At 42.9% G+C, this 71,765-nt stretch overlaps 2 protein-coding genes across 6 annotated transcripts; one reads left to right on the top strand and one right to left on the bottom strand.

The window, feature by feature from the left end:
• Positions 1–11,822: 11,822 nt before the first annotated feature.
• On the bottom strand, positions 11,823–28,330 carry RRP1B (ribosomal RNA processing 1B). Its single transcript, XM_082219830.1, has 16 exons — positions 28,147–28,330; positions 27,668–27,750; positions 26,999–27,056; positions 24,962–25,047; positions 24,358–24,419; positions 23,003–23,132; positions 21,602–21,666; positions 20,955–21,115; positions 20,389–20,480; positions 19,761–19,858; positions 19,555–19,574; positions 18,438–18,563; positions 15,862–16,583; positions 14,811–14,945; positions 14,034–14,100; positions 11,823–12,265 (listed from the first exon to the last, which is right to left on the bottom strand). Exons 1-16 carry the CDS (start codon positions 28,292–28,294, stop codon positions 12,072–12,074), a joined length of 2,247 nt encoding a protein of 748 aa, XP_082075956.1. The 5' UTR covers positions 28,295–28,330; the 3' UTR covers positions 11,823–12,071.
• Positions 28,331–29,500: 1,170 nt separating this feature from the next.
• Positions 29,501–51,737, top strand: HSF2BP (heat shock transcription factor 2 binding protein). Of its 5 annotated transcripts, none has more exons than XM_082219904.1 (8): positions 29,501–29,669; positions 31,075–31,225; positions 31,989–32,092; positions 35,795–35,944; positions 37,953–38,091; positions 41,102–41,219; positions 46,478–46,581; positions 51,140–51,737. In XM_082219904.1, the coding sequence occupies exons 1-8, from the start codon at positions 29,574–29,576 to the stop codon at positions 51,244–51,246; spliced, it is 969 nt and encodes a 322-aa protein (XP_082076030.1). In that variant the 5' UTR covers positions 29,501–29,573; the 3' UTR covers positions 51,247–51,737. The 5 variants fall into 5 exon arrangements, with proteins under 5 accessions (XP_082076030.1, XP_082076026.1, XP_082076027.1 ...); XM_082219900.1 differs by having other exon boundaries at positions 29,551–29,669; positions 51,159–51,737; XM_082219901.1 differs by lacking the exon at positions 29,501–29,669 and adding an exon at positions 29,694–29,848 and having other exon boundaries at positions 51,159–51,737.
• The last annotated feature ends 20,028 nt before the right edge of the window (positions 51,738–71,765 follow it).

The raw sequence follows: 71,765 nt of genomic DNA, 5'->3' as shown, positions 1-71,765 counted from the left end.
AAAGAGGTACATAGCAAAGTTACTGTGACCGCAAAAGGAAGAAATTTATAGAGACCAAAACACACAGAAAGCTAATTCATTCTTCAGGTTCTGGATTGTTATCTGGCCAAAACAGCACTACCCATGCGAAAGAGGAAGGTATCAGTAGGCTGGGGGTGGGGGCAATGTTTGCAGGATTACAGAAAAAAACTAGAATAAAAAAAATAGAGAGAATAAAAACTGCAACATTTTGTTGCAATTCCTACTTGTCAATGTCTGTTAGCCCTGGTATGACACTTCCAATTACCAGTCACTGGGGAATAGTTATCTTGTTCTGTTGCAATATTACTCTGTGATGATGGTGGGCTGGTCCGAATGGATCTGTGGTATGATCCAGCAAAGTCATTCTAATGTTATTCTCTACAGATATCTTAATGCATTTTAGAATTTATACCCCACTTTTTTCTTAAACCAGCTACCATAAAGACACCTACAAAAGTCCACAACAGAATAAAAAAATCCTCTGTATAGCAATGATGGTCAAGGGAGAACATGAGCACATTTTCATCCAATTTATATAAACTTTTTTTCCTGTTCATATAGGGCCAGTTCTTTCTCACCAATGGCAAGCAAGCATTTGCTATGATATAAATGGGATTCTCTGATTTGTATCTTATATTTTTATTAAAGGGACGCGGGTGGCGCTGTGGGCTAAAGCCTCAGCGCCTAGGGCTTGCCGATCGAAAGGTCGGCGGTTCGAATCCCCGCGGCGGGGTGCGCTCCCGCTGCTCGGTCCCAGCGCCTGCCAACCTAGCAGTTCGAAAGCACCCCCGGGGGCAAGTAGATAAATAGGTACCACTTACCAGCGGGAAGGTAAACGGCGTTCCGTGTGCGGCTCTGGCTCGCCAGAGCAGCGTTGTCACGCGGGCCACGTGACCCGGAAGTGTCTCCGGACAGCGCTGGCCCCCGGCCTCTAGATGTGAGATGGGCGCACAAACCCCAGAGTCTGTCAAGACTGGCCCGAAAGGGCAGGGGTACCTTTACCTTTACCTTATTTTTATTAAATCTGCCCACACAGCCTACTTACCACTCCTCATGCATAGTAGATTTACTAATTGGCAGTACTCCGAAACAAATTATTGTCTGAGCTCCAGTAATTACACTAAAAGCCTAACTGATTCTGTATCCTCCAGCATATATGTCACAGACATCACAATATATGTGTGTATGACAAATGCCTACACCCACATATGTTTATACATGCACCACAGTACCCTTTCCATTTATCAATCCCAACTCAACGCATGCTATACTCTGTGCCCTTTTGGAACTGCAGAGTTCTATGTGCTTCCAGTTTTTTTGTTAATAACATTTCTATGAGGCACTGCCACACACAGTACAGTGGTACCTCGGGTTAAGTACTTAATTCATTCTGGAGGTCCATTCTTAACCTGAAACTGTTCTTAACCTGAAGCACCACTTTAGCTAATGGGGCCTCCCGCTGCCGCCGCACGATTTCTGTTCTCATCCTGAGGTAAAGTTCTTAACCTGAGGTACTATTTCTGGGTTAGTGGAGTCTGTAACCTGAAGTGTCTGTAACCCGAGGTACCACCGTACAGTAATGCGCTTTCTATTGAAAACCAGTACAATTATAATTTCCTAGTTGTTGAAAAAGTGTTAACTTCCAGTTTAAAATCAATAATTTATATGGAAAACTTTTAAGATGTTGATACAAGGTAGGGGCGGAAACTAAAATACATTTTTTGTGAGATTAGCATTTTGTTTCTTATGTTTGACTGTAAAATATAATCTTTGCAACTCCCCCCCCCCTTGCTGTTTGTTTCTTCTTCTCTGTGACTCATTTGTTATGTTTAAGCTCAGTGCCTTTGGCTTTGATGCAGTTTTGGAAAAAATGTGCACCACTTGCCTCTGGATCCAGCTATGGGGTTTTTTTGGCTTTGCAACTTTACAGTTTGGTTTGCTGGAGTCAACAAAGAGGTGCAACTTTGCATGAAATCATTTGATTAATTATACTAGCAGCAGTACTATTATTATAAGAGAAATCAAAATATATAAAGAGAGGGGAAACAGCGAAAGAGTGCTTGAAGTAGGATGGGATGCCATTCTGCTTCTTTAAAAGCATTCCACTACTTTTCAAATGGACATAATGAAGCCTGGTACAACTATCCCATTTTTCTCCCATTGCTGATAATGTCATTGGACTTCTTGTTATTGATGTGCATCCCACTACTACCACACCATGGCTGTCATACTGGAGTCCCCCAACAAGCTGAAGCTAAGCACCTTACCTTGCCTCACAACCATGGCCAAGTTATGCAAACTGTACCAGGGAAGGCTGCATATTAGCACATTAGTTGGGAATCCATACAGTCATCCTCAATAAGAAATGGAATTCTCTGTTCAGCCAGAATTGAATTAGGTAATATTGCCATGAACTGCCAGTGGAAAAGGTGTGGGAGATACCTTTGTCTTGGGTGAGAAACTAATTGAAAAATTGACAGTCTTGTCAAGACTGCCCTGTGATGAAAATTATTATGGTCAGTTTGAACAATCTGACACAATATTTTAATCTGCTGGTTGTTGTTTTTTTGGGTTGTTTTTTTTGCTAAAGGACTAAAATCAATGCCATTTCTCAGAAGTTTTAAATAGAAGCTGGATGGTTGACTAGCAGCTCTTACATACCAGTATTTTTAACTTTTTAAAATTTTAAAAGCTATGTAGTGAGTTATTATTGAACAACAGCGGATTGTGGCAGTGATTGCTGTGCAGTGAAAAGACTTTATGGATTGACTGAGGTTCCCCAAGACCAGTGTAGGAGGGAAGGAATCACATAAAGTAGACACATCAAGAAAATTGTATGTAATTATAGCTTTCACGGCCGCATACTGCAAAGTCCTGAGTCATTGATCTCTCAACAGATTCAGTGCAAACTCGCCGCTTATTTGAGGCCCAAAATAGAGACACATTAGAATCGTATTTTAAATACAAATTAATCGCTTTGAAGGCCTATTTCAAAAACAGAATGACAAGTTCTGAATAATTAAAATTTAGATTCCAAAGGAGCTGGATGAAACAGGAGATTAAAGAGACTTTACTTTTGCTACTATTTTGGCACAAGGAACTTTAAAGCACTTTCATTGCAGGGCAATTAATGACCAAAAGCTCTTCTATCTCAACATTTTGAACTCACTTAAGTTATCTTCAGGAGTAAAAGCTAAAAGCAGGAGTTGGGTAAAGTATAGCCCTCCAGAAGTCATTGAACTCTGACTCTGTGCCACCTCAGCCAACATTCTGAGGGGTGGGGGCTCCAGTGATGGGGGGGGAAACCATGGTCAGTGGTCAAGCATGGTGGGAGCTGTACCTTCAGCAATACCTGGGAGGCAACAGGTTTATCACCTCTGATCTTCCTCTTATGGGAAAAGAATGGAGGTTCAGTTGAGAAAAGGGGAGTCTGTTGCTATTGGAAGTTCAAATACACTGTAGGAGATGGTGGGCATCAACATGATTCAGTTCAGACTCTGAATTGGTGTTTTCGGAAATTCTGCTTTGGCTCAGATAAGACTTGCATCTTTCCCAAATGGCCTGCTTTGGTTCTTGTTCTGAGATTCGTCTGAATCCAATACTCCAAGCAGGAAGTGGCAAAAAGAAAAAGAAATGCCCCAATAAATGTATTTATTTGATGAAGATGGTGATCAAAGGAGCACAAAGCTTTTGCAAGCATCAAGACAAACCCTTCTAGCACAAACAGTCTGTTTCAGCAGCTTGCTTTCTATGTGTGCTTTCTTGCGTCACACGCTGTCGTCTGGCAGTCACAAGCCACTTCCCACTGCTGAGGGATATCTGCTTGGCAAGAGTCACAGTTCTCTGAAAATCACGCACACAGCGGAAAACTCAAGACTGCTGCTGGGATCCAGACAGAACAGATCTGTGTTTGAGATAGAGCCGCAACGGTTGTGTGGTAAATGGATTAACTATGTCTGTATTCATCTTCAGTAGTGTTACCTGGGTGACAATAATTATGTGTTTTTGTTCTTTCGCTACAGTGAGGGAAAATGCCCTTTTATTGAATGGACTAAATATAACCATTACACACCCACCCGGCAAAGCTGATATGCAATTCACCATTTTGCTAAGGACCGAAATATGGCTTCCTGTATTTGCTTTTCTTCTGGCTCATGTAATGCATGGAAAGAGGGGAGCAAAGAACAGCATTAAAAATCAGGGACAGTCTGTGCTCACAGAGCATTCTTAAATCAAGGATGTCCTTCACCTATGAGGATATCTCCCAGGTTCTCAGATAATTTCCCTCCAAAACTTGCATTGAATATATCTTGGCCTTTTGTTCACCTATATACATAAGCAGATCGTTGTTAAGTTTCACATACTCTAAGATGGCATATATATACTTTTATTTTCCCCACCACCTTGTATGTTTGAGTTGGTATGTTTAACTATGCATTTTTTCCTATTTAAATCCTAAAATGTTAACATTTGGTTTTGATCTCAAAGGGTCTCGAAAGACATGGCTAACTCAAGTCTGATGAGCTTGTAGTTTGCATGCCATAAACATAATTTAGATGCAATCCCAAATAATACTGCATGTGCCAAACTATTGGGGTGGATTTATTGGGCTTATTTTATAATATTCTTACTGAAAATTACTTCTAAATAGAAAACTTCAGATGGGTGGGGGGAAGACTTGATTTCACAGACTTGGGTGCTTAATTACATTTAAATGGAAAAACACAGCATTTTTCTCACCTTATTAATCCTGAAACTTTGATATATTTGCTACCATGTTTTCAAACTTTGTTCTGTCAGCAAACTAGCTAAAAACATCCCCCCAAAAGGAAAGTTGGGACTTTTTAGTATTTTAAAAAGAGCATGTGACTTGTATGTTACTGTTTCTGGCCTTAAAGCACCACTCATTTATGAAAACAATGCAAATAAATCATAGATCAGCCTTCCCAAACAGATCCTCAAGATGTGCTGCACTACAGCTCCCATCAACCTTAACTATGCTGGCTGGGCTGATGGTAATTGTAGTGCAAAACATCTGGAAGGCACCAGAATGGTGAAGGCTGCCACAGACAATCTTTATAAACTATCAAAAGCTGTTTTCTTGATTTGGGGTGTTCCATCTTGTATGTAATCAGTCCACTGTCCATATACATTGAAAAAAAATACCCCCAAAAAATAACAACAGAGCTTTCTGGCTCTTAAAATGTGCCTTTATGCCTTTAGGTAGGGAAGACTTCAGTTAGGAAACAACCTGTGTCAGGCATTCTCAGCTTTAGAAACTGTTTATTATTTTTGTTGTTGTTGCTTTGGCTGCCTTTACAGTGGTACCTTGGCTTAAGAACTTAAATTCGTTCTGGAGGTTTGTTCTTAACCTGAAACTGTTCTTAACCTGAGACACCACTTTAGCTAATGGGGCCTCCCGCTGCCGCCGCACGATTTCTGTTCTCATGCTGAAGCAAAGTTCTTAACCTGAGGTAATATTTCTGGGTTAGCGGAGTCTGTAACCTGAAGCATCTGTAACCTGAAGCATCTGTAACCCAAGGTATCACTGTATATGGGCACATTTTATACTGGGATGGGAATCACTTTCTCCTGCTGTTAGCGCAGCGAAGCTGATGGCCTTGAATAGCCAAGGGAGATACAATTTTGTCTGGCAGAGCAGATTTATGACATTTCAGTAATGGATACAAGGGGCCATTTTGAAGGTTACAGACTGAAGGTCACTATGGTTTGGTGAGGATATATATTCAGCACACCCTGCATTCCCACGTATCTAAATTTAATCTACTTCCCACCCCACCCCTGTAACATCATTCATTACCACTTAGCAGTCATGTAAAGGATTGTCTTTTATTGTATAGTATCCTAGCCCCATAGAATATAATGAAGGCCACCTATTTCAGGAAGCACGACTCTAGATTTTTAAAAACACAATGTTTTGGCAATAGGATCTAGACTCAATCACTGTTGGCTACACCACATGCATAAAGAACTTTTAAAAGAATAAATTTACAAGAGAGACCAAGGCTGGAACAGTCCTAGATGCTCAGAATTATAACAGCTTACCGCAGGCAGAGATTGTTTGTATTACTCAAATATGCTGTGGAGCTTTAATGGAGGTTGGGGGGTGGGGGAGAAGTCTGTTAATGGAATTGTCAATTCAGTTCATGAACTGCATAGTAAAGCCAAGTTATGCATGACAATGGAAATCTTCAAAGGGTCTTATTGCTGGGCTTATCCCATCCCATATAAAGCAAGAGCTTTATAGTAAATAACAGTGGACCGGCCATTAAAAATTTCTACCTTGCTATTGCTGTTTTGCATTGTTTGGATAATATTGTAGTTTGCTACTACAAAGTGGAGGCAGGGAACCTTACTCCTGTGAAGAGCCAATGAACACAGAAGCCAGTGGGTGGGGGCCTTTCTGATGGTGCGCGGAAGCAGAATGTCTGGCAGAGTTCTCTCCATCCCCTCCGTGCCACCCCACCCTATGTGAGACTGCCCTTGAAAACCACCGGGAAAATTCCATTGGTGCAAAATTTCGCCCCTAAAGTTTTGCGGGGGGGGGGGCAAGTACTGGAACCATGTGACCCCCTTTTTGTATCACTTCCACTAGCTGTCAGTTTGTTTTCAAGTGTGATTCAAGATGCTGGTAACTTCCCCTAAGCTGCTTGGGACCAAGGTACCAAGTCATGGACAAATTAGCTATTCTTTCCGCCTCTTCTCCATCCCCCCTCCACCCATTCAATTCACCCTCCATTTAAAACCTTGTCTTATGAGGCAATAATTGATATTTTTATTTATTGATGTACATATTTTTTAGCTGACTTTGCGCCCCACCTTGCCTGTGCCCCTAGTGGGGGTCCACCTCACCACCCCCTAATTATGGGCCTGCTTGGAAGGGCTATCTCCTCCCATGTGAACCTACCCATTCTTTAAAGATCTGCTACTATACAGTGGCGGAGGAACCCTCTCCGGCACCTGGGGCGGGGCAGCCCGTACGGACTGTGCGCGAGAGCGGCACCCTGTACGGATGCCACGCGAGCGTCACCCATACGGGCTGCGCGCACCCTTGGTTGATCTACAGCTGAGGGGAGGCAGGGGCCATCTTGTCACGCCTCCTCCGCCCCCCACTTCGTACGCCCCTGCTACTATAGCATTTGTATGTGTGAGCGCAACTGCTTCTGAGGAAAAGTGGGTGGCAGCACGTGACAGGTCTTTTTCTGTGGTAGGGCCCAATTTGTGGCACTCCCTGCTTCAGGAGGTTACCTTCTCTTCTCCACTTGTGTTTTACTGGTTCTTGAAGGCATTTCTTTTTAATCATCCCTTTGATTTCTGCTGTTGCTTAATTTGATTTATCATTAGCTCTGGCTCTCGTGCTTTTCCGGTGCGGCTTTTAGTTTTGTGTACGTGTCTATCTTTGTTTATTCCTTGTATAAACTCATTTTTGTAGGGATAACATGAGAAAAAAGTTTTTCTATAAATAAACACAGAAGTACAAGCAAGGGAAATGTGGTGTGGTTTTTCTGGCACACTTATACATGTAGAGATTGTGAGCTTTTTTTACAGAGTGCCAAGGTTTCCTGAGATTTTTCGTGCCACTGAGCAGGTGCCTGTATTAGTCATCTGCACTCCATGACTTGGTTTGTATATATCAGTAAGCCAAAAGCCTGTAGTTCTTGGGGCAGGGGCACTACCACACTATCCAGGCCTAAACCATAGTCAAGCTTACTAGGTTGAACCCAGCTTCATGTTTTGTCTTGTTTCACAAGATATAACCAAGCTTTGTTCTTGTTTTACAGCTTGTTTGCCTGGAGCAAGAGAAACAAGGCCTATTTCAGACGACATGCTAAGCCAAACCATGTCTTAGTCTTGAGTAGCACAGCAGCAGCAGGACCGGGAACGTGGCCATGATTTGCAGTGGCTTAGTGATATGGCTTAGTGATATTGGCAGTGGCTTAGTGATATTGGCTTAGTGATATACATGTGAGCTGGAGGTGGTGGCTGGGGGGCTTCCTTAAACTGCTCCACTGAGGGGTGGGCAGGCGCACGGCTGCCTGCGCACCAGTGGAGCAGTTTGAGGAAGTCCCCCACAAGCCAGAGGGGGACCTCTTGATCAGCTATGGGGCGAGCGAGAGGCTGATTAAGCCCCCATACCGTTCCTGCTTGCAAAAGCCAGAGTGGTACAGGATAGGACTGGGCAATATCAGTACATCATAATATTTAGCTGTTGATATACCACAATGTTAAAAAGGCCAGCCCTAGTGAACACATGGAGAAGATTGGGCTGCTGACACCATCCCTGTTGCTGTCATACCTCACTTCCTGACCTCTGCCTGTGGAACTAGTAGTCTAATGGAACTTTATTAGTATTGGCAGTTTTGCTGCCCTAGACTCCTTTGGAAGAAGGCAGGGCATATAAATTTAATGACTGAATAAATACGGCTCCCTGCTACAAAATAATGTAAATAAAATGCAACAGTGCTCTTTCAAAGCCAAGTTTAAGTGGCCCATTTTCATGGATCTGGAGTTATTGAGATGTATATGCTGCATAATGGAAAAATAAAAATTGCTCCTACAACTGGAGGGAACAAAAAGGTCAAAGGAAAATGCCATTCAACTCACAAAAGCTTGATAAAAAATGTTTTTATTCCTAAAATATTTTAAATACAAAGCTTTAAACACAAACCTTTTTTAAACAGTATTCTGCTTCATTTAAGCCAGTTCAATTACAAAACCGAGTGAATATTCTTTTAAAAATAAGATATTTGCAAATTCTGCTTTTTAACAGGACTAGTTATAACTCAAAGTAATCCTAGGTATTTTTAGAATGCACCCAAGAACAGTCAAACTGGTTTGAAAGCTGAGATTCCTGCTTTTTGTAGTCTTATCAACAACAGGACATGTTTTTATTTTCACCTTGTGTTTAGATATGTAGTTTTAAATTAAAACATCACATATTGTATCATTCGTTGAAATTAACATCTTGGGATGAAATTCTCAGGAAACACGGAAGAACAGGAAAATGTATCCTACACATGCATGTTTACACCCCCCCATCAGAAATCAACCATTAAATTAGAATATCCATCATTCCGAAAGTCCCAACAACACTCACATTACCTTAACACTCATCAAGACGTGTTGATGGTCTTGTCTGGGCCAGCCTCATGAACGAAGGGCCCCCTGGTAAACTCTAGTGAGCCTACATCTCTACCTGTGGTCCCTGATAGGCTGGACTAGCAGCAGCACGGTCTAGCCACCATTTTAAATCTCCCACAATGCCTTGAACTAATGCTATATCAGGGGCACTGTGGGGAATTTAAATGGTGGCTAGACCTTGTTGTCTAGTGCTGCTTGCAATACCAGTCTGAGGGGGTGGGGGTGCAAAAAGAGAGCCCTTGGGCAAGAGAGCCCTCCCCCCCAACTACTTCTGAATGATACGGACCCTGACTTTTGTCCTGCAACAGCCTCAGTAACTGTCAGGGTACTGCCATTGGAACAGGGTAGGGAAGCAGAGGGGCAGTTGGGTTACAGGGAACCTCTGAAAATCTTACGAAACAGTTCCTCTTCCTGTGGTGAGGAAAGCCACACCTCCAGTGGGGAAGAGGGGAAAGGACCAGAGGATGCTGCTGGGAGCCTCAGCACCGCTCCTGACCAAGCCGGCCAGGAGGGAAGCACGCCCCTTCCATCGCCCACCCTGCGCAGAGGTGTAAAACACAAAGAAGGAAGGAAAAGGCTGGGGGTGACAAAGCTCTTATGTTGGGGGAGGTCCTGGAAACAACCACTCCCGGATTCTGCTAGCGATTGAGGCAGACATGAACTTGTGGCTCTGCACTGTAAATAGTTTTGCACCCAAATAAAACCTGTAAAAGACAGCTCTGAGTCCTGACTGATTACTCACGAGCAACCACCGCTGCCATCTGACAGTAACAGAACCATCTTTTGACTGTTAGGGCAACCACAAAGCCCTGAGGTTCACAGCACTAAAGAAACTCTTCTCCAATCTCTTTACAGTTCCATCTTTCTAGCTGGATAATTATAACAACATCTCCAACGTAAGAATGAACATACAACTACTGCTGTCCATATTCTTGCACGAAAGTAAATCACTGGCTTATTTAGGTTCCACTTCCCACTATCTTATCACAACAAGTAGTTTTCCAACACAGTGCCCCACATTTGTTGCTTTTTATATTAAACTCCATTTAAAGAACCAATGTTAATACTTCTATTTAAGATGTATGCCTTCCGTTATAGTTTGCTAATTAACAATATACAACACAAGATACAAGACATCTCCAAAACTCAAGCATGTCTGTCTTAACCAAGTCACATCACAGGATTTAAAACTGCAAGGAGATAAAGCAACCACCAAGCACGCTCAGAACAACACCACAAGCCACAGACGGGGACAGTAACACAGCACAACACATAAGACATGTGAAACAGTCAGTAAGAGCATTATTAGCTTGAAACTTTATTAGCACTGTGGAGAGATAATAATTGAAGTGACTGCCCATTTATTCTGAAGCTGGAGTACAAAGAATATTACCACAAAGATCTCTTCATCAAAATAAAAAATGACCCACATGACCCAGTGTCAATGTCCACAATGTTTCCTGGGCTATGTCTTTGTGCTATGCTGCATTTGAGAAAAAGGGATTGAGTGTCTAAAATTTGCAGTAAATAAATTATCTGGTACAAATTTTTTTATCGTTTTGCACAGAAATCAACAGGAGAATGGAGATAGGCACCATCATGTTAGCATACTGTAAGATGAACATCATTAAAACTTACACTGCAGATTAAAAATATGGCCTTGCTTTCAAAGCCACCTTACTATCCAAACCATCTTTACCCTGTGTCAAAAGGCATTAAGGCTTTCAGATATAAATAAAGGCCATACTAATCTGGCTCCTTTTAATGAAGGGAGGATAATAATCAAGACCTAGTCTTTATCCAAGGGCCCAGGGATAAGAACATTATAAAAATGCAAAAATTTACAAAACACACACACACCATACCTTCTTACACAAAAAGGAGAAGCATATCTGAAGTAGCCCACAACGCTATTTCAAGTGCTTAGGAAATATGTGTCAACTGGAATACTTGGGCTATAGACAGTACAGTGGTGCCCCGCAAGACGAATGCCTCGCAAGACGGAAAACTCGCTAGACGAAAGAGTTTTCCGTTTTGGAGGTGCTTCGCAAAACGAATTTCCTATGGGCTTGCTTCGCAAGACGACAATGTCTTGCGAGTTCCTGCTGGTTTTTTCCCCCTTTTCCCCAACTTTTTCTAAGCCTCTAAGCCGCTTATCAGCTAATCCGATCAGCAGATAAGCTAAAAGCCGCTAATAGCGCTAATCTGTCAATGGGCTTGCTTCGCAAAACGAAAAAACCGCTAGACGAAGAAAATCACAGAACAGATTCTTTTCATCTTGCGAGGCACCACTGTAATGAGATGTGTGTTGGCAGCGGGCTACCCAACTGAGGTGCAAGCGGTTGTTCCACAGAAGTAGTTCATCTCAACACAGACATTCCATTTCTAATCCATACCCTTTGGTAGGAAGATAAGAGAAAATGGCTTGAAAGTGAAAGAAGGAAAAGCAGAACAGGAAGCCTGTGAGAGGGGTTGTGTACTTCTTAGCTCCCATGGAATTAAGCCAATAAATGCCAAAAACCTCTTCACTAGGAAAAACAACAACCAATGATTAAAAGAGTGCAAGCAACAACAGTTCAGAACAAATCTGTACACATTCATTCACAATGTGATAGGGTTATTTCAAAAATAAAATAAAAGATGGGCCTCCATAAATGGAACCCTAAGGTCATGTGCCATTACCTTTCTTTTGTTAACAGCATACACAAAACAGTCTCAATGTACAGCCAAATAGGTGCTTATTACAGTTGACAGCACCAAGGGTCACACAATCAGAACCTTATGTATACTATCCCATTAACTTGGAAAGGAAGATTCCCAAAATACCTCCAGAAGCAACTGGTTATACTGGACTGTTCTGTACAAAAACTACTCCTCTCCTTATCGGCTTAGAAGAAGTCAATAGCAGTTGGTCTTTTCTTAGTTGGCATTAAAAGGGATTTCTTCATTTGAGGTGTTGCTTCTGCAGAAGAGCTGGCAGGGGACTTCAGCACCCCGTGAGATGGTTTTTGCTCAGGATTGAAAGCCACCCGGGAGGCTCCCTCTGGGGTGACCAGGATACTTTTGTCTGTCGTCTTAAATTCTGCCAAAGGAAAGATTAAAAAGCAAAAACTTGAGTATTGCATCATATTGTTATCAAGCATGCGCAAACATTTCGATGGTTGCTAGAGCTGTTTGTGCACAGAAGGAATCCAGAGATTCTGGGGGAACAAATGGAACACTGCAGACCAAAAGTATTCTATACTTATTACCATAGAGCCTGTCTGCTTCGGTACGCCAGACCACATGTGTCAACTGGGCCTGACCTAAAGGTCTGTCTGGTCCAACATCCTGTTTTCCACAATGGCAAAACAAGAGGCCTATGGGATGCTCACAACAGGACATAAGACCAAGAATACCATTCTCTTAATCATGTTCCCCAGCAACTACTGTTCAGAGGCATGGTGTTTCTGATATGCAGGGTATAGCCATTAATGACTATTAGCTGTTGATGTGCTCAGGGACAGAGTTCATATGGGGCACAGAATCTTCTTTTCAGCCCAGATGGTGGTGAATCTAATGAGAGGTATGTTCCCACCTCAGTGGTGTCACAGACACCAGCTTCTTCCCTCTTCTTCCATAAACCTGTTTGACAATGGTACAGTCGTACCTTGGAAGTCAAACGGAATCCGTTCCGGAAGCCTGTTTGACTTGCAAAACATTCAAAAACCAAAGCGCGGCTTCTGAAGGACTGCAGGAAGCTCCTGCAGCCAATCGGAAACCGCAGAAGCCCCGTTGGACGTTCGGGTTCCCAAGAACGTTCACAAACCAGAACACTCACTTCTGGGTTTGCGCTGTTCGGGAGCCAAGGTATGACTGTACTAGATTACTTGTGCCCTAAGGGCTGGTGGAGAGGCCCTTCTTTTTGTCGAACCTATGGTGGATACAAGATAAGTTACTATGAAAGAGAAGAGCCTTCTTGCTGGCTGCAGGTAGGCTATGGCGTACCTCAACTTGCGGTGTTCATTTGAACCCCTCCCACACACTGATTGGTGAAACCTTTTGCTTTTTGCTTCTCAGGCTGATGTTTTATACATGGCGAAATCGCTTTGGGGCTTTTAACTGTGATACCTCCTCATTTTTATATTGGTTTGTTTTATATTGTTAAAGGAATGTTGTGTTTTAATGGTTGCACACTGCTCTGTGTGGTACAAAAGGCAGTGCTAAAGAGCTGTGTATAAATCACAATGAGGCACATTTTTGGTAGTTGATTAAGACATTAGATATGGATTTTGCTTTGTTTCAATATTAATTGCATTTAATAGAATGCATCAGTCAACGATTCCTGTGTGCCTGCATTTTGCAACCCTCATGCTTGTTAAGCTATAAACATGTAATCTTATCTAACCCTAAAAGTGACAAGCCAGCCAGTATGTTTTGCTATGTCTGTTTTGAGTCAACAGTAGGATGTAAATCCAGTATCTCCTTGAAGCTCCTCCAGATGTTTTGGGGAAAGGGAAATAAGATATGGAATTGGAATGTCTCTAGCCACTACTGAAGGCCTGGTGGCTAAGGCAACTGGGTTAAAGTGTGATAGTTGAGGCCAAATGGCTTGGGGCACCCAAGGTAAATGTTGGGAAGTTGATCTCAGAATGGAGCCATGCATGCCATTTTCCTCTTGGTTCTGCGTTTTATTTAAAAGATGTTCCCTCACCTGGGCAATAAACAGCTGGTGTAGAAGTAAATTCTTACCACAATTACATGCACAGACAGCATTTAGCAACTGCTATTTAAAATTGCATCAAACCTTCCACTGTTTTACCTGTCTGTTTTCAGAGAAGCAACAAGGTTTGAAGTCATTTTGAACTCACCAGCAGTCATGTTTTTACTCAGTCCAAAGGTGACCTTTTTGGAGTTGGAAGATTGCAGCTTGCTTAACTACAAAGAGAGATTAAAGTGGTAGATAAAGTTGTTTTTCTGGACCCTTCCCTTAATTAAAACACTTTTTGTGTCTCTCTACTATCTGAGGTGCTTCCCAAAAACACAGTTCATCATCTTCAGTAGTTTAGTTTTTGAAAGACTGAATATTTGCAGTTTTGTGCAGTATTAAATATTCACTTAAGTTCTGGTGTGTTTTGTACAGGAATACATTTTAATATATAAATACAATTCCTACTGAATATACTTTGCAGACACCTAGGTGTGACCAGTAAGCTTTGAGGAAAAGTTCCCATTAGTGCCAGTGGGATATTTTTCCCTAACTGCAATTACAGTATGGGATCCTAATAATTATCACCCCTCACTGCAAGCTGATGTTATGTGCCCCCCAAAAATATTAAAACTCTGCTCCTCAAATACAAATACACATTTAATGTGGTCACATGCAGTTTGGCTTGCAGAGAAGAGAAATTCTGAAAATTCTATGCCTAAAGTTTGTTAGGAGATAGCAAGCATGGCATGCAAGCCTCCAACATTTTCACGCAAGGAAGAACAAAGGGAGCATGTCAGGCCTTTCCTCACACAACAGCCCTCCACATCTCTAGCTTGTGGTCCCTGAAAGGTTGCCCTGAAGGGAATGTGGCGCTTGGGCTGAAACGGGCTAACTGTCTCTGCTTTAGCTGCAAATTATAGCATCTTTGTCACTATACCTGCATGGGGGAAATGCTGCCTTTAGCTTTTCTAAAGAACACTGGCTTTGGTAGAGTTGTCTTTTCAAATTTCACAAAATCATTTCCCGTCTTTGCCTTCTTGTTCCTTAGCAGCACAGCAGCGCCACCTGTTTCCTGCAGGGAGAGAAAAGAGCAGCAGAGACCAATTAGCAGAGTCTGGACGCAGTAATATGAAGCTGAACAGCACCAGGGGCCTTGGTGGAAATGGTCCGGAAGGAGCCCTGGACTAGCTCCTGCTGATGCACCTGCACCCAGCTGAGCCCACTGCTTCTCTCTCCTTCCTGGTAAGCAGCAGTGGCTCAGTCCCTGCTCCATCTCACGAGCTGTGGATTCCTGAGGGAATATTTATAAGGGGCCTTTTGCAGGCAACGTAGGAGGCACTAGGTCTACTGGTGCTCACAGGAACCTTGTTAGCAAACCACAGGCATACAACATAGTCTATATACACTGCAAAATGTCCATGACTTCCACTCCTTTTTGTACAGCTAGATTACATAACTCCCGCAACCTTTAAGACCACAAACATTAGACAAGCCACGCACTGAAACTGCATGACTTCATCTGGAAAGACAAGAGGATGTCCGCATTAGTATGAGAAAATCCATTAAACTGGCCAACAGCAATCAGACCAGGAGTAGAGAATTTAAATATGCTCATGGAAATACAGGTAGTGAGGCCTTTGCTTGTCTAATCTTAAGCTGTCAAAGCTTTAACTTCTTAGTTTCAGAAAACAGATTTTAAAAAACAACAACACATGGGATTTGATTTCTTCTTTAGCTTCTATCTGGTCACCTGTTTTACTAGTAAAACCAGCCATTATATACATTCTCTGCAAATAGAAGCAGAAGGATCTGTGTTGGAAATATAGCTGTTTGAGGCAAAAGTACACAGATCTGGTGGTACCTGTAAAGCAAAACACCAGAAAATGCAGCCCAATAGAATGTTTACTGTGGCCAGACAGTCCTCCGCAACCTGCTCCCCAAGCTGAGGTGGAACCAGACATTGTAAGTTGCAGGACAGACCTACTTACACTGCTTTTGCTCTTTTTGTTTTCAACTTCAGTTACAGCTTCTTCCATGGAACTTAGGACTTCCTTGATTTTCTTTTTCTTTTTCAGGCTGATTATTTTCTGCTTGGAACCCCTAATCTTGACCAAATTTTGTTTTTTCCTCAATTTAACTTTTCGGAGCACTGTGCATCCAGATTCTGCCAAGTTTTCCTTTTTGGGCTGCTCAACAGTCTCTTCAGAAAAACTGCTCCCAGATATCACGCCAGTCCCTGCTTTCCGTTTCTTCTTAATTGCTTTGCTACCACAGGATGCTGCAGCACAGTGGCTGGGATCTTCCTCGGTACTTATATGAGCCTGTCCATTTTGATGGGTAAATTCTATAGGGACTTTCCGCAGGCGGCCATTTTTCTTCTTGGGCTGTTTCTTTATGCTGTTTACCAAACAAGTCAAGGTCTCCAGCACAGAATCACCACTGATACCTACAGTGGGTACGGCTGAAGAATCCATTTCACTGACCTCCATGCTTAAAGACTTCTTTGGTCTTTTCTTACTATTTAATGATTCACTGTCCTGGTTTGGCTCTTTGGATCCTTCCTCAGGGACCAGTCCCTTCTCATTACATTCAGCAGCTATATCAAAGTCAGCCACCTGGCTGGACTTCCTCTTTCGCTTCTTCTTTTTCTTCTGTGGCCCTGGGCTCTCCTCCTCTTCCTCAATACCATTTTTTATGTTTCTAGAACAAACTGTAAAGACAAAATAAATAAGCTTTTAAATTCAAAAAAGAGGCTGTTGAGCAGCAGCCTCCTATCTCTCTTCCTGGGAAGGGGGCTCTACACCTGAAGAAAGAGTGGGTGGCCCCAACTTCTGGGGCGAGTGATTAGTAATTGAGGAATGGATACTACTATTAGACCCAGCTTCTGCGTGTCCCAGAGGTACTGCTGTAGTCACTGTTGGAAAACAGAATGCGAAACAAGATGAGCCATTGATCTGTCCACAACTAGGGCAGCTGCTATACTATTATTGTACAGTATTTGTTGTTAACAGAGCTGATGAGAACAACTACAGTACCACCTCGGTTTTCGAATGCCTCCGTAGTCAAATGTTTCGGAACTCGAACGCCGAAAACCCGGATGTAAATGCCATGGTTTTCTAACGCACCTTGGAAGTCGAACAGGAAACATGGCTTCCTTATCGAGGCTTCTGCTTTCAGTTCTCAAATGTTTCGGAACTCAAACGGACTTCCGGAATGGATTACGTTCGAAAACCGAGGTACCACTGTATTGTCACTGATTTTCATGTTAGATATTTTAATAAGCCCTGTTCAGATAACCACCCACCCCCTGGGATTTGGATCACATTGGGGGAAGATCAGAGCCACACTCACCAGCTCTGTTTCTATGCCCTCATTACCATGTGTGCGTATGGGGGGGGGAGGTGTGTGTGAATTAAGGAGTCAGTTCTATGTATGTAGGCTTCCTGCATGATTTAGAATGCGGATTGCTTCAAATCATATGCGCCTCAATGTGTGGAAGGTTGGCAGGAACAGGACCCGAAAAGGCAGAATGCTGGGTATATGGACCCACTCTCCTCAACATATGGCTGCTGTAAATTGTGTTAGGGGAGAGTGTCTAAACAAGGTTACATTCATGCAGAAAGGCCTAAATGTTCAGGCTTTCCCTGGCAATTAACATTAGTTCTAGCCACCATCTGTTAATTTACTTTCAGTTTAATTGAACAGAGACGTTACAGCAATCAAAACGATATGCATACAAAAATATACACGCATATCTAAGAAAAAGACAAAAGTTACAAATGAAAAGATGAAAAGAAATACAAAATAGCACTGTGTGCCATTTCACAGGCGCGTCAGGAGTATCTAGCTCAGTCCCATTTCAAAATGTCCAGAGTCTGGAAAGAAAAGGCTGACCAGCCTATTGATTCAACACAGCATGCAGAAATCCTATTGAGAGTGCTTGATTTTGTAACACAATCAAGACTTGCCAAGTCTTCTGTTGTCATCTTGTATTTTTGATTATTATCTGTGGCATTTGCTTTTTCTAAGATATGATTTCAATAGATTTCTGAACTCTGTAAACTACTTTAGGATTTTTACTTGCCAGGGGTATATAAATGCTTTTAAATACACAAACAAAACTTGAGGCCACTGCAAAGCTTCCTCTCCCTTCCGGCTAATACTCCAACAGCAACAGCTATTTCTAATTTGCAATGGAGACAATTTATTATCATAGTGAAGTTCAGTTAGAGTTGGTCAGTTACTTAAATAAAGTAAAAGAAAAGAACAAGGCCCTGGGTTCATTTCCAGGTGTTTTCCTCCTAGTGGCACAACAATAAAACTGCTAGCACATTTGCAAAGCTAAGCAGGGTCCAGAATCGTTTCAAATTGGATGGGGGACCACATATTGGGATTCCAGCATTGCAGGGTATTGGACTAGATAACCTTCGGAGTCCCTTCCAACTCTACCATTCTATGATTCTACATGGAAGTCCTTCTGAGTTCCATAGGGTTTACCCTTCCAGCAAAGTTTGTATGGGATTGCAGGCTAAGTTAGGATATTGCATACTGGTAGCAACCTCACCTTCTTTTTCTGGTTGTGCTTTATCCAAGGGTTTGCTAGATTTCCTTTTCCACTTCCTCCTGCTGAAGGTATCATCATCCTCATCTGTAGAAACATCTTCAGGGAAGTCATCCTGTGGAAAGGTCCCTGAAGTGAGAGAACACTGGAGTGAGAGTTGCCCCCAAGCAAATAGTGGCTCAGAGGTCCTTCACCCATACAACACTCTCTTTTCTCTACCTATACTTTAGTCCAGCCATCACCAACTTGGTGGCCTCCAGATGTGGTCAGACAGCACCTCCCATCAGCCCCATCAGCATCTGGAGTGAGCCTGACTGGTGACAGCTGTTCTGGTGTGTATCTTTCTCCATTATCTTAAATGCCAAGCAGAACAAACTGTTCATTCAAAGAGAAGGGCAAGACCTTATCACACCTCCCCAAAGGCAGGAACGGGCAACCTTTGGGGCTTATCTATCAGTGGCTACATGATGGTAATTGGCTGGGCTGAAGCAAAGATTGGGTAGGCACCCCTCCCCTCTCTCTTTCTGCCACACGCTTCCTTTAAGTCAGCCCTTCCACACACCCCCCAATCAATTCCTCCCTTATTTACCACCCACTTGCAATTGAGCAGAGAGCCGCATGTGGTTATGAGGCTGCAGGCTGTCTATGCTTGTTTAAGAGCAGGGGTGGGGAATGTGTGGTCTCCAGCCCCCATCATCCCAAGGAGGTTGAGAGTTGGTGTCCAACACTGGGGGGGGGGGGGACACAGGTCCCCCTACCCCTGCTTTAGAGCGTCATGCGATACTGGACACAGTTGTATCTAGCCAAGTTCTACTCATTAAGTTAAACAGACCAAAGTTAGTCCCATCCATTTATTTTAATGGGTCAGCTCCAAGTGTGACTAATGTTAGGCTACAACCAATTTTCCAGTAGGTTATGATGGAGGTTGGACTAGATGACCCTCATGATCCCTTCCAACTCTATAATTCTATAAGAGGTGATATAAATGTCCCCAAAAGAAGCCCTTTCAGGTGCACATAAGACATCTGTTGCAAATTTAACATGACTGCATTTTCTTTCCTCTGCTACTGTACAATTCTTCGTGGAAACGAAACAGCAGCAGATGTTCTTGAAGCCTCACCTTCTGCAAGATTTTGGAACCTGAAAAATAAGTGGAAAGGAATTATGTTGTCTCAGTTACACCCAAAAATGAAGAGCTGACAGGCACTATGGGGAAGCAAAAGATAAAAGGGCAGGGGTGTTGGGACTCCAGAAAGTGAAAGGAAAGAGAGGATAAACAGGTAAGTGAGCACAATCAGAAAGAACATTTATTACATAGGAGCTTACTTTTTCACTACTTTGTACAGGCACTTTCTGTTATAAGCAGGTGTGTTTTTTCTGCTGGCCAATTCAAACAGTGTGTCGCCAACAGTTTTATAATCAAACTGTAAACATAAAAGAGGAAGGCATTACAGAAACATAGATCAGCTGCATTCAATAATTTAGTGCAGAACCACTTAAGACACTGTTGCCACTAATTTTCTACTTAACTCCCTGTGCTTCTTCCCCACCACCCCAAGCACACTCATTCTCTCAGCCATGCTCCTTCACATCCTCAGGCCTTTGGTTACTGATCCTACAGCAGTCAGGCCTCACTTTCATAAATCCCAATAGGAACCACTCTTCAGGAAATCTTGTGAGTCCAACACTCACAAAACTGCACAACATTCACTTGTGCTCCAGGTCTTGCACTTCGAGAACCAGCAATTTGATCTACGTTTAAATCAAGCAAGACAATAAAAATGGTCTTCTACCAGTTTTCAAAGAAAAAAAGTTCATTAGGCTAGTTGAATATTGTTTGTGAGAGCTTTTCATTTATAAGAGAGCAGCCATCAGACTTAATCAGATTTAACAAGGCAATTCCCTAGTGCTCAGACCCTACAGAAATTAGTATGTTGTCAAAGACAATACCAACCTGGAGAACAGGCCCAATGTTATCATCTGCATCTTCTAAAAGGTTGTCTGGTGCCTCTGAATCTTGGGAATGTTTGTTTGGCAAGTCTGTGCCTGCAGGATAAAAGCAACACATTTTACAGAGCACCAAATGTGAAATCCATAACAGCCTTCACTAAGGTCAGTGAAGCTGCCATCAACATAAAGGAGAGATGCTTTATGCAAGCTGTTAGATGTCTAATGTTGCACACCAGCACCTCAAGGACATTGCGTGCGCGCACACACACAATCTCCCTTTACCCTCAGGGGAAGGACACAACATGTGTCATGTTAAAACAGCGGCCAGAAAGGTGGGGAAATTTGAAAAGGAGACAGAGTACTAAGCTTTGCACACATTAGGTTTCGGTTCAATCCCTGGTATCTCTAGGTGGGGCTAGGAAAGACTGCTCCCACAGGTGTCACATGCTCCCATGAGCTCGCTTTTACTAGTAAGCATATGGTTGCATTCTGAGTTGAAGTTTTCAAAGCAGAAGACATGACAGGAATCCATTCTAGAAGTTACAGTTATTACTGTGGCCAGACCCATACCTTTGACTGGCTCGTTCTCTCCTTCATTACTTTCATCTTCTTCTGATAAGTCATCATCGCTCCCCGCTTTCAGTTCTTTCATTAAATCTTCTATAGCAAACGGGGACTGATCAACAATGGTTTCAAAGATGCCACGGATTATGACTTGCAGCAAAAGATGACTGAACCATTAAGGGGGGAGGAAGGGGAGGGAAAAAAGGAGCATCACAAAAGCATTCCAATTTATGGACCCTCTTTCCAATCTATCAAAAACTAACCCATGAAAATTGCAAAAATTGTATGCCATTTGCAAAGAGTAAATAAAAGAACTACCAATAAGTCAATCACATAGACTGTGAATCAGAAGCTGCTGTCTTTGGATTCGCCCAGTTTTCTTCAATATCACCATAGTAGCGCCCGAGGATCAGAAACTAGCTTTTTTATCATCAGTATAAAAGGAACTCATGCAGTTCCCATAGCTACACACTTTCATTTCAAGGCACACAAAAGAAAGCTTTGCTTCACAAACTGAACATTTCACTATCTCGCTTCTTCTGTTTTAATTATGCTCTGCGAGTCTATCCAGACGTTATCTACTATTTAAGAAGAACACTCCCCCAACCCTTTAAGTTCAGAGTCAAGCAGCAAAACATAGCTATATAACATACTCCTTGGTCTTGGCAACGATTTTGCAGAATGGTTCTATAAATCTGAGATTCTGGTCTGCGGTGAGCTGCAAAAAAATAAAATACATGGTTAGTTCAACATCAACCTGGCCCACCTATTCCAATTCTACTCAGAGATGGGAAATTTCCCCATCTGAATATTCCCAAGGTTACTTGAAAAGAGCTAGGACTCAGGGGGAAAGAAGCATTTTACAGTTGGGGTACCGTATTTTTCGCCCTATAGGACACACATTTTCCCCTCCAAAAATGAAGGGAAAATGTTTGTGCATCCTATCGGGCGAATGCAGGCTTTCGCTGAAGCCTGGAGAGCGAGAGGGGTCGGTGCGCACCGACCCCTCTCGCTCTCCAGGCTTCAGGAAGCTCTGCGCAACCCTCGGGAGACCGGCGCCACTTCGTGCCCGCCTCCTGAGGGTTGTGCAGAACTGCCTGCAGTCCCGGGGCGAGCGCAGCTCTGCACAGCCATCGGGAGCCGGGCGCAAAGTCGCACCCGCCTCCCAATGGCGGCAGAGAGCTGCCTGCATTCTAAAGCCTGGGGAGACTGGCGCGACTTACCGCTGGCCTCCCTAGGCTTGCGGATAGCAGGCTGTTCTCGGGGTTGGGACTGGGGGAAGCTCGGGCTTCTCCCGCGCCTGGGGGGGGGATACATTTTTTCCCCTTTATTCCCCCCCCAAAAAAACTAGGTGCGTCCTATGGGGCGGTGCACCCTATGGGGCGGAAAATACGGTAAATATATCATAGAAGATAAGCTCTCTCTTGCCAAAAGATACTAACACAGGCTGGCTAAAACCAATATGATAGCCTACAACAACAGAAATACAAGGAGGAAATGTATTTTATTTCTAAATATATATTTATAAATTACTGTGTAACCAACTGAAATGCTGTCAGCATTTGACATGATGTATTATCCTATCATCTGTTAAGGTTGTCATTATTATGGATTATTTTGTTTCCTTTTGATATAGCCTGACCAATTTCAAAAAGATGGAAACACATATCATGATGATATTACTGACACCCCTTTGTAATGTCAGATGGGAAGCATTATACAAAGTCTAGTGATTTCCACTGTATTTAAGCAAGACATTTTACATTTTAGGTAACATAAAAAGTTGAGCAAATCTGCAATCCATGGCGAGGATTTGCTTTTATTAGCATTAACAAATTTTTTCAAATTTTATCTGATTTTATGTTTATATAGCACTACAACAGCAATCATCAATTAGATAGCGTGCCCACCCTAAGCAAATAGTAAACACACACAGAGTAAACTTGACTTTAATATCCTTCCTAGGTGAAGACATTAACAGCACTTGTTTTAAGCATATATTTTAGGGAGACTTGCTGGATTACACAGCAATACAGAGACGTTTTGTTTCCTACCTCTTTAGCACCAACTTTAGCCAATTCGTCCAGATAGATGTCAATAAAATGCAATTTTATCCCAACAGGAGCCTTGCTGTCTGGGTGAATAACCTCCTTCATTAGCAGGTTCAGAAATGGCTCAGTAAAACTGGATGAAAAGTGGGGCGGGGAGAAAATAAAGCACGGTCCATTCATCTGTGTAATGTCATATGGCATTGCATCAGTTCCAAAAGAGTAGCCACTGCTTTTGAACAGAAAACAATCTGATCCACTGAAATAGAGCAACAGTGTGAATCGGATGTTTTCTTCTCTAAGTGATTTACCAGGGTGAGAGTTCCAACAGGTTTACCCTCTCCAAACAAATCCTTTAATTAGCAATTCACTGGATATAAGATGGTAGGAATTCAAAATCCAAAATTTTCAGTGGCCATTAATTATTTTGGTCAAGCAAATATGTACATTGGTATAATTTGCACAGCTGACACAACTTGCACAGGATTCATGGGAATCGCAGCTAAGCAATGAAGATTTTATATAGATCGGAAATAAATACAACACAGATTTTAATTATTAAACAATCCCTAACTTTTCTCACAGTGCAATTAATCTACTGCACCTCTACTCAAACCTTTATTTTCTTCTAGGAGCACAATCTGGTATTTCTAGTGGGTTGCACTGAGGCCATTTTAAGAAATAGGCCATGTGCCTCTTTTTTCTTCAGCAACAAAATTTATTGTGTGCATAAAAGCCAGGATGCAAGTGTGTAGGAGAAAATAATAGCAGAACCACTGAAATTTAATTATAAGAAATTGTTATTATTATTGTATTGCTACTTTATATAGGTCCAACTCTATGGATGTTATGGATGAATAATCCCCAGTGAAGTATTCTTACTATTGCTATTCAATTTATGGCGGTAGTACAAGTTTTAACAATGCCGTTAATGTAGGTCTACCTGGAAATATGTCACATATGTGTTCAATTTATCTTAGAATTGCTGCTTGGAATACAAAACCAGATTTGCAGAAAAATATGTAGAAAGGAAGTGAGCGCAAGATGGGTTTTTGGGATGAGGCCCATTATGCCAGCCTGGATAGCTCAGCTGGTTCCAGCTTGGTGCCAAAAATGCCCAGGTTATAGGTTTGATCACCATATGGGACAGCTCCCTATTCCTGCATTGCAGGGGGCTAGGGGGCTGGGCTAGATGATCCTCAGGGTCCCTTCCAACTCTACAATTCTATGGTTCTATAATGCTTATCAGGGATTGTGAAAGAAAATTAATTCGCAATTCATCAATAGATTTAGAGTGAGCAAGAGCAGTTTCTGTCTGTCTGTCTGTCTGTCACACACACACACACACACACGCCACCTACCTTTCATTCCATCCATTTCTTTTCAGTACTTCAAAGGACTGTCTCAGCACCATGCGGATCAACTAGGTTAGAAAAAGATGCATCCCATCATGTTTCAATTGATAGGAAATCATCACTTTGTTGACAAACATCTTAACCATCCATGCAACCTTATACATGTCTATAACACCTACTGTTTTGATTTGGCTTTACCCTCAAATCAGCACTTATAGGATTACAGCCGATTTTCCTGTTTTTGTAAGAACGTAACTTCACATACAGAAATTTAAAGTCTTCTCTTGATGCTAAATGGATTACGGAAGTATGGTGGGACTGCAGAACTCATGCGAGGTTTCTCCATAACACCAAAATCCCCCAGCACACAACAGTCAAGATTAAACATGACATGTTCACGTCTCTCCACTCTGGTTTAAAAATGTGAATTCTAACTATAGATTTGAAGAGTTCTCTATCTATTCCCATTGCTGAATCTTACTTGTGTTGTGTTCATTCATTATGCTACTACCTAATTTTACGAAACAGGGCAATCCAAAAAGCGGAAGATTTTTCACCCCACACCACTGATTATGCTCCTTTAAAAGATGGTAGAAGAAACAGCTTTTACCATGTAAAATTTATCTAAGCGCAGGTTGTCTATTCCATTCCACTCACGGTTCATGGTCTGCCAAAAAGTCTGAATGAACAAATGCCCTGCAGTGAAATAAATAGAGGCAGCTTTAAAGTTCCATACAAGCTGTGTTAGTTCAAAACATTTTCACTACACCTTTCACAAATGGAGGGGGAAAATACAAAGCTGAAGCTTGCAGTTTAAAAGAAAGTTGAGTACTGTAAGGTGGGGAATGCATACGAGGTGTAAAAAATTATGTGCAATGTGATAAAAGCGGATAGTTTCTCTCTCTCATAATACAAAAAGTGAGACCACCCAATGAAGCGGAATGTCAGAAGATTCAGCAGAGACAAAAGATAGTACTACTTCACACAATGTGTACTTGACAGATGGCTTTATCCTCTATCTACCCAAGTTGGTCATTGCAGTCTGCAGAAGAGATTTTCCTACAAGTTCCAAAGCTTTCAGAAGCTAGCTCCACAGTAATGCAGGATTTTAGTGTGTTTTGTGGAACAGCATTCCTGTAGCAATATGACAGGTGCCCACTATTTGCATTTTCCAGAAACAATTGAAGACATCTTTGTTATGACACTTTCCCAGAAGGGTGAATAGGTATCTGTCACTGGTGTCTATTTTGCATTTATTTTTATCCACTATTTTCTGTATTGTTTTAAACTGTTTTTATTGCATTATTTACATCACCTTAAAATGTATACAGAAAATGATAAATAAACAAATAAATGCTAGCTACTGTAGAACTGTTTTCACAAGATGTAATGACAACCACCAACTCAGATGGCTTGAAAAGAGGATTTAATCAATTCATGAAAGATAAGGCTACAAATGGCCCCTAGCCATGATGGCTGGTTATGCTGCCTCTAGTGTTAGAGGCAGTATGCTGCTGAATATGAGTTCCTGGGATTCATAAGTGCGGAGAGCACTTCTGCAGTCAGGCCCTAGTTATAGGCTTCTCAGAGGCATCTGGCTGGCCACTGTGAGCAGGATGCTGGACTAGATGTGGCCAGCAGGATTCTAGCTATTTTCACATGTGAAGGAAAATTAAGATAACTCCAAGGTGAACAGTGGTAGTTAATTATCTCTCTGTTCTCAATAAGTGAAGGAAGCACAAAGCCATCAGTGTGCTGCTGAAGCAAAAAACCTGAAGGGGTTGGCAAGGATCTGAAAGTCATCAAATCCAACCCACTCCCCAAGGCCTAATCTTCCAAGATTTATCCAGAGGGATCTGACATTTTATTCTCCCAACAGAAATATTTGTTGTTGTTTAGTCGTGTCCGACTCTTCGTGACCCCATGGACCAGAGCACGCCAGGCACTCCTGTCTTCCACTGCCTCCCTCAGCTTGGTCAAACTCATGCTGGTAGCTTCAAGAACACTGTCCAACCATCTTGTCCTCTGTCATCCCCTTCTCCTTGTGCCCTCAATCTTTCCCAACATCAGGGTCTTCTCTTCTCTTCTCAGGAGTCTTCTCTTTTCATGAGGTAGCCAAAGTTTTGGAGCCTCAGCTTCACGATCTGTCCTTCCAGTGAGCACTCAGGGCTGATTTCCTTAAGAATGGATAGGTTTGATTTTCTTGCAGTCCCTCTCCTCCAGCAAACAGAAATATACACAGGACCTATTCACATGTTATTCCAGTTGCTTCTCAAAACTGCTCGGTACAGATGGAGAGAATGTCTGACCTAGCATTCCACATGTTTCAGCAGAATTCTATGGTTAAGTATAGCTGCCTGCACTGATGAGTTCTACAGGAGTCTTGATGATGTGTAAGAATTTCACCTTGTGACCAATAGAGCCTCTTATATGTAGTAAGGTACGCAGTTCTGCAGCAAACAGTGGTTCCCCAAACACTGCCCCCCCAAAATAATAATGGGCTATTCATGTGGTTTTCATACAAAATGAAGACAATGCTTCAGGACATCATTTTTTTTATATGCTAATAAGCAGAACAAACAAACTTGGCTGGAAACCCCTGAACATATATTAAAAGTAAAAACTAAAAAAATTAAAAATAACTTACAAGCATCTATATTCTCTATTACATGGGTAAGTTGTGCTATATTGTTCGATAACTCCTCCTAAAAATGAAAGGATTTTTTTTAGTATACAGTGTTCCAAGAGTAGATTCCATTTTTCTATTTCAGAAACTACCCCCTCACTCCCAAACACTGAAACTGCTCTCTAAACTCCCCCAAACAAAGAAAAGACTATTTGAGAATTTGACCAATAAGGTCAAAATATACAGTGGTCTGAAATAGTAGACAATTGAAGAACCTTCTTACCCAAAACAGGGTGGACATTTCAATGCAGAATTTGGTCAGAGACAGACCTATAACATAGTCTTCAGTGCTACCTGTACAGTAGCAAACATGTCTCCAAATTTCAACCACTTACTATTTACTTACCACACTCATCACCCTGTACAATTGTCTTTCATGTTGTTTTGGGGACAAAGGAAAAATCACCTCCAAAATCCACCTGAACAATGAGCATTTTGTTACCCCCATATACTGTAACATGCCAGAGGGGGAAAATACATGAATAAAAGCATAAGCAACGTCAGTGCATGATGAAGAAGGGCCACAATGTCCCCTCCAGCCATTACACTGCTCCAGAGGGTGGAGCACCCAAGGTCCACAGACAACTGCTCCATTCAACGGCAATGCATCCTTACACAGATTGTACATACCTGAAGCAGGGGTTTATCCTGCATCCACATGCAATAGAACAGTCCTTTCCATATTTTCAGCCATTCTTCCTGGCTAAAGGTACCTGGAGCAACAGAAGTAAACTGCGCATTAGAGAAAAGGAGGCAAGTTTCCCCAGTCTGTCCTACAAAAAGCCCCTAACCCCTAGAGATAACGGGAGCCCATTTGCCCATGAAGAGTGGCGCCTCCCCTTCAACCGTACCATGACTCCACACTCGCTTATCACACCGACCCTCAGTAGTTCACACGGTACCTGAGAAGCAGAGCCCAGTTGCAAGCACCTCACGTCCCGGCACCCACGTGCCCGCTCAACCCCAAGCCCGCCTTTCCCTCCTCAGTCCTGTCGCTGCTTCGGGCGGCTGTTCTTCTGCCCTCTCCGCCGCTCCAGCAACCCGGGGCGCCCGGCTGCTCTGCCCCACCAGCGCCACGTGCTTCCCCCGCATCCCTTCCCCGCTCTTACTCGCCGGGCTCCGAGTCCGGAGAGCGAGGTAGCCGCGCAGCTTCTTCAGCGCCCGGTCCCGAACTCGCTTCTCGTTGGCGGCCAGCCTCTGTGCGAACTGAACCTCCGGAGGCTGCGCGGCGGCGGCGGCGGCGGCGGCGGGAGCCATGACACCCCCACCAGCCCTGCTCGCCGGAGAGAGAGAGAGAGAGAGAGAGAGAGAGAGAGAGAAAGGTAACGCGCCGCCCTACGTGGGCCGAGCCCGGGCAGCCTCCCGGACGCCTGCGGATGACGTCACAGCCGCTGCTCCGTCGCAGACCCCCAGGCGCAGAACGCCGCGAGCCCGCCGATTCGGCCGCTGGAGAGAAAGGGGCGGGGCATAGCGGAGGGGGCAAGGCGGCGCGTGGCGCTCGAGGCAGCGAGTGGCGCAGCGTGCTACCCTACCCAGTCAAATAGGGCGTTTAATATGCCCTCCTCTTTATACCCAAGTTGCGAACGAGAATACGAGCAAATTAAAAATACACGGTCAACAAAGAGGGGAAAAATAATCCAATATCAAAAAAGCATGCTATGGGACCTACTCCCAGGTAACAGCACATCGATACACAGAAATCTCCTCCACTGAGTTCGATGAGGCTTTGCCCCAGGTCAGAACTAGAGCCCCAGCGGGTGTAGGGTTGCAACCTTATTCCCACCGAAGTCATGGTTTTTTACCTTTGCGAAAAGATTGAGGGCGTTTTAGTTCAAGGCGAGTAAATAGGGGTGACGTGACAGGTGCAATCAACGCCACACTCGAATCAGCCACTGCAATGCTGGCATCCGTCTGTTTCGAGGGACAATCTGGACTGGAGTATGCTTCCGGGCGTGAAGTCAAACCGCTACTTTAGCAGCACAGAAGTGACCTCTCCGGGGAGCAAGTCCGGGCAGTGTGCATGGAGGCCCTGGGCTGCCCAGGCGACAAGACCCCCCCCCCTCGGCCTCACTGATGGTCCAAAGGAAAGCAGAGCAATGCTTTATATGAGAGCTGGGGCTGGTCGTAAAGGCAGCTAGCTGTTCGATTTTTGTTGGCAAAGGATAATGTCGCAGATGCGGATCTTCACTCAAATACCACAAAAGAAACAAAAATTTTATTGCTAACCTATACAGAACCGATTTCATGTAAACTGCATCACCCTACATTGCGGGGGGTTGGGCTAGAATAGATGACCCTTGGGTACCTTCCAACACTACACTTCTATGATTCCTCTTAACAGACTGTGCGCGCATCGCGAGGAATCTCAATTTTATCCCCTGCTTCACATTCCCGTGCCATTCCCCCCCCCCCTCCGCTTCTCTCAGGCTTGAGTTCACTCTTCCACCAAACGGAGCTCGCCGCTGATAAAGGAGGAGCGAAGGGTTTCTTCGAAATTAATCTCTATGGTTTTTTGCGCGAGCTTCCAACGTTAAGTATGGGGTCTCCGCCACAGAGGTGCGAAAGGTGTAGAGCGGACACCATCAAGAATTTGGACTGGGGCGGCTTCCGAATTCGGAACGGAAGTTCCGAGGCGCGTGACCCCACCCACTTCCCCCCACCCTCCTCCTATCAGGCGTTGGGAGGCTTAGCTGGGCGGGGCCAGAAGGGACTCCTATCTCGCTCGCTCGCTCGCTTGCTTCGCGGCTGGCTGGCGTTGCTATGAAGCGCGCGAGCCGAGGCAGCGCGTGCTGCCCGCGGGAGGGCGAGCAGGTAGCGCGAGGGCTCGGCCCAGGAGGACGAAGGAAGCGCCTCGGCCTACTCTCGTTCCGTTAGGATCCGGCGCTGAGCGCGGGGATGAGGGACGAGCCCCTCTTCGCCCTCCTCACAGCAGCCTCTGAGGCACCTTCGTCCCCTGTCCTGTTCCCGCCTCTGCCCCACAAAACACACCGGGGGACGTTGGGATAGCCGCGCGCTCTCAAGCTTAAATGAGGGGATAAAAAAAAGGGGAGAAGGGCAGTTGTGGGTGCAGCCTCCAGCTCCTTATAAAGGGCGACCTTGGCCCAAACATGGAGTCAGATACGCCCTTCTGCTCTTTCCCCTCTCTTCCCCTGCTTGTGTCTTCTGCCTGGTATGCCCCACGGAGAGCCTCAAGGTCCATAAATAACAACACCCTAGTGGTCCCAGGCCCTAAGGAAGTTAGATTGGCTTCAACCAGAGCCAGGGCCTTTTCAGCACTGGCCCCAACTTGGTGGAACGCTCTGTCTCATGAGACCAGGGCCCTGCAGGATCTGATTTCTTTCCGCAGGGCCTGTAAGACAGAGTTGTTCCGCCTGGCCTTTGGCTTGGAGCCAATTTGATTCCCTCCCCCCCCATTTTCTTTTTTCTTTTCCTTCTCCTGCAATGAGGCTACATTTTAATGTTTTAATGTTCCATTATTTTAATGTTGTATTTTATTTTTGTTTTTAAGTTGTAATCATTCATCTTGTTTTTATTATTGCTTGTAAGCCGCTCTGAGCCCGGCCTTGGCTGGGGAGGGCGGGGTATAAATAAAAAAATATTATTATTATTATTATTATAACAGAGGCCAGCAGGCCTAGCAGTTAACAGGACTGGGGCTGGTGGGAGTTGTAGTCCTGACAACTTTTGGAGGGTCAAAAGTTACCGAAAACTTTATGACTGGAACATTTTCCTTGGTGCGTGGTGGCTTTGGAGTCATGGACTGAAATTTGAGGCATCCGGGTTCTTTTGCTAGTGTTTAAGATGGTGCCTTCAATTTGTCGTTCAGAACTGAGAAATAGTTGTTTACAACACCCCTGTAATGTAGACTTCTGGACTTGGAAACTTAGGTTGGACTGTGGTTATTGTAGTTGGGGGGAGGGTGAAGAAATTTCAGGGGTCTTGAAAGCTGAAAACAGTTCTAGAATGTGGCCAACGTGTCATATACGGTAAATAGTAAGTGCAGAGAAAAAGATAATGAGTTTTTGTTTCTGTTACAGAAAGTGGAGACGCAAGGGGAATTTGTTAAAGTCAGAAAGAGAGCTTTGGAGAGGTTGACTACTGAAGTGATGCAGCTACATGACATTTTGCCCAAAATATTGAATTATGATATCTTGGAGAACTTGCAGAAATTGGATGCTGTTGAAACAAGTGAGTTCTTAGGTTCTGTCATTAATGCTATAAAATCATTAATGCCATAAAAGCAGCTTCGAGCGAACAACTTAAGTTTGTGGTGGTGGTGGTGAATATTTTTGAAGTAACTGAAAGTTGAATAATCGAGGTCTAAGTTAGATAGGACATAGAAACGTTTAACTCATTCTTGACCTAAAGAAAATACTTGTGGTTGGGTGAGAAGAGGATTTCAAAATGTCAGAGAGATAAGGGAATGCCCAATCCTTTCCTTGTCTGATGCTCCTCTGTTTCAAATCTTCCCTGGGGAAAAACAGCTTTGGGAGGGAATAGTGATTTGGAGTGGAGAAATGGTTGGCAGGGAAAGGGTTAAGCACCTGCCTTTTCACTGCTTCTCTCCAGCACCTTCTTTACATATTTCTCATGGCAGAATCTGAGCTTTTTCACTTAGCCACATTTTATATTGCTACTGATTAGTGGCTACATGTGCATTATAGTAAAGTGGTACCTCGGTTTACAGATGCTTCAGATTACAGACTCCGCTAACCCAGAAATAGTACTTCGGGTTAAGAACTTTGCTTCAGGATGAGAACAGAAATCATGCGGTGGCGGCGCAGCAGCAGCGGGATGCCTTATTAGCTAAAGTGGTACCTCAGGTTAAGAACAGTTTCAGGTTAAGAACGGACCTCCAGAATGAATTAAGTTCTTAACCCGAGGTACCACTGTATTTGAGAATGCTTGTTCTTCTTTTTATTGTTTTACTTGAGCCCTCCATTTTTTACAGTTGTGGAAAGGAAAGATATTGAAGTGGAGCAATTAAGAATGGATTGCGAACACTATAAAGCCCGTTTAGAAGCAGCCCAAGCAGATTGTATGAAAGAAAGAAAGGTAGGTAGATTATTAGCTGAAACCCACTCTTTTTACACACACAATTGTGCTATACCTCTAACAATAAGGGCAATCGTAAACATGCCTACTCAGAGGTAAGTTCAGTGGGACTTAACTCCAGCTAAATGTAGGAAGAAGTGCAACATCCATACGTGTTGAGACAGTTGGGGGGGCATGCTTTTCCGTACTGGCAACCCCCCCTTTTTGTAGAAAGGTTCCTGCAAAAAGTGTGAAAGAAGGTTCATTCTGTCTTATGGTAGCCTGTTACATCCTACAAGTTGCTTGGGGAGTTTCTGAGCCCTGCTGCAAAGACCTAGCCGAGGTATAAGAAAAAACAAAAGAGAAGCTTTGACCTTGACAGATTAGAGAACTGGGCAAAAATAAACAAGATGAATTTTAACAGGGAGAAATGTAAAGTATTGCACTTGGGCAAAAAAAATGAGAGGCACAAATACAAGATGGGTGACACCTGGCTTGAGAGCAGTACATGTGAAAAGGATCTAGGAGTCTTGGTTGACCACAAACTTGACATGAGCCAACAGTGTGACGCGGCAGCTAAAAAAGCCAATGCAATTCTGGGCTGCATCAATAGGAGTATAGCATCTAGATCAAGGGAAGTAATAGTGCCACTGTATTCTGCTCTGGTCAGACCACACCTGGAGTACTGTGTCCAGTTCTGGGCACCACAATTCAAGAAGGACACTGACAAACTGGAACGTGTCCAGAGGAGGGCAACCAAAATGGTCAAAGGCCTGGAAACGATGCCTTAAGAGGAACGGCTAAGGGAGCTGGGCATGTTTAGCCTGGAGAAGAGGAGGTTAAGGGGTGATATGATAGCCATGTTCAAATATATAAAAGGATGTCACATGGAGGAGGGAGAAAGGTTGTTTTCTGCTGCTCCGGAGAAGCGGACACGGAGCAATGGATCCAAACTACAAGAAAGAAGATTCCACCTAAACATTAGGAAGAACTTCCTGACAGTAAGAGCTGTTCGACAGTGGAATTTGCTGCCAAGGAGTGTGGTGGAGTCTCCTACTTTGGAGGTCTTTAAGCAGAGGCTTGACAACCATATGTCAGGAGTGCTCTGATGGTGTTTCCTGCTTGGCAGGGGGTTGGACTCGATGGCCCTTGTGGTCTCTTCCAACTCTATGATTCTATGATTCTATGATCTTTCCAGAGTTCTGTGAATATGGAATTTCCCAAAATCTTGTGTAATATTCTCAGGAAACAAGGGATAACATTAGCATCTATGCCATCCATCACATGGAAAAGATTCCAGGGAGAAATTATGGAGAATTGCTTTTTAATGCCAATGAAGCTAAAGAATTGTATTAGGAAAACAAGGAAGGCAACAGTCTTGCATACAGATTTACAAATAAAACCAGTAGAGACTATCTAACTTCGCCAGTTACCTGCTTGAGTATTTTCTTGGATTTCAGAGCACATTCAGAGTTCCTGGTAAAACAGAGGTTCTGAGAGAGAGAGAGAGCATCTTTGACTCTTGCTTAGGTGTTTCCCAGAATATAAAAAACTGAAATGAAAGTTTCACATATTTATGGGAATCAGAGACTAAGCAAAGTTGGCCTCCTTCCCATGATGGGTTATTGCTTGGCTCTGTCATGAAACTTCTTCCATCTCTGATGTAATTGTTCTCTGGCCGGCTAGAAAATTACTTAGAGGTTAGTTCCACCTTTTAAACAATTTTACAGCTGTAAAATTTTATTGAAAAATTTAAAGCTACATTTGGATGCAACATTGTGAAAAATCTTCAATCCTGAGTGTTTGTTCAGAAACAGTTAAGGATATATGGTTCATACTAAGGGTTCCAGATGCTCTAAGTAGCACTGTGGAGGTCCATCAGAACATAGCTGTTTGTAACATATGTCAACTCACATTGAGCTCAGTGAGAGTTCCAAGTAACTATTGATCGCAACTTTTGTTGACATTTTAGAGTACAGTCCTCCAGTCACTTTCCTGGTAGTAAACGCCATTGACTTTAGTGGGATTTGCCTCTGTACTTTTCATGTATTAACCTACAATACAGGACTTTCCTGCTGGTTTGCTGTCTTATGTTCATGCGAGCATATCACAGGAATGATTCAATTACTGTATTTTTCGCTCCATAGGGTGCACCTAGTTTTTAGGGGGGGAATAAAGAATTTTTTTTCCAAACCCCCCCCCCCAGCCCCAAAGAGCCAAGACAGCCAGCGGGATCCATCCCACTGGCTGTCTTGGCTTCCTCTTTAGCCACGCGCAACCTCTCCAGGCGGCAGAAGCTGCGCACGGCTTTGTTTTTAGCCGCGGGGATGGGATGGGGGAAGCCCAAGCTTCCCCCACCCCCAGAACAGGCTGCTATCTGCAAGCCTTCGGAGTGCCAGCAGGAACTCCCACCACGCTCAGAAGGCTTGCGGAGAACAGGCAGCTATCCACAAGCCTTCGGAGCCTGGTGGGAACTCCCGCCGCAATCAGAAGGCTTGCGGATAGCTGCCTGAAGCCTCGAGAGCGAGAGGGGTCGGTGCGCACCGACCCCTCTCGCTCTCCAGGTTTCAGCGAAAGCCTGCATTCACTCCATAGGATGCACACACATTTCCCCTTCATTTTTGGAGGGGGAAAAGTGTGTCCTATAGAGGGGAAAATGCGGTAATTTAGTGTTACTGGATCTTTTCTAGCTAGGATTAATTCTGTAGTGTAATTTCTTGAATTGTTTTCATTTTTCCTTTCTGGACAAGGTCTGTGGAATGTCTGCTATTTCTGCTTCGCCCACCTCCCCATTTCTTTATGTGCAGCCCCATGCACACTTACCTTTAAATTCTGTATAGCTTATTTGCAGGTGTTGTAACTCCATCTTCACATGGAGAATGCATTTTTACCACGCTGATAGAGGAACAATTGTACCAAAAGTGTACTAGTTTACATAAGATGTATCAGGCAAGAGTTTTCAGGAGAGATCTAACAAATCTTTTGAGTTCTGTTTCCCTCCAAACCTCCTTGTGGTACCAAAGACAAAAGCTTGCCCCTTTGCCAAAGAGGGAGCTGCACTAATGGAAAGCATATCTTTTGCCTGGCTCAGGTTGTAATCCTAACGCAATTTATATTAGGAATAGAATTGTAGAGTTGGAAGGGACCATGAGGATGGTCTAGTCCAACCTTCTGCAGTGCAGGAATATGCATTACAGGGGATAAAACCTGCAACCTTGGCATTACTAGCACCATGCTCCAACCAACTATTACAATATAATTCCCATTTAATGCAGTTAGGATTTACTTCTGAGTAGACATTGTTAGAATTGTGGCTTATATTCCCAAGAATACTTGTTTGAGAACATTGCTACTATCTATTTTTATATAATTATCCAGACTGTTCTTTTCTTCTGCTTATGACAGTGTAATGTTCCCATAGAAGCTGCGAGATGAAATTCTGATGAATATGCTTAAGTTTGCCATGCGTTCTATATCAAGCTCCTTGAAGGAAAATGGAATGTAAATGTAAATATAAATGAGCAAGAAGTCTTCTACGTATGCAAATATGAGAGAATTCCACAGTTTAGGAAGAATTTAAATCTTAGCAGATCTACTTCACCAGAGCCAAGTTTTTTTGTTTTTTGTTTAATGCTCAGAGGACTTTGGAACTTATTGAGAAATCTAATTAGAACAGTCTGATATAATCCAATATGAATCACATATTAGCTTTATTACTTTCAGGAAAAATTAACTGTTCGGCAGCAGCTGAATGAGGCAAAGCAACAATTATTGCAGCAAGCTGAATATTGTACAGAAATGGGTGCTGCAGTTTGCACGTTGTTGTGGAGTATCTCTAGCAATGAAGAAGCAGTTAAAAGTATTCTAGGAAGTGTAAGTTCAGTGACTGCAGAGATCTTTATTTGTTACGTATTATACACAAATGACAGCGTTGACTCAAACATTTTTTTTAAAAAAATACTTTTGTGTCATTCTGATTAGAATGTCCATATAGCAGCTGACAATCTGCATTTGTTTACTGTGATTGAGACACTAAAATTGCTACATTATTATTATTAGTAGTAGTATTAGTAGTATTTCTACACCGCCCACCAGGCTAGGTATCCCCAGCCACTCTGGGCGGCTTACAGCATATATATAACATTGTAAAACATAAAACATTAAAAACTTCCCAATACATCAGGAAAAGTGGCTAAAAGTTCCTATTCCAAATGCCTTTGTGAACAGTACAGTTTTCAAAGATGTATTTTGAAAGGCAGTGATAACTCCTGCTTGACTTCTGTTGCCAAGGATTTCCTTAGAGCAGGACCTGGTACACTAAAGACTCAGTCTCTGGTAAAGACCAACTAGATGTAAAGGACACCACCAAAAATGTCCCATCACATGATCTCTGTGATCAAGGTGCATAAGGAATTAGGTGGCCTTTAAGGGACTTTGGGCTCATGTTTTTAGGGCTTTGTGAATTTACACAGTAAACCTGAACCTGGCCTGGTACCAAATCAGCAACCAGGTAAGTAGATGTGTATAGGATTCCACTGTAAGTCACTTTAATTTGTGAATAAATATCCAGACTTCAAAATAAAATTCCTTAGGGAAAATACAAAATGTATGAACCCACAGTAATTGTAATCTGTGAATGAACTAAATATGACAAATTCAGTCTATGTGCTAGGTTTACCCAGCTCAAACCATAATTTCCCAACTGCAATGTGTAAGACAAATTTTTTTCAACAGCTATGTGTAAGACAATAACTGCTGCAGCATATTAATATGGTGTAGTGGTTAGCATAATCAAATTAGGACTAGGGAGACCCAGTTTCAAATTTCCACCCTGCCATTAAGCTTACTGGGTGTCACTTGGTTATATTATATGTTGGCCTGTCTTGTTGTGAAGCTTAAATTAGGAGGACAGGTGGATAGATGACCTGTATGGCACCTTGAATTCCTTTGAAGTTAAGTGGTATAATACATTTCCCTTGTTGCTTTTTCTGTCACAACCTGAGCAGCTTGTCTCTGTTGGCACATGCACTTTGGGGTTTTTTCTTTCTTTATCTGAGGTGTTGTCCCCTGCACAGAAACAAGGAGATTAGTGGCATATATTATGGCACACATTTATTTATGCCCTGATATTATTTATTAGTTTTTCATAAATCTAACTTTTGGAACTATCTTCTTGTCCTCTGGGCCTTTGGATGGGCCATCTGAATACATTAGCACAGCCTTTCTCAGCCTTGGGTTCCTAGATGTTATTGGATTACAACTCCCATCATTCCTAGACAAGATGGTCAGTGATGATCGGAGTTGTAGTTCAAGAACATCTGGGAACCCAAGGTTGAGAAAGGCTGCATTGCAGGTTGATTTAGGTTTCTGTTTTCTAAGATTATATTTTATAGAGTTGTGACCTGCCAAGGACCTCTTGTGCAGGATATAAATCTCAAGAATGAATAAACTAATGAAAGGAAATAAAGTGCCACAGGATCCTTCGTTGTTTTTGCTACTAACACAGCTACACATCTGGAAATGTTTGTGCTCTGTACATAGGTGAAACCACCTGTTCTGCTGCTCCTCTTGAACATGGGTTACATTCTTGATGTATGCACTGAATGGCATCTCAATAATATGTTGGAATCCTACTAATCTGATGCCTAGTTTCATAATGTTTGTAGACATTATTTTCCTAGTTAAACTCTTCTTGCTACAGTTGCTAGGAGAGTTTAAGTCACTGAAAAACATTTGTCTTAATAGAGGAGTCTTGGTAATGTTCTGTGCAGATCAGTATCATAGTGCCATTGAGTTTTACCTACTGAAAAAAACTAACCATTATTTAAAAACTCGTAAGTTCATAACCATAAAGTAGTAATTTTTCCTTATGAATTTTCAGAGTAAAGCTATAAAGTTTTTTAGCATTGCTGGACAGACTATGGAGAGTTTTGTGCGATCATTAAGTGAAGATATCAAACAGCAAGACATGGATTCTGATGAAAGTCAGTTTGTGTTAGGTTTGGCAGGGATTGTTACAAGTAAGTTTGTCCTGGAATGTCATAGGAATAATGAAACACATCATATATAAGTTAGCATTTTTAAAAAAAGTTTCTACCTTTCAAAAGACTTTTTCTGAGCTGATATACTTCAGAGTAACTTTTAGTAGTTTAGCTGTAGCATTTAGCAAAACTCACCTCCCCATATTAATGACTTCCTACTTGAGAACAAATATTGAGTACAGTGGTACCTCTAGTTACATAAGCTTTAGGTTACATACGCTTCAGGTTACAGACTCCGCTAATCCAGAAATAGTGCTTCAGGTTAAGAACTTTGCTTCAGGATGAGAACAGAAATCGTGCTCTGGCGGCAGCAGGAGGCCCCATTAGCTAAAGTGGTGCTTCAGGTTAAGAACAGTTTCAGGTTAAGTACGGACCTCTGGAACGAATTAAGTCAGTGTTTCCCAACCTTTTTTGGGCAAAGGCACACTTGTTTCATGAAAAAAATCTCGAGGCACACCACCATTACAGCCCCGTGACGTCAGCGCGCAGTGTCACGCCGGGAGGGACGCACGAAAGTGTAAGTTTCAATTTTTTCCCCTCCCCCTTGCCTTCCTTCTGTGCCAACCGCCAAAAAGCCAAGAATCGCGGGACCGCCGGCGGAGGGGGGGAGGGCGAGCGGAGGCAGCGGCGAGCCCCGTTCCTCCCCATCCGCCCCATTCCGTGCAAGGAGCGCGAACAGGTGTGAGAAGGGGGTCAAACCTGCGGGTCGGCGCCGGGGAACCTCCAAGCTTTGGGGGGGGGAGGAGGCAGCAAAGCGAGGCAGGAAGGAGAGCACGGCTTGGCGAAGTCCTCGGCGGCGAAGACCAGCAGGTCCGGCGGCCGGTGCCGCAGCACCTCCACCGTGTAGCCCTGCAGCAGCTCAGTCAGACCCGGCGGGATCTCGATGCTCATCTTGTAGCCGAGGCGCGCGGGAGACTCAACGGACGGGCCCAGGAGAGAGAGAGAGAGAGAGACACGACGGAGAGAGAGCGGGAGTCCCTGCTCGCCGCCGCTACAACTACTGTGGCGGTTGGTCGTGGTCGCCGCCGCCGCCGCCCACCTCTATCTATCTCTCCCCCTCAGCTTTCTACACGGGCCTGGAGCCGGAGGTGGGGGGTGGCCGCCGCCGCTTTCTCCGCCTCCACGTCCTGCCTCCTCCTCCTCGAGCCCTCCGTCAGCCCTGAGGGAACCGCCGCGCTTGCGCCGCCGCTCTCTGACACGCGAGAAAGAGAAAGGAACGGAGCGGCGGGGTAGTCGGGGGAAGGAGGGTCCGGAACGGAAGCGCGAGGCGAGCTGCGCATGCCCAGCAGGAAGCGGCGGAGAGTGCCACAGAGAGAGAGAGAGAAGCAAGGGAGGGCGGGGAGTGGGCGGGAACACGCTTCATGCGTCACAATAACGGACAAGGGGCGCTCGAGGGATAGATTAGGACCTAATTTGACTTTTACAAAAAAAAAAAAAATCTTTTTAATTTTTCCCACGGCACACCAGGCAACATCTCGCGGCACACTAGTGTGCCGCGGAACAGTGGTTGGGAAACACTGAATTAAGTACTTAGCCTGAGGTACCACTGTAAATTGCTTCTTATGTGTACGATAATAAAACCGATGCATGATTTTAAATAGAACTAGGGAAACGTTGCCCCTGTGACAGATTCACTCTACTTCACACTCACTTGCACTGCCCAGTGCATGCAAACACCACATATATACAGGCTAGAAACATATGTCTCAGCCACTCACACTACATACAAACAGCTACACATACATACTTCCCCTTCCCCCACACCCCAGTGTACATACTTTTTTTCTCCATTAGCATCTTTTGCTCCCCACCTTGCTGATCCTTCTTTTCCTCTCTCAATACAGGAACATCTCCCTGCCCCACCTCGCAGATCCTTCTGTCTCTATCCAAAAGTGTATCTTTCACCCACACCCCACAGATCCTTCTCTCTCTACCCAGGAAGTAGGCAGAGTGCTTGAAGGCTTTCCACAAGCATCTGGTCAGTCACTGTGGACACGGGATGATGAATTGGATGGGTCATTGACCTGACCCAGCAGGATCGTCTTATGTTCTTAAGAGCGTATCCTGTAACCATGAAGTGATGGGGAAGCTATCCTCTTGCTTCTCCCCCAGCACTCGAAGCAAATCCCTCAGGGCTTGCAAAAGGCCTGTGAAGCAGCTGGGACACCCACACTGCTCAAATTAAAGCTGTCCATGGCATGCAAATCCTACACAGGCTTTTTATAACCTCAGAAACAGTCTTAACCATGTAAGCTAAATTTAAAAACTTCATAAGAGTAAAGGAAGGCAGACAAAAATATAATTAATGTATTGAAAAGTGGAATCTCTTTATCCTCTATTAGTCTACTGGAATAATAAAGTGCAAGACCTAGCCCAATACTACTCTTTAGTGGGGGACATATAGGAATATTTTTATATAAATTAGCAATGTAAACATGATTGTAATGTTTTTGTTATTTATTTTTATACCTCAAGTAGGCTTTTGCATTTGTGAGGATTGTAATAACTTTTACAAACAGTGAAATAATACTTAAATACACTTTAGTCAGGTGTGATTGATACATTTATATATGTATCTGAATTATGTATGTACTTTATTGTTCATAATATTTGCAAAAACAGTGTTATTTTACATAATAACATTTGTAAAAACTCATTACAACTAGGCTTGATAAGGAAGTGGGTTGTGCTTATATTTCAGGTTTCTGCAGAATTTGTCCCTCTCAGCCCATGGTTTTCCTCCATAGCTACAACATTTCTCGATTTTTTTAATCTCTAGGAGATGCTGTAGTGAAACATAGCACCCAAAACCAGCACATCATTATTGTTGTCTTGTGGGGGATTATTTTCTAGAAATAACCTTCCCATAGCCTTCCCAACAATTACTGTACAGAATTTTCAGTAGTGCTGTTAGCTTACAAAATTGTGCTGAATAAGAATTCTTCTCTCTTTAAATTATGGGTTTTTGTGTGTGTGTTCTCTTTTGTAGATGTTGCTGCTTTAGCATGTGGTCGTGAATTCCTAGTTAATTCAAATCAAGTATTGTTGGACACAATGATGCAACTTCTGGGAGACATGAAGCTTGGATGCTGCACAAAACTTAAAGTGTATGATGATTGGATGTTTTTAGAATGAAACTTGTTGTCTTAACAATCTAATATAGTCAAGAATGACATATAGCGTGGTGGAATGTTTAAAGTGCTGTGAACTAAAATGAGTTGTTAAGTGGGGAGTCTATAATTTAGGTAAGCTGCTGTTAGACTTAACCCCTAACCCCTCCCTCCCCCTGTATCTTTAGTATGGAGGATAATAATACTTGCCTACCATACAAATGCCTCTGCTTTCTTGTGTGTACTAACATTGGTTATGAGTAACATGAGAGAGGCTCCCAGGTAAGGTTTATGAAGACACTACGAGAGTGGGCAAGTGACAGAAGACAATGGGTATCCAGGGTGCAGTCGTTAGTGGATGGTGTGGTGTGGCAGCAGCACTTACCTGACCTCCCAACAGCTGTGTTGGCTGCTGCTTATGGGGAAGAAGAGTGGGATGGGTGAAGTGGCAGGGTGAATGTACTGGCAGGAGCACTGGATTGGTGTTGCTGTTGTGTGTGCACTGTCCTATTCACCTCTTCCCCTTGACCCTTCCCACTGGGGGAAAAGGTTGTAGCAGTAGAGCATCTGCCTTACAAACATTGTAGATGTCATAGCATATTGAACATGGGGATAAAATTATAGCAAGTACTTTGGCCATCCTTGCATTTGAGCCTCGCAGTCAGCCCAAAAGATCAAATCCAAATCTCTGGAAAGTTTCAGAACTGACGTCCTTAGAGATGTGCCTCTGTCAGTTTGCTGGGTGAAGGAGCAGCAAACCAAACACATTTGTGCAAGAGTTTATGAATGGGTAAAGAGGCTTTCTGTATTACTTCCTTAATAAGCTGTTTAGATATGTAACTCCTAGGCAGGGAAGATTGGGGATTTGTACCTTAGTCTGTAGCTCCAAATACATTAAAATCCAGCTTTGTCTTGTTTGCTACTGAAAATACGCCATATAAATTTCAGTTGTCTCTATATGTTGTCACAAAGGATGGCCACCAGATGGTGCTCCAGGCTTTGTAAAACACTTACAAAGTTAGCATTTCTAGACAGAACTACTGCTGGTCATAAATCTGTATTTTCTTGCCCCAGAAAACCTATAGTTCAAGAGATAACTAAAATGAGATACCTTGTTAAAACGTTTGAACATTTCTTAAAGTATGGGTTTAGTTTTGTAGTATAGCAAATATAAGAGCAGTTGATGATAGAATGTGGTGCTGAAGAAATAGGAATCAACTCCCAGGCTGTTTGCTTTGGCAGACAGCTTTGCCCTTTGAACAGCTTAGCAGAAGATGTTTAAACTCTGTTTCCCTCTGTTAGTATTTTTTACTGCTTTACTTTTTCAGTTCACCATAACCAATCCCTCAGTTCCCTACAAAACAAACAGCTGAAAGGAAAACACAAAGCACAGCCATGTTTCTCTACGTCACTTTTAATCCGTTTTGTTATCTACTGATACTACTGATAAACAGACTGAAAGACCATATCAAGAAGTATTAATCCCTTGCACTGTAAGAAATGTTACATAATTTTACATGGGTTAATGATACTGAACAGCAGACACTGCAAGAGATCCTTTTGTATCACGATATGGCCCTCCTCTGGAATATGATAAGCAGGAATGAATGTGAAGGTCTGGAGAAGGATGTGATTTCCTCTCTTTTCCCATTTTTTCTCCTAACTTGGAGAAAGATTTGAGTCTATCGCCATCAAAGCTATTTTCATTTTCACATTTCTGCTCTGGATAATAGATTTAGAAAACAGAGAGAGTTGCAAAAGCTGAGGTCTCTTTGCCTAATCCCCATCTTGCATAGGGGGCCCAGCACCTGCTGAATAGACAATCTTCGAGGCCCTGATAGAGCCCACTCCAGCCATAGCCCCACAACCAGAGGTTGTGGAATGATGCAACATGATGTGGGAAAGAAAATTTGTATCTGTAGTGACTGAAGCATCTTGAAGCCTATCAAGGTGGAATGCAAGGTATTTTTTTTGCTGCCTTTTCCCTTTGCTTCAGATAGCATCTCCAACCTGAACATGGCAGATCCTTGTCCTTTTCCCCTCTCCTCTCCCCCCCCCCCCCGTCGGAATAGTAGCAGGGACCACAGGTCATATTACAGGTGTGCCAGTGGCAGAATCCACACTACAAAGCATACCAGAGAAGTATTTCATATGAATTCAAATACTATCCACCATTATGTCAAGCTTGTTCAGAAATGTTAGGAAAAAGAGAAAATGTGGATGCCATACCAGTTTGTACAGGGCAGGTGAATTATCCAAGGCTCAGCCTCTTCACCTCACCCTAGGATTGCATTCAATCCAAAGGCTTAAGACCAGATGCCACCATGACCCAGAAGTATCAGAGACCAAAGAAGAACATAGACCAAAGGCGCAGATACTAGCAACAGAATCTGAAAGTATTTTTGGACCCACCACTCTTATGGTGAAGGTGGCTTACCAGAGCATTTTGAGAGCAAAATCTACGATAGCCAACGAGACTCAGTAGTATAAAGCAGATCAGTTTAATGTAATGACAGCTGTGTTTTGTTTTTCATGTTGATTCTCAACCGTTTATTTTTTAAGGGAAAATTTTAAGTTGGAAGGAATAAATTCCTGTCGTAACAGAAGAAGCATAATTTAAAATTTTATTATCTCATTGTTTGAGGGTTTAGGAAGCGTACAATTTAGCAAAGCGGTGTTATGAAACATTTCTGGAGGCTTTTGAAAATAGCTGACTGAGCATAGCACTTATCCACTGTGTATATTTTCAGAGTGCTGTGTAAACAGTAACAAGTGGTTTGACAAGAGTAGTGTCACTTCAGAAATAATGGCATAGTTGGTGACTTTATGTAATTCAACAAAATATGCTTTGGCCTTTCTGAAATGTAAATAAAAGGCTAACTTGTTCCTCTGAGGTAATGGTGGGAAAGTCTTGTTAAGAGTATTTTCTTCTCAACCTCACAACAGATAAGCCCTGGTTTGCTATCCTGATTGAAAGCTGATAACTGGGGGAGAAAAAGCTTTTCTTTTCACAAAAAATTAGCACAGATTTTGAATAGTAGAAGTTGTTTTATTGTCTTTGTGTAATCTTGGAATTTCACACTCTATTGATATTGCTCAAACATTCAGATCATATATTCTTATTATGTGAACTTCAAAGTGGTGGACATAAGTTTTTAGAAGAATGCATGTCATGTGAGTCTGTTCTCCTTCAGAAGCAGAGTAACAGACTAGAATACTTGGCAGTTGCTCCATGTGGCATGACAACAGGCAGGATTAAGATTGATGACTTCCTCCCAAAGGAGGAGCTTCCTTGCAGGACCAGTCTGTTTCCTGTCTCTTAGGAGACAGCAGGGTTTTAGCTAGAGCTCTTTATCAAACAAAAAAGGTATATTGAATGAATCTGCCTTTCACCTTTCTTGACCCCTCTGTACTGAAATTAGGTAGGACAGGTGATGGAGTAAGCCGGGCAGCAAATCCAAGAGAAACAAGCTGCTTAGGCAGAAAAAATCTTTAATGATGGCTCTGACCCCTTGCTACTTAGCCCAGGAATGTAGAGCTGGATAACAGGAGTGCTGTTAGTCTTTCCAGTAGGCCTTTTGCAGAGCTGTGGTGTTTCAGGCCTCCAGAACCTCCTCTGTCTTTACTAGGCTAGTGTACCTGTGAGCCTGTCAGATATGTCTGATGGTTCAGGGCAGAGGTCAGCAACCTTTTTCAGTCGTGGGCCGGTCCACCGACCCTCAGACCATGTGGTGGGCCGGACTATATTTTGAAAAAAAATTATGAATGAATTCCTATGCCCCATAAATAACCCAGAGGTGCATTTTAAATAAAAGCACACATTCTACTCCGGTAAAAACACTAGGCAGGCCCCAGAAATAACCCAGAGATGCATTTTAAATAAAAGGACATGTTCTAATGTAAAAACACGTTGATTCCCAGACCATCCACAGGCCGGATTGAGAAGGCGATTGGGCCGCATCCGGCCCATGGGCCTCAGATTGCCTACCCCTGGTTCAGGGCCATAGCTTATAGAAAGAGCTTCAGGGATCCGTCTCTACTCACTGCAGACTTTTCAGCAAGAGTATCTAATGTAGCACCTAGAAGAAGTTTTTGACTTAGGCCTGGGCCATAGCTGAAAAATCATAAAGTGATATCAGGGATACTCAGTTCAGCATAAATTTTATTTATGTAGGGCTCCAGAGGTTGTCTTTGTAGTACCTAAGGATAAAAAAGTTTTATTCACAAATGTGAAGAAGGAAGACAACAACAGATTTTCAAAAAATCCTGACATTTAGAGACCCTATTCTCTTTGCAAGACATGTCAGTTGAAAAAAATGCGAGATACAGAAAAATCAAGCTTTTTTAAACAAAACAAAAAGAACCTTGAAAGAGGTGGTGGGGTCAAGCCATCTTGGATCTCAAGTATCTCAGCAAATTAATAATATGAGGTTGTGTTCACCTCTACATAATTATATCCTTATTTGGGGCATCATGATATATCAATATATCACAATGTTTACCTGGTGATATATCGTGATGTTGAAAACCAGATATCACCCAGCCCTAAATGTTGTAAGTAGTTTAGTTTAGTTTATGTTCTGATGTAACAGGGGTCTTCAGGAACATTGTTGGCAGTGAATTTTGGGAATGGGGCACATCTTTTATTGTGAAGTTTAATTTAATCTAATACAGGCTGTCTGGCTGTGAGAGAGGCACAGCTTTGTGCGTGAAGAAGGGTCAGCTGGAGTTAGGCATTGATGTGTTTGCCATATACGTTTGTTAGAGACATGACAAGCTGATAATAAAGTTAAAGTTGAAGCTAAAAAGAAGAGAATGAATGAAGGATAAAATTGTATTGGAATTTGTTACATTTGTGACAGGATTTTCAATTAAGCCTTGTCAGGCTAATTTTTTTAAGTGCCCTTTTCTGTTTGTCAGGAGGACAAGCACTTAATCAGGATGATAGGCTATCTGCTGAGGAGTCTCAATTAAGAGGATTTCACTGAATGTGTTGTGTGATCATATAAGGCTGTGTTCATATGAACACCCCACTAGTTCAATAGGATTTGACTGCTGCCAGGTTTCTTTACACTACATTATTACAAAATGAATAAAAAGAACACACAGGATTATATTAATATTGATATATCCATTCAGTCTTTGCTTTTTAAACGTGAGGAATGTGCTAAGCCTCCTGAGGCTTGTGTTCTTAACATGGTTTGCAGCTTTTGTAGTGGGATGCAAATCCATATACTTTTAAACTTTTCTTACAGACTGATGCTGATGTCCTTATACAATGTCAGTATCAATGTGAAAGGCTTGAAGTACATCAGTGAAAGCCCAGGGTTCTTTCCATTACTCTGGTGGCTCCTGAATGGTAAGACCTTTATGAATGCAATACGGTTCTAGATTGTGCTACACATGTTTTTACTACGTAACAAATGTCAGTATATTAGCTAAATGGAAATAAACCAGCTCCTTGTTGTTTATCAAAACACCTTGTATAGCATGTAAGAAAAGACATATTTTGGAACTTAAGATGTGATAGGCATGAGAATGGAGAATGGAAGGATGAGTTGTATAAACGGGATTACTCCTGCTAAAACGGTTTGTATGTTGATCATCCTATGCATATAGAAAACTATCACACATTCTTCATTTATGCACTGCTGAAATCCTGTCCACTCTTACTGGGGAGGGCCACTCATTTCACTTGATGAGACTTTATGGTGAGAAAAGTACATAGGATTGAGCTATTAGTTAATTAATTTCAGGCTTGGGGTTTTTAAAAGTCAGTTATTAAAATTAAGGATCTAGACCATGCCCTTGAAATGCAATGTTAGAACAAAGAAGCTGTTCTTGCTTGAAACTTCGATGTAATCTATTGTTTAATTAAATGGCTTGACATCTTCTTAAAAACAAAAACACTGCAACTGTTGATGGATAGATAAATCTGAACATTTGTCCTGAAGGGCAAAAGGAAAAGTTATGATTCTGCCCTTGTTAACTTCCTGCTTCAGCTATATTTTATTTATTAGTTTCTCACTATGATTTAATTTATAACTTTCTCTGTTATTCAGTCTTAGGATATGTATCAGTTCTAAAATCAACACTTGGTAAAATCTATAAATATTTATAAAAGTGTTATATATTATTATAAAAGTATTAAATACATTATTTCCATAAATTACACAGTATCTGCTTGCCACCCAGCTTTTAAAAGCAATCCCAAATTAAAATGTATTACGGCTTATTGCAGAATGATAGGGCTTGGACTTTTCAGGTCTCCATGGGAGGGGACTAACAGAATTGAACTGAAATGTGACAAGGGGCACTGGTGCAAAATATATCTTAGACATACCTCATCTTGACTGTTTGTTATGATTTGAGACTTTCCTTTCAAAGAACAGAAAATCTCTCGATTTTGATTCTTGACTACTGAGAGAGGCCTGCCTACCTCCAAAACAGCTGTGTTGTTCCCCCAGCCAACGCCAAAGCAGGACTTACGTAAATCACATAGGTAATACAATAGACCAGGCATTTCCAAATATTTTTATCAAGACTTGCCCTCTGAGGTTTGACACACAACAAATCATTTTTTGTTAGTGCTCCTCAGCACCGCATTCTGTCTAATTTCCACTGCATACAGTCATAAAACGTGTCTAACACAGCTACCGTATATACTCAAGTATAAGCCGACTTTTTCAGCACATTTTTTATGCTGAAAAAGCCCCCCTCGGCTTATACTCGAGCGAGGCGGGCGGCAGAGGGATGAGCAGCCCAAAAGGAGCCCTTCCTCTGCCGCTGCCCGCCTCTCGCAAGGGCAGGCACAGGAGCCACGGTTGGGAGAGGGGCTGCGCTGCGCTGTGCCTCTCCCAACCGCGGCTCCTATGTCTGCTCTTGCGAGCGGCAGAGGCAGCAGGAGAGGAACAAGCAGCCTGAAAGGAGCCCTTTCAGGCTGCTTGTTCTTCCTCTGTCGCTGCCACCACCACCAGGTTTGTGGCGTGGTGAACCGGCTTAGACTCGAGTCAATAAGTTTTCCCAGTTTTTTGTGCTAAAATTATATTCGGGTCAGCTTATACTCGAGTATATATGGTACCCACCCTTATAAGATTTGGGACATTGCTTGAGGAAATGCTTGAAACTTCCAAATTGTGCAGTTTGGTGGGGTCTTCTTCACATCAGCTCTTACATTTCCCAGTGATGAAATAATCTGTCATTAGCAAATAGAAGGGAAGCACCCCACCAGCTTGGGCTGGCTTGGTGTGTGGTATTTCTCAGTAGCATAGCAACAACTTGCCCATTGTGCAGCAATGAGACCTGACTCACTACAAATATATTTCAGGAAGCTTCTTTTCTGTACTAAGTATTGGTGTCAGCCCTTAATTTATTGTAAAAGGAGGTTTAGTTTACTGCTAGTTAGATTTGTGTATGTGGAATTCTCTCCAGGACTCAAGTTTCATAAGTGTTTTTGACATAGGTGTCCCTCCCTGAAAACTCACATTCTAAAGGCACAATAATGCAGGGAAGCACAAGACAGAGCACAGAAAAATAATGAAAATGCCTGAGAGCAGGACTTCCCAGTCTATTTTTAAGGGAGATTTACTGCCAATATTCCCTCTTTCCACCCATTTCCCTGATTGTTCTCTGCCAAATCTTCACCATAGCCGCAATTGTTCCTAACCTGTGCAATTCTTGTTAATTACTTAGCCTGTTGCTAGTGCAGCCTCCCACCTCATTTAAATTAAGCAATAAAGAGATATCTGTTGTAACTTTATACTCCCTACGACAGCAATCTGCATTTCAGCTTCATGATATGCTTGTTTGCATTGAAAAAAGGGCCACTGAATTTCATGAGACTTCGTTCCAGGTTTGTACATAAATATTGTAGGTTTAAGCATGCAGTCAGTGGCCAGCTCACATATTGCTTGTATGAAATTATACTAAAATGTTATAATGACTGTGAGTAGAATGATGAAAAAGCTTGTAAATTAGTAATACTTGAACTTGATACCTGTTACTTGTCAGCTTGATAAATTATGTCTTTGATGACTAAAGAATGTTGCAAGCACCTGTCAGTTGAATTCACACCACACTTCCATAGCCGATTGCAGATTAACAGTTTAGCATTGAGGTAATTCAATTAGTTAAACCCCATTATAGAGAATAGTTCATCTGTGAGTATACTTCTAATGACACATGTGACTACAATAACTCTCTGGCTTATCAGTTGCTTCTGTTAGTGACTGAACGCAAATGACATCAAATACTACGGTACAGTTCATGTCAGTGATGTTAAGGTAGATTTTCAGTAGGTTGTTAAAATTGTGTCAGCTTTTATAGGCAGCTCCTACTCATGAGCTCATGCAAACATCCAGACTATTGTCTTTAAATTATTAATATATATTTTTAATCACCCAAAATGTTTCATCACCAGTTCTTTGCGGGGAGGATATTGTATTGTTTCATGCGGACCTTAGCTAACACAGTTCAGAAACACTTTTTCCCTTTGAAAAGGTATTTGGTGTTGTAATGGAAACTGCACTACCGTAATGTACTCTGTGTTGCCTTTCATGTTGACCTGGACATTTCTGCTAGTACAGAATGCAGCAGCTTGGGTGCTTTTTTTTGCTAGGCATCCATAGTATACTGCATAAATTTTGTGTCAGTTGCATTGGATACGGATACATTTCTGGGCTGAAAGCCAAGTGTGGGTTTTGACCATCAAAAGTCCGAAATGGTTTGGGGCAGGTTATGCCCACTTCAACCTGCATCAGCTTTTGTCATTGACTTGTTGGACCACCTTTAAGATTGGTCAGATTGGCAGGTTTTAGGAACAAGGGTTCTCAGTAGCAGCTGCTGCTATGTGGAACCAGAGGGTGTAAAGTTGTGCGCTTCAGTTGTATTATTAAAAAACAACAACTTTGAAACCTACTTGTTTCAAGTGTCTTTCTGCAGATGTGTTTTTATTTAACATTATTCTGATTTGTTGCTGCCACTTTTACACTTGTTTTGTACTACCTAAATTTATATTTTAATGTATCTTTCTATTATCTTAATTTTCTAGTTTTTAATGTAATTGTAGTTTCACGTTTACATTGTTCACTGCCTTGGGTGGACTTTGTCCAGAAACGCAGCTTCAGTCTACCTTGGATCTCAAATGACTTGGCTCTTGAACAAATGGGCTCCCGAACGATCGAAACTGGGAAGTGAGCGTTCCAGTTTTCGAACGATTTTCGGAAGCTGAATGTCCGGTGCGGCTTGGTTTTTTAACGGTACCGGGAGTCGAACGGAACACATTCTGTTTGAGAACCAAGGTACGACTGTATTAATATTTTAAATGAACAAATGTTTGTTACAAAGTGGCATTGCTTTGGAAACCCGATAGCTTGTGATCTAGTTTTGTGTTGTAACATACCAGTTGAAAAACAGTGTCCTGGTAAACAATAAACAAAAGGTACAAGTTGGTAGTTCTGCAAGTATATATGCTACATTGGAAATAATACAGCAACATCGTAGCCCCTTTCACAACTGCCCCTCCAGACAACTTAGAGCATGGGGAGGAAAAAGCAGAGCTCTACTTGTTGGCCTCCCCTATGTCATGGTACCCACAAGTTCCATCTTCCTGATCTCTGCGTTTGTTGAAAAGTCTGAATTGGGAGCCAGTCCAGCTCCTCCATGTGATCCCGAACGCTGCATGAACAGGATTCCCAATTGTGTGGAATAGCTTACATGCCGACAATTGTGCATTTGGTCCTTGTTCACACATTCCAAAAAATGCACAGAATCAACAGGAACATTAGGAAGGAGCCAGGGACAATGGATGTGACTCCATTTAATAGTGAGAAAATGAAAGTTGGATGTAGAAAAACTTCATTTGTTGTGCTCAATGAGAAGTCTGTTCTTTTATAAATTATGATAATTGCTTTAGTTAGTTTTGTCTTTCACGTTTAGATCCAGATCCAGAAATATGTCTTCATGTTCTACGGCTTCTCCAGTCTGTGGTTTTAGAGCCAGATGTTTTAACCAAGTCAGCTCCTGAAATACGTGACTCTCTGCCACTTCCACGTATCCATATGCTGTCAAAAAGCCGCAATTCAGATCTACAAATCCTGGCCCGGGAACTGCTTGAGGACCTTAAAATATTAGAGAGTGAAATATAAGGTTGTGTTCTATAACATTGTTATCTTCTCCAGCATTTTTCCCCAGTGTTGTAGTAATTTGTAAAATTATGCATGCATTCAAAAAACAGGTTCTTCTTGTAAGTAGATTTGTGTGTTTGTATGTGACCAGTGTTGCTTCACAGAAGAAAGTAATTTCAGCCATAAATAGGATACATCAGAATTCCCAGGCTAGCCACATTACATCAAACCATCTCACCCAAGCTCACTAGACATTATTATTTCTGCTTTAAGCTGTTTGAAGTCAAAGATTAAATGGTTTGAATAAACTGCAGCTGGTTACATGCAAGTTACATTTGTCACTTTCAGATGATTGAAACATGATGTTGAATAAATCTTTTGCTGCTGGAAATGTTGTCATTGACTATGGTCTTTGCACATAATGGGATGCCAGACTATGTCTTACTGTGAACAAGCATGTGTACTGGTGCCTGGTGATAAAAATCACAACCACTTCAGTTCTCCCCTGATCCTGCTGCTGTCACACTTCCTGAGAGCTACACCATGGCTTGTCTTGGTGTTATGTGTAAACCTGACTTCATGGTTTGCCTTGCTCCAAACAAACTGAACTGTAACCAAAGTTTGTATTTGATTTTCTTGCAAGACCCTCTATTCTTGTTATTTATTCTTTCTGTGGTATGATGAGTAGGGAATCAGACATGTGTTGATGTAAAAAAGTGCCCTAGAGGAATATGTAGTAATGATGCAGTGTGCTGAATTCCTGTTTTAAATCTAACAATGCTGACAGTATGTAATGCTAGCCCGGACCTTTTAAGAGACTGCAAGTTTGACACAGCTAGAGTCTCAGTTTCCTAGGCCACTCATTAACATCAGTCTGATCTCAGTTAAGAGAAGCAGGAAAGGAGGTGTTCTCTTAGTAGTCTCTTGATGGCAGATCAAAAAGAACAGACAATTAAAAGGCAATAACCATCCCATTTATATCTGTTTGGGCAATCTCCTTTTTAAAGTTCTGTTTGTGTTCTTTCACTTTATTTGTGTGTTTATGGGAAGATGTATATCTAGTTAGAGCATTATTAAAGTAATTGACAGATCATTCAGATGTGGATGGCTAAAGGGAGTGTTATCTATGTTTACTGTAGAAAGAGTTTGGATGAGTGCCAATTCCCTTTTTATTCTGACATGAGGTTTACCAGTTTATGCAAGATTGATGATTACGAGTGGCAATATTGGGGTGGGGCTGGTTGGCATGGTCCTCTTCCACACATTCACTGAAAATGGCAGTGGCAGCTTAAATCTACAAATGACCAGTTGACAACCACTACATTATAGTGGTACATTTGAGAGATTAAGGTGGAATGAAAACTCAACCGTTGGGCTTTACTAATGTCTGTCTCACCTTAATTTCCCTTCAGGGTTACAATATATGGACATCAACTATTCCACTTTATAGAAAAAGTCATATCCCTGCACCTTTGTCACAGTACACTATGGCAAGCTCAGTTCTGCTCTCTTGCCTTCAGAAAATCCCAAAGCGAAACCAAAGCCCTAAATGCCTGAGACCTGAGTATCTAAAGTCAATCTTGGGGAGTCATTGCTGTCTTTGTTAGCTGAAGGGGCCGTTTTAGTGTTTGTGGCCAAAGTAAACACTGCCTGGTCATGTTCACTTGACACCATCATGGTTTTCTGTCAGACACCTGAAGCCCATCTTAATTCTCCCATGCTTTAAATGGTGTTTAAGATCTTTTTAACTGCTGCTTTTATCAGCTGTAGCATTTTAAGTGTGCTTTTATACTGTTACCATTATTGGTTCTGTTTTGTGAAAAGCCTTGTAGGCTTTTGAAACTGAAACGTAGGGTATAAATGCCTTAATTAGAAATATAATAATAATAATAATAATAATAATAATAATAATAATAATAATAATATCTTTATTGTCATTGCCTCCTCTCGGGGACAACGAAATAATAAAAGTTAGGTGCAACCCCATAGAAAGATATTACCAGATATGACTGCCAGCTCTACACTCTGCAGTTTTTCTATGGGTGGTATTCAAGGAAGTTTCACTCAGAGTAAATCCATTGGCATTAATGGTCCTAACTGAGTCACGGTCATTTCAGTGGGTCTGCTCTGAGTAAAACTTGACTGAATACTGCTCTATGTATTTTGGCTTCTGGAGACTGGAAATAATGCAGCAGAGGTGGTCCTCAGTTCATTTAGGTATAGCTATTTGGTTCACAGACCCCAACATGGCACATCAACTATGCAGTAACTATTGCACAGGCTGCACGTTGCTTAAGTTCTAGTGTGTGGACAAGTTTGTGTCCTCAAAATTTCATGCTCCAGCAAGATATTATATTTGCCTTATATAGCTTGACTTGAGTGACTTTTGGTACAAAAAAACCTTGCTTGTGCAGGAGATCCATTTAGTGTCAGTCAGATGCAAATAAAAAGCTGGTGAGTTCGAAGTAGACATCCCATTATAGGAGGGATTTCTGTAGCCATGGTGATTCATCCCTTGTATGCTTTGAAGTGCTTGGGAGCTGTCTGCTTCATTGGGCAAAATCTATGTGTCAGCAAATACTAAGAAACAGAACAAACCAATCAGATCTGGGGATTACTGCTGTGACTCGGCAGGCAATCCAAGAATGAGTGGCCTGACACCCCAACTGTCCTGAAGTTGTTCAGACAGGTCTCCGGTACAGAGTCACAACATTTGTGCTTGACAGCTTTGTGAAGTTAATTCTGCATCAGCCAGAAAGCAGTGCCTTCTTTGTTCCTGTCAGTGACAAAAGAGACCCAGCATTGGTCCATGTCAGGGGTTGGCAAGGTTTACCTCGCCTGGGCCGGTTCACTCCAGCGGAGATCCGTCCGTGGGCTGGATTGTGGGCACGTGTGAGCAGCGGTGCAGATGCAATTTCCATCGTCGCAGAAGTAAGTCCCCGCGCTGCGCTGCACCAGTTTAGCGCCACGCGTGGGGACTCATTGAGTGGGTTGCTCAGTTCGGGGACCGGTTAAACTACCCCTGTGGGTCACGTGTGGCCCATGAGCCGCAGGTTGCCTACCCCTGGTCTGCGTAGAGTTAGCCTACCTGCCTGATAAAGAGATCTAGTGCAAATTGCCAGCAAAAGTTGAAGAAGAAAAACCTCTCCTCACACCAGAATAACCTGCACATTAGTTCAATACAGATTAATCAATCAATTAATCCATTCAACATGTTACTAGAGTGATAAGGTGCACTAGACAAGGTCTGTGCAGACAAATAGCTCCAGATGATGACTCAAAATACGCTAAGTGGAGAGACCTCAATACAGGTTCATGACACCTGCTGGGGGAAATCCTTTCTGATTCCAGCTATGTCAACTCTGACTGTAAGCAATGTCTGTTCATCATGTCTTTCATTATGGTCCAGGTTCTGTTTCTGTTCTGTGAAGGAAGGGGGAAGCAGATCTCACACTAGCAGAAAAGCCCACACCCACTCCTGCTTCTAGATACACACCTTTAATTGAGTTCAGCAGGTAGAAAACAACTGTCAATTCCTTGAAGCTTGAAAAGCTGAATGCAGCTCAGTTCTGACATGTTTTAAGACTGAGCTGGGGATCCTGTGGCCCTCTTAACATGTCTGTCCTATAATCCTTGACCATTGGGTGTTCAAGTTAGGTTTGGTGGGAGATCATCTGGAAGGTTGCAGTTTCCCCATCTCTGTTTTAAGGTCACTTCTGTATTTCAGCTGTACAGAAATTTCACTCCTGGTGCCAGGCTCAGCCAAATTAATTTGAGTATAATACTCACTTTTTGCTCTGCCATGTGCATTCTCTTAACTCACCATGATATCTCCTTGTCACAATAAGGCTTTTTTTAATAAAAGGTTTGTATTAATGTATTTTGTTCACAATAGAATGCAGGAGATATCTACCCCATTAGCGCTGCCCCTCCCAGTTATACTTCTTTCTAATTCCCATCCTATGCGCACCACAAAATTTAACATCAGTGGAGCTGAAGGTGACAGAAAGCAATGCAAAACATGGGCTACTAATAATGAAAGACTAGACAAGGCATCAGGCTAAATGGGTGGGGAACCTCAGACCTGGGGGCTGAATGTTGACCCTACAGGGTTCTCCCTGGATATCTCCCCTCACTTGAGTGTTTCTGACAGCAGGATGTGTCATTGAACCCTGATCATGCTTCTTGCTGACGTGGATGGATGATAGGCTACTGTACAAAGACAAAATCTGCATTCCTTGCTTTACCCATTGTTGTCTCTGACCCTGCCTGCTACTATCCTGTGGCCCTCAGAAGGCTTCCCAGGTGGGTGAGTGGCCTTTGGGCTGAAAATGGTCCACGCCTGAGTGAAAAGGACCTTTTCCAGAGATGATAACACTTTTATTTCAGTGTTTAAATTGACACAGAATGGTGTTTTTAAACAACAACAACAACAAGAAAAACCCCACCAAACAAACACGACCCTATAATTTTGCTTTCTAAGAGTGTGCATGAAAACATAAAATTCCAATCTGTGGGAAATGAAAGGAGTAAAATGTTACCATTTCCATTCATTGGTTTAATGTGTTTCTGCCAGGCCATGCATGCACTGGATCGACATATTTCCAAATTCTCTATACTTAGCAGTGCATGCAGACACCCCAGATGGCAAACTGAATAGCATCAAGTTCTCCTGCAAATGAGTCCTGTTAGCAAGGGTTGTCCCCCTTCACTGCAAACAAGAAATCAATACTAAGTCCTTAGGGAGAAACTAAGAGAAGTGTGAGTTTATTCAACAACCTGACCAAAATGCAATTCACTTAGTATAACCAGAAGTCTAAAGCTGGGTATACATTATGGGCTTAAGACACAGCAAGGCCGTTTTTTGTTTTTGTTATTTGCTGCATTTTAAATCACATTTGCACACTTCTGAATGTCTGTCCACAACAGTGGACATGGAGAGTATGTGGGTATTTTCAGACGGCCTACATTTTCAAAAACTCCCATTCTGTCAGTTTCTGTCATACTCTTTCCAAATCTACACTTGCTCCAAACTATCCGCCCTACTCTCCAGTTGGAAACGGTTGCTTTTTAAGGCTGGAGAGAGATTTTTGGGTATTAAGGCAAACATCCCCCCTCCACCAACCCCAGCTATTAAGGAATATTGATATGAAGTCCCTGACCTCCCTTGGTTACTCACAGTAATTGAGGCTGCCAACTCATAAGAGCTCCAGTCCCTTAGTGAAAATTGATCAGCGGAGGAAAAGAAACCTTATCAACTTCAAGTAGACTTGTCAAGTTTGCAGAACTACAATCGATGAGTCAATTTCAGACTCATTATAACGGCAATAGGCCAATGAGAAGGTAATTTCCTGGCATTAATGACTGGCTGACTTATAGGTATAAAGGTAAAGGCTGCAATTGCTCCAGACAGTTGCTAGGAAATACCCTCCCCAACAGCTATTATTGGTTAGCTTAATAGTCAAGGGGGAGGATGGAAAAGTAATATGAGATACGCACATGGTGGAGCTCTGCCTGCTTCTTTTACAGGGCCAGGCTGCCTCAAGATGTCTGTCTGGTGTCAATTGGTGGATTGGAGTGTAAGGACAAGGAGAATTGTAGCTGCTCCTGTAAAAAAAAGATGCAGACAGAAAAGACCCTGCTACACAATTTAGAACCATATCAGCACAATATTGGTAACATGGGGTTTGCTTCGGATACGCTGTTTGTCTCCGTCAAATGATACATAGGCCTTGGTGCTTTTCAGATCAGGGCTTAACCTAAAAAACAAAACAAAACCCTGCCCAAGTCAGCAGAAATCATTCCCTTAGGGAAAGCTGTGCTGAATTTGATTTATGTGTAGCCCTCCTTGTTAGTTCTGAGATGCGATGGCTAGAACTCTAGTGAGGATTCTAGCTGATGGTGGCAAGCACAGGAACGTCTCTCTCCCTCTAATAGAAGGCAAATATCTTTCAAACACTAAAGTGTCTGTTGTGGCTCTTCTCCCAACAGTATCCCAAGGTTTCAGGGCTTGTTATGTTGATAATTCAAAACCAGCATTAAGGGCTAACATTACAGTAACTGTGATGATGTGGAGGGGAAAAGGGCAAACTAAGGTGGAGAAATAAAAAGGGAAAGGTGTGTGTGTGTGTGTGTGTGTGTGTGTGTGTAATTAAAAACTCCCTCTCTCCTATACCTGTGCAATCTCCAGGTTCGCATGTAGACAACATCCCTTTCCTTGTTTACAAAGGAGCAACATTGCGGAATTTTTCCAGCGGCATGATTCATCCGTATCCTTGAGTCCCATATGAGAGAAGGACCTCCATGGCTCAGGGGTCAGCAAACTTTTTCAGCAGGGGGCTGGTCCACTGTCCTTCAGACCTTGTGGGGGGCCGGATTATATTGGGGGGGGGGTTGAACAAATTCCTATGCCCCACAAATAACCCAGAGATGCATTTTAAATAAAAGGACACATTCTACTCATGCTGATTCCCGGACTGTCCGTGGGGCAGATTGAGAAGGCGATTGGGCCAGATCCGGTCCCTGGACCTTAGTTTGCCTACCCATGTCTCAGACTCTTCTTTTCTAACCCATCTCCTTGAGACAGTAAAAAATGAAGCAGAGAAATTAGGGAGATGATGGGAGGGTGCTGAAGCTGCTGGCCAAGATCATCCCTGAGAGCCAATCCAAAGTACCTAAGGGTATGGGGCTAAGCCTGATGTCTGGAAGGGTGTTCTTCAACCCACTCTGAAAGTCTGAAAAGCATTTCTGGGCCAATTATTACCTAGCTAGCACTGTCAATTGAGGGTCCAGTCACTTGGAACAGGAGAGCCTAGTCAAGAGGGAAAGGTCACTGGGTTTGAACTTGTTCCGGGATAGCATCTTTCAGAGATGGACAAGGTAAGTAGGAGCCTTGGAAAGGCCAGAAAGGCAGGCTGTTGCCATAGATGAAGATTCTCAATGAATGGGAGTGGGGAGGCCTTGCCAAGAGCACAATAAGCCAGCCTGCTATTTTCAGGCAAACTCCCAGGTCAAATGTGTGATCACATAGCTCCTCGAGTACTTTCCCCCTGTGTTCCCTTTATACTGTGACACAGTATTTTAATACAGATGTCTCGTTCCTAAGGTTTTCTGACCCCCTATGTGGCTTAGGCTAAGGCATAATAGCCAACACAGGCAGATCCAATGCTATGCGTGCTGTGTTTTGGATTGGTACCACTTCTGATTTCATGGCAATGTTGCTATGTTAGTTTTGATCCAAACTGGAATTCAGCTTTTTGATACCGCCAGATTTGTGAGGTGCTGCTGTTTCCAGAGCCGTATTCTGATGAAATTGTAGAGTCTGTGATCCAAAATAGACAAATAAACAAATGGGAGCATTTAGAGCACACTGTCTGCTGTTTAAATAACCGATTCTGTGCATCATCAGCAGGGCTGAGAAGATGTTTGTGAAGCGCTCCGAGGTCCTTCTTTTAAAAAGTCAATATGTTACTTTCATTAAATGGGAGGCTGCCTGATGTTGGGAAAGTGTATTTACGTATTTTAACCACTTGACCTTTTGAGTTAATTTATCTTCATCATGCCTCTGCTCGTCTCCTAGCTGTTTTCGCTATGTGTACTTGTTGACCTGGCGTCTCGTTTTCTGCACTGCTGTATACCGTGGAATGTTTAACTGGAATTCTGAGGTGAACTGCACATTCTTTGCATTGTGTACCCTTTCATTCATTCCTTTACCACTGTCCTGAATGGGGAAGAATCATAACGACAGCAAATATCCTTTGTGTGTAATTTGATGAAGAGCGAGCAGGTGTTCCACTCTTACTTTGAGTCAAAGCCTTAAAGCCCTAAGGTAGATGAGTCACTCCACAACTTCTTAATAGCAGACTTTTCAGTTTCCTGAAAATCAGGCACAGGTGTTGTAAGTCATGTCCTACCTAGGGCCACTGTAATGTCATGGCATATCTCCAGGTTATTTCCCTAAGGGGGCTCCCATACCCTTAACATGTAGACCATCCCAACGCTCTGCATTTCTAGGCCACAAAAACTACACCTGTTGAATTTCTGCCCACCATGCAGCTGTTACAGGAACAGGAACATTGCCAGGAAGAAGGCGGTGACCTTTGCATACCCAGAGTGAAGGAATCCTTAGCAGATGGAGTGTCTGCAGCTGTTCAGCCAGAAAACACCCATTTCTATTCTTACCTTGACAGTAATGCAGTATCAGCTAACTATTCAACATGACCAGAATAAAAATATCGGCGTCAAGAAATATATGCATTCACTCAACAGCTGCAGAGACTGAATCGTCGCCTCTTAATCTAGAAGAGGACGATTCAGAGCGGCCTGGTAATTTGTAGCAGTCACAACTGCACTAAGGGTTTTGGAATTTGATTTTCTTTTAAATGTAGTAGGAATACACCCCCTGCAGACTGAGTAAGAATTCCCTAAGTGTTTGGTTTAGTTGCAGACTATATTTATATAGCTCCCTGTGGGGCTGGGCATTATTGACTTCAGCACAGCCATTCCGGGGATTGCCCTAGCACCAGGCATACCTGAGCAAATGCCAAGGACGGTGTTCTTTTCAAGGGGCAGAACTGTCAAGGTTGGGGTGAGTCAGAAGCTGAAGTGGCTGGAACTCTCTGAATCACAGAATCGTAGGATTGGAAGGGACCTCAAGAGTCATCCCTGCAATGCAGGAATCTCAACTGCCATCCAACCTTTGCTTAAAAACCTCCAACGAAGGCGAGTCCATATCCTTAGGAAGAGCCATGTCCCTAGCAGGCAAATAGCTGAGGAAGTGAAGAAAGCCTTCTTAGGGTTCAACACCAAACCGTGGGGGCCAGGTGTGCATGCATGGGTGCGTGAAGAGGGGTCCCTCAATACTGCCGTTGTTCCCAGCCTGAAGTGTTTTACAACTTAATCAAGGGCAGCCAATTGCTACCCCCAAACTTTATTTTGGCAGAGACAAAATAAACAAATGTGCATTTATAAGTGGATGCCCAGAACACAGACCAAAGTGTCACAGTTTCTGTAAATTCTAAAAAGTCAGACCCGTGTACAGTATGAGACATGTAAACACGTGAGAGTTTTGCAAAATGCAAGTTTTATTCTGCATTTATTTATGCATTTCTGATGACTTATGGATGCTCTAATTTTAAAAACCCACGAGGGAGATCAGAAGTAGACCCGGGACCCTATAGAACACATGAAATAGTTGTACCCTCTCACTTGCAGATGCCCCAAGCATGACATTAGCTGTGTTTGTTTCGCTGGATGTCGCTACAGCTCTTAATAGATTCTTGGACATCCCTTTGTTACAAGGAAAACACAAATATAAATTCAGCATAAATTGAAACAACCATGTTTAATTTCTCTCCAGTACCGTATTCCAATATGTGGAAGCAGGACTGTTTATTTCTAATTTATTGGTGCTTGCCCTTTTCTACCAATTTCAGAAGCAAAAGAGATGTGGTGTGTGGGAGGCACACAAAAAGGACTGCTTGTTTTTGTTTCAGACCAAAGCACGTAACATGAGGAGGTGTGCTGGTCATTTGTTGGACTTTTCTGAGTGTTACATTGCCCACTGGCATAATTCCTGCTAAGGATGTAAAAAGATGTCAGTGTTTGTTCTGACCTGTGTTCATTGCATGTAGTGCTGTTTCCGTTTCGCAGCAGTTCGGCTCTGACAAAAAATGGTTTCCATGGTGGAATTTTGCACACTTAATTATGCAATTACACAATTATTATTTTATTCCACACCATTTATTTCAATGCAAAAAGGCCACTTCTTTCAATGTGTGTGTGTGTGGGGGGGGGGATGTCACCAGTTACATACAGTTTGCAGACTGAAAACAATAATTGGCTTGATTTCCATTCCAGACATAGGATGAATAAGCAAACATTGACAAGCTCCATAATCTTTTCCATCAGAATTCTCTAACATCCCTGTCTCCTACACTGGGTAAGTAAAGGATATATTACTGGTGTATCAGCAGCATCTTTCTCTCACCTACCAACCCGGTTGTTGTTGTTTAGTCATCTTAGTCGTGTTCGACTCTCTGTGACCCCATGAACCAGAGCATGCCTTGGAAACTTTCACTTTCTTCTCAAAGCTTCTCCTTTTTTATGTCCATGGAGTTTTCTTGGCAAAATACTGGAGTGGTTTGCCAGTTCCTTCTTCAGGTGGATCACATTGAGGCTAAACTCTCGGCTATGACCTGTCCGTCTTGGCTGGCCCTGCACGGCATAGCTCATAGCGTCTCAGAGTTATTCAAGCCCCTTTGCCACAACAAGGCAGTGATCCATGAAGGGAACCAACTCGGTAGAACTGCTATATACTATCTAATACATAATATTAGATATATATACACCAACTATGTCATTGGTATATATAATTACTCTATGAATTTCTCATACATTTGACAAGTTCATATAAATATTTGGTGAATGATATTTAATAAACCATCTGTTTTGGTACCAAGGACTCAATTAGATGTTTGTTTAGCTTGTTAAAAAAGACGGGGGGCATTAAAATATGGAGCACCTGAAATTCCCTTTATAATTCTGGCCTCGGTTGTGACATGATTAATGAGCTTTTCCTCCAGAGAAGCAGTTGCACTTTCTCTGGGTGTAGCTGTCCACCTTGACCCAGATGAGAACATCCTCCATTGTTCATTCTGTGAAAAGCTTTTGGTTTCGTTTATCTCAGCTTCAGCATTGTAGTTCCCTTGAGCGGCAGTCCTTTCCTAGTGGAACCGTGTCCATTATTCTAAAGTTGAGCAATTTGTATGAATCAAAGAAATGTTCCATTTGCTCTGCAAATCTTACCTCTTACACAAACGGGCTGCGTCAAAAAAGGATTAATTTTTTCACACAATAAATGGCAGGGGTGACCCGATGGGGGGAAAAGAGGCTGAGTTTCCTTAACTTTAATAGCTTACACAAGACCACAGATTGGGTGGGTGATCTTGCCTGTGGCTCTTAGAAGCTGTCAGCATGATGAGACAGCAGCCACACCCCAGGAACAGCTTTGACTGGCAGGCTAAACCAGCTGAGGGTAGCCAATGGGTCTCAATCCTTCAGTGAGTTAGGGACTTCCCCTGCATCTGCTCTGGCAGATTACGAAGACAAGAACAATAGTGGGTCCCACAGTCAATAAGGTGGCTTGTGCAACATGCTGTAGAGGGAAGTGAGGGGCAGGTGGGGCTCATCAACCTGGGAAGGTAGACAATCTAGGAGAAGGAAAACTCTGATCCTAAACCTCTGCTGCCTTGTGGGATATCTTTGGGATAAGAAAAGGCTAAGAAGTAAACCCTACACAAATCTGGAGCAGAGTAAGGCAGTAGTTTGACACATCCACAGTTGAAAATGAGAAAGCGTGCTTGGCAAAAGTTTACCAGGCTCCCCTGACATCTCTCCCACCCCACAGATATAAATAAAATATAGACTGTTGCTTTGGCCACGACCCACTTTGCAAGCAGTGTGGTTCTCTCTGAGAAATATAGGTATTCGCATGTCCCATTCTGCCACCTGTCAAAGCAATTGAAGATTTACAAGTGACAACTGAGTGTTAATGTCTGCCATACTTGGTCTCCAAATAGCTGGTGCGTTCCAAGTCCCTCGGCCTTTACGTCAGTTTTCATCCCCTTATTTCCAGCCCAGCTAGTAACCCGGTGGCCATTTGGAATGAATCATTCTGCTAAATACATGTCTTCCACGCCAATTACAACTTGGGGCAGGGCAGTGGGGGTGGGGGAGTGAGGATGAGTCATTGCACAATGTGGAAAGCCAGATTTTGCCCCTTGGTATTTCTGTGCATGCAAGAATGATGAGCACTTATTTTTAGATGTTTTTCTCTTTTCTGCAAATGTTGCTTTCCATTTGGAAAGTTCGCCTTGAAAGTCACATATACTAACGCTCCAGCCTTTCATGAATTATTACAGGAAAGACTGACCTTGCTAATATTCCTTTATTCTCTTTCTGACAATCTAGTAGATATTGTTGAAAAACCTGGCTTTTGTCAGCTTTTTCTAAGTTCTGATTGAGGTTTTTGCTAAGCTCTTATTGAGCACACACAGTGAGATGATCTCCTTTTCTAGCATAATAATAATAATAATAATAATAATAATAATAATAATAATTAATAATAATTTATTTATACCCCGCCCATCTGTCTGGGCTTCCCCAGCCACACTGGGTGGCCTCCAACAAAATATTAAAGTACAGTAATGCATCAAACATTAAAAGCTTCCCTAAACAGGGCTGCCTTCAGATGTCTTCTAAAAGTCTGGTAGTTGTTGTTCTCTTTGACATCTGGTGGGAGAGCGTTCTACAGGGCGGGTGCCACTACCGAGAAGACCCTGTGCCTGGTTTTCTGTAACTTGGCTTTTTGCAGTGAAAACCCCCAGACAGCCCTCTGTGCTGGACCTCAGTGTCTGGGTAGAATGATGGGGGCAAGACGCTCCTTCAGATATACTGGACCGAGGCCATTCACATTAGGATTCCTTTGGGTTGGTCCAATATATATGACCCAGTGTACTGGGCATGAGTAGTGCTGGAGGGGTGTGTGTGAAGTGCCCTCTCATACAAGGAGCTTGCCCCCGCCCTTGCCCTCACCTTTGCTGGACTTGTGCCATTGACATATACTACCATTTTTCTGTCAGTTAGCTTACCATGTGTGATACAACTCGGTCACCTCAAAATATCCTATGTCTTTTCCGTTCCCCCCACCAATTTTTTCCTTATGCCACCACTGGTATTTCGGCAGACTAACAGAGCTGTCAACCCAAAACCTGTATTGCTACAGCTTACCTGTAAACGGCTGTGACAGGTCAGGGCAGCAGCGAGGTTAGGGCAATGTGGACTGGCGTCTGTGCAGCCTCGTCCTTGTCACTATATAGCCCCATCCAGGGAAACTGTACCGACATCCATCTCAGCAGGACAAATTCACAACCCTGCCCTATCCCACCAGTCGCTGCTGGGTTGGGCTCTTTCAATCACCAGCGAAAGCCACGAGGAGGCGAAAATAAATGCCAGCTCTTCCAGGGTTCAGAATTACAAGGGCTACTACAGAAAACAGACTGCTTGTCTTGTTTATGGTATAGAGCAAGGTTATTTTAGTCACTGGTGTACAGATCAAATGCCAACAAGCACAGCAGAAGTCTGAGCCCTAACAGAACCCAAGAGCGGATTTTAAATGCAAATAGTTAATTGTTTCCTTAAGCTGAGCTGAGTTTTCATTTCATTCATGTTTTCTGTGTGCACACAGTGGAGATGCTCTGTGTTGTCTCAGACCATGCCTATAATTAGGTTTCTTTGGTCTAGCCAATGTAATAAACATGCTATCCTTCTATTGTCTCCAGGCAGATATCCATAGTAGCTTCCGCTTTCATGTTACAACTTTAAGAAGCTGTGTTCGGGTTTATGCACTCACAGATATGGGTGGGAGAATCTGTCATTTTCAGGTCTCTTGGTTTCTCATTTTCCAGTCTTAAATTTAGCTGTCCAAATTCTGCAGCAATTTTCATATATATATAAAAAAATACCTCCATGCATTTTTTGGTTGGTGAACTGCATTGCAAACTTTGGATAAGTGTGAATACTGAAGGATGGCTATGTTTCAATTTGCATATTGTTTTGGAAAGTGTAATTGAATTTCTCCTCCAACCCTATAGATACAGTATACCATGGGTAGGCAAACTAAGGCCAGGGGCTGGATGCGGCCCAATTTCCTTCTAAATCCGGCCCGCAGACAGTCCAGGAATCAGCGTGTTTTTACATGAGTAGAATGTGTGCTTTTATTTAAAATGCAACTCTGGGTTATTTGTGGGGCATAGGAATTTGTTCATTTCCCCCCCAAAAATATACAGTGGTACCTCGGGTTACATACGCTTCAGGTTACACACGCTTCAGGTTACACACTCCACTAACCCAGAAATAGTGCTTCAGGTTAAGAACTTTGCTTCAGGATAAGAAAGAAATCGTGCTCTGGCGGTGCGGCAGCAGCAGGAGGCCCCATTAGCTAAAGTGGTGCTTCAGGTTAAGAACAGTTTCAGGTTAAGAATGGACCTCTGGAACGAATTAAGTACTTAACCCGAGGTACCACTGTAGTCTGCCCCCCCCATAAGGTCTGAGGGACAGTGGACCAGCCCCCTGCTGAAAAAGTTTGCTGACCCCTGCAGTATACCATTGCATCCAGTCAGTGCATGATTCTCGCTAACCTTAATTGCAGATAACCCACCTATCAAAATCCTAGTCCAGTGTTTTAGAAATATGGAAATTTCACATTTGTAGGGGCCCTGCGGGGACAAATGTGGTGGTTCCACCTAAGGATGGGAGTGAAATTCTTTTGGTTCCCATTCTAATGTCAGCCTACCAAGTTTGCATTTCATGACCCAAGACAGAAACCAAGCACAAAGCTCCTCCAAAATGTGCCATGCTCTGAATTTTGCAGTACAGCTCTCTCAACCAAAGAATGCACACAAACACGTTTTTGCTAGTGAAAATGCACCTCCCAAAATATGTATATTAGTGAAAACAATGTACAAAAATGGATTCTAGGCATGCAAAACCACATGTGCCAGGCAAGATCCCATACCAAAATGTATACGTCAGGAGAAATGCACACAAATATGCATATGGATTTTCGTGTGGCATTTTAAAAAATCATGTGGAAATGGAGTGAATGGAACTTAAAGATTGGAAAATGAGAAATAGTGAAACTAACATGGACAGATGCACCCATCTCTAGCTCCACCCACTTCTCCATTGTCCCTCTTCTGTTCATGGGGGTGAACCCACATGATGTAGAACTCTGATTTCCTATGTTTCTGCGCTGCATAGGGACTGCCATGAGTCCAGGAGACTCCCCACTCCAGAAGGTTACAATCCAAGTTATTGAGCTAGATGGAGATGCGGGTTGGGTTTGGGGGACAGCTATTGTTCTTGTCCCAATCCTGCATCATATGTGGAATTTCCACATTTCCATGAGCAGGAATCAGGAAACATGTGCACTTAGCCCCTCCTCACAACTGTCACATGTTGCTTACAGAGGAAAAAGAGTGTACCCACTGAGTTTTGTGGACTGTGGTGTGCTTTTGATTGTGCTTTATTTTGTTTCAGCCTCTGCTCCCTTGAGGTGGTGAAGTTGGGAAATTTCTGGGTTTCATACCATATAAATATTGAGACAGAACTTTCTGATCTTTCTGATCAAATGATTGCATAAATCATTTTTGGTGTAGTGGTTCATTTATTGGAGTCAAACTCGTATAATTTTATTTTATTGAAAGCAGACAAAGAGTCTTGAGACATCTTGAAGACGAACAAATTTATTATGGCAAAGCTGGACTCACGGACTAGACTCCAGTTCAAAGGCATACTGTCTCCAACATTTGAAGGAGCACATAGCCATCAGGGCTAGCAGCCATTGGTAGCCATATTCTCCACCATTTTGCCCAAGACCCTTTCAAATCCATTGCTATATCTTATGGGAGCAAATTCCATAGTTTAACTATGCCCTGTCCTCCACCTTCAGCTTCATTGGATGGGCCCAGGTTCTAATACTATGAGGGAGGGAGAAAAATATATCAATACCCACTTTCTCCACATCATGCTAAAGCATTGCCATTGAAGAATTTAATGTGGATCAGTTACATTTTCCTTCAAAGTTATAGGAAGGACTTTGTATGCCAGCTTCACCATTTCCTTCATTTAGTGCAGGTATTTTATTTTCAGCATAAACAGGACTCCGTTTTTGTACCTACACACAGAGAGAGCAAAGCCTCCTGTTTCCAAAAGGGACAGGAAGGGTGTGTGGGTCTGATCTCTCCAGCACTTTTAATTGTTCTCCGAGATGTGGAGGAGAGGAAAAAGGAGAACCAGGACATTCTGGGATCAAATCAGAAACTGAGATGGCTTCCGTAATTCCAGGAAATTGGGCCACTTGCTCACTAAGCCCTGTTATCTCTTCAATTTCTGACACCCCCCCAAGTCTTCTGCCTCTTTCTCTCTGGCCACTCACTGTCATCCCACCACCAACCCTGGGCTCTGAGCTTTCTTGCCTTGGGAGTTCCCCAGCTAGTTCCTTCCACCATTCCTCAGTCCATAACAGATACCTTCTGAATATATGTCTAAAGAGAACAGAGGCAGATATGAATTCAGACACTTAGAATGAAGGAGCATCTGCCAAAATTTGGCTAAATCACGGGCCTGCTTTAGAAATCTGCAACTAATTAGTTCATTGGTTAATCAAAGTATTTTGTTCTTTAGATTTTCGCCATGATATTGTTCACTTGACTAGACTGGTTCAGGCCTGTGCTGCATGGCTCTGCTGAAGGAACTACTTCATTTGCCTGAACCATATGGCTTCTCTTTACAAAAACTAGTGTTTCACAAAAGTGGCCCCAGTGCTGCAGTATTCCAGATTTGCTCCAGGCATTAGTTCTTTGCAGTCCAAGAGGGAAACATCCAAATGGAATAAAAGTTAAACCCTCTCTTGACTGAGTGAGCACCGGTCAGCAGTCTCAGTCCTAGAGGTATATTAAAAGATTTCATTTTCTTAGTTGTGCATCACTTCAATTTTTCATACTTGTCAAAGAGGGCAGTGGCAGAATAGGGAAAGAGTGAATTCTTTCCATCCTTTAACCTTTGTCACAGACAGCAAGAACCCCAAGCTCTTGGCTGTAAGTTCTTGGACTACAACTCCATGGCAAGGGGCCAAAGTACTAATGTACAGGAAAGGCCTAATTTATGAACGCTCCAGTACAGCTCTGAAGTCATAGGAGGCGACCCTTCTGAACCCAGGGAGCTTTCAGAGTGCAATGGAAGTATGCAGTAAAAATGTGGTGTTGGGTCATGCTCAGTGCTTGGCAGGAGGAGGATAACTTGAAAGGCTTTCCTCCCCACTCACACACTTTTCTTTTCTTTTTTGCAGTAAAGTAAATCTATCATTATGGGAAACGGGCAATCTATATTTTTGGGTATTGATGAGAACAGTGACATGACCAAAAGAAACTTTTTAAAGAATGATGCCCCCCCCCCGAGGAAACATCTCCATAAACTTCACGTTACAACGCTGAAGGATTTTGCATGTCTCCAATCCAAAGGCTGTGAATGTCAAGACAGAAATGAACAGCCCTTGACATTATTCCACAAAGAAAGAAAATGCAGGAGTCAAAGGAAACGTGGTTCCAGTGCTCTTTTGGTGTGAAGGAGCACAAAAAGCCAGACTTAAAAGGCCTCATTGAACCTAGAGAGCCCCATGAGCCCAACACTCATGCCTCAGCTGCCTCTGGCAGACAGTAGCCAGATGTCAGAAATACAGCTCCTAAACTCTGAAAACCATATTTATTAAGTAGGTCAGTTTGGTCATAATGATCCAAGCTTTATAAACCATAGCTGATTAAGAGATTATCAAGTCCATGTGCTCTCCGTGTCCTTCCCTCCTCATGCACTGGACTTTGATGTCTTGTTCATGGTCTCCAAAATGGAGAGCTGTGGTTTTCCATTAGTTCACCAACCAACGTCTGAAATCAGTATACAACTGTGGCTTTAAGAATCCATGACCAAAGATCCAAAGTCAACCTATAAGGGAAGGAGAAAGGGGTGGGGGAGAATGTGGGCCCAACGCTTGTTCATGTTTTAATAAAGTTGAACTACAGTGGTACCTTGGTTCCCGAATGGCTTGACTCCTGAACAAATCGGCTCCTGAACGCCGCAAACCTGGAAGTGAGTGTTCTGGTTTGCAAATGTTTCTCGGAAGCCGAACGTCCGGCGCAGCTTCCGCTTGAGTGCAGGAAGCTCCTGCAGCCAATTGGAAGCCGCGCCTTGGTTTTCGAATGGTTTTCAAATGGACTCCCGGAATGGATTAGGTCTGAGAACCAAGGTAGCACTGTATGGTTTATCAAGTCAGGATCGTTACATCCGAACCCACCCATAGCTCACTATAATCACTGTTACGATTTCCATTCAGATTACATTCTTGGGATCAGGATCAGTTTGCACAGGTTTGTTAACATATTTGGAGCATACTGCTTTTAAAACTTTCAGGAGGAATAAAGATGTCAAGGTATATTTTCTTTCCCTTTGTTTGTGTTTTACAAAATTAAATGGAATTATTCTCAGAAAGATAAACATATATTAATCACAGCCCAAATGTTTCGTCTACCTACAGATCTGAAATAAAAATGTCCTTTAGAGCCAGCTCTGTGCATGTTCAGGGGTACTACGTGACTGAGTGCATGTGGGGGACAGGATTTCCTACTCTACTTCAGGCCTCAAAATGTTTCAGGCCCAGGGTCTCATACAGGAAGTGAGGGCTTTAAGAGATGGCACCAGGCAGGACTGGTCCTCCCATGAGGCAAGGTGAGGACACTGCCTTAAGTGGTGGAAGCCTGCTAGGTGGCACCCTTTTGGGTGCCCCACTCCCTCTGCTGCTAGCAGAGGAGTGGTGCCAGCAGTGGCACCAGTTTCCACTGAGATCTCAAAAGATCTTGCTGAAATCTCATGAGACAGGTGTGTCAACTCCATGGGGCTGAGGCCTCTACAGCCCCCCCCAATGTCTGCTGGGATGGGGCTCAGCCCCCCCCCATCGTGAGGGGGCAGAGGATGCCTGGCCGAATGTTGCCCTGAGCCGTATAGCATTGGGAGGTGCTACACAGACCAATGCGACCTGGTGGGCGAATGTCACACTGGGAGTCTCTCCCGATGCAACAGTCTTGTACATGACGCACAATGCAAGTGACATCATGCGCTATGACATTGCACATGTGATGTTAGCCCCTCCCCCAATGTCAGGCGCAACTCTGCGCCTTTGTCATGAGATCTCACAGAGCGCACAAGATTTCGCAATATTTTGGGGAGCTCTCGAGAGATTTTACTGGAGGCCACCACCACCATTGCCACTGGTGGTCTGCGGGAGGCACAAATGCAACACACCCAAGGGAGACTTCAGGGGTGGAATGGGGCAGCGGGTGCCTGTGGCAGGATGGCAGCAGGGCTGGGCCGGCACGCTCCAGTGCCACCTCAAGTGGCAAAACAGGACATGCCACCCCTAGCACCAGGGAACTGCAAGTTAGGAGAGATGACACTGCACTTCTGTTCAAGGAAGTTGCATTAATGTTTGAAGTAATTAGCAGTAGCCAACCCTGAGCAACAATATAACTTCCTAGCTATTAATCCTGCACTGAAAATGAAATTAAGTTTCCATGTGCTTGGCAGAAGGGTTCTCACACTTCCTATTTGGGGAATACAAAGAATAAGGCATCTGCTGCTTACAGGAAGTCAAAAGCCCACGTTTCCTGCCAAGCCAAGAGAAGAAAAACCAAGGGAACACATCTTTCGCAATGGCAAGCCTCCTCTGCACGTACTTTCCCTCACATCCCCCATGAGCCAAACAATTAAAAGCAGGGGTGGGGGTGGGTGGGGAGAGAAGCCAGTCCCAAAATCATTTGCTTATGTTCTGCTACAATATGCCGTTAGGAAATCAATGCAACTCAAGGGTAAGTATTTCTGCTCAACCCAAGAGATCATGCAAAGTACTCCTGTTGCATGGTTTCTGTCTTGCTGTGGTCAGAACTCGGATCATCAAGAAAATAAATTGAATTCAATCAGAGGCTTTCTCATCACAATCTTAGGGCTTATCCACACACACCTTGCTCTTGCCAGACACAGGTCTGTGCTTTAAAGCTCTGTGTCCAAGCACTCTTTCTTTTTGCCCCAGAGCTTTCCCTCAAAAGCCCATTCTTTAAAGCTGAAGCACAACAAATGGCAATTCAGGCTTTCCCCAGATTGCTCTTTGCTCCGATTCAGCTTGAAAGAGTGGGTTTTCACAAGGAAAGCTCCAGAAGTGGAAAAGGGGGAGGGTTCTTGGTCATGGAGCTTTAAAGTGTAGACCATGCCTGGAAAGAGCAGAGGATTGTTAAGTGTGACATGTAAATGCTCACACACATGGTTACACAACACTAGTGCACTGACATTTCTTCCATCATGTTCCATTCTGCACACCCTCATGCAGATAATAAAGATTGCTGAATGTTTCTGAGTTGCAGCTATTTTGTATAATAATAATAATAATAATAATAATAATAATAATAATAATAATTTTATTATTTATATTCTGCCTATCTGACTGGGTTGCCCCAGCTACTCTGGGAGGCTCCTAACAAAATATTAAAAACACAATAAAACACCAACAATTAAAAACTTCCCTGTGCAGGGCTGCCTTCAGTTGTCTTCTAAAAGTCATACAGTGGTACCTCGGGTTACAAACACCTCGGGTTACAAACACTTCGGGTTACAAACTCCGCTAACCTGGAAGTAGTACCTCAGGTTAAGAACTTTGCCCCAGAATGAGAACAGAAATCGTGCAGCGGCAGTGGGAGGCCCCATTAGCTAAAGTGGGACCTCAGGTTAAGAACGGTTCCAGGTTAAGAACAGACCTCTG

This window comes from Podarcis vaucheri (assembly GCF_965113315.1).
Source record: "Podarcis vaucheri genome assembly, chromosome: 4".
Taxonomy (NCBI): domain Eukaryota; kingdom Metazoa; phylum Chordata; class Lepidosauria; order Squamata; family Lacertidae; genus Podarcis; species Podarcis vaucheri.
This window is presented reverse-complemented; position numbering and strand designations above follow the sequence as displayed.

Coding starts and splice junctions, on each gene's coding strand:
- RRP1B (XM_082219830.1), bottom strand. CDS start 28,294: ATGGCTCCCGCCGCCGCCGCCGCCGCCGCCGCGCAGCCTCCGGAGGTT. Junction 27,057..27,667: donor AGGATAAACCCCTGCTTCAG/GTATGTACAATC, acceptor TTTCATTTTTAG/GAGGAGTTATCGAACAATAT. Junction 19,859..20,388: donor ACATTGGGCCTGTTCTCCAG/GTTGGTATTGTC, acceptor TTATGTTTACAG/TTTGATTATAAAACTGTTGG.
- HSF2BP (XM_082219900.1), top strand. CDS start 29,574: ATGGGGTCTCCGCCACAGAGGTGCGAAAGGTGTAGAGCGGACACCATC. Junction 38,092..41,101: donor TTTGGCAGGGATTGTTACAA/GTAAGTTTGTCC, acceptor TCTCTTTTGTAG/ATGTTGCTGCTTTAGCATGT. Junction 41,220..46,477: donor TGCTGCACAAAACTTAAAGT/GTATGATGATTG, acceptor CTTTTCTTACAG/ACTGATGCTGATGTCCTTAT.